At 49.6% G+C, this 50,708-nt stretch overlaps 1 protein-coding gene and 1 non-coding gene across 4 annotated transcripts; both read right to left on the bottom strand.

The window, feature by feature from the left end:
- Positions 1 to 4,694: 4,694 nt before the first annotated feature.
- Positions 4,695 to 33,932, bottom strand: HIF3A (hypoxia inducible factor 3 subunit alpha). 3 transcript variants are annotated; one of them, XM_004271142.3, is made up of 15 exons: positions 33,685 to 33,932; positions 28,470 to 28,660; positions 27,035 to 27,180; positions 25,348 to 25,432; positions 24,672 to 24,784; positions 23,959 to 24,167; positions 22,394 to 22,500; positions 22,076 to 22,223; positions 17,045 to 17,163; positions 15,880 to 16,070; positions 14,481 to 14,585; positions 10,307 to 10,578; positions 9,077 to 9,194; positions 7,414 to 7,495; positions 4,695 to 5,082 (listed from the first exon to the last, which is right to left on the bottom strand). In XM_004271142.3, exons 1-15 carry the CDS (start codon positions 33,708 to 33,710, stop codon positions 4,985 to 4,987), a joined length of 2,010 nt encoding a protein of 669 aa, XP_004271190.1. In that variant the 5' UTR covers positions 33,711 to 33,932; the 3' UTR covers positions 4,695 to 4,984. The 3 variants fall into 3 exon arrangements, with proteins under 3 accessions (XP_004271190.1, XP_033286559.1, XP_033286560.1); XM_033430668.2 differs by lacking the exon at positions 33,685 to 33,932 and having other exon boundaries at positions 28,470 to 29,124; XM_033430669.2 differs by lacking the exons at positions 10,307 to 10,578; positions 33,685 to 33,932 and having other exon boundaries at positions 28,470 to 29,127.
- A 4,167-nt stretch (positions 33,933 to 38,099) lies between these two features.
- TRNAW-CCA (transfer RNA tryptophan (anticodon CCA)) lies at positions 38,100 to 38,172 on the bottom strand. The gene has a single exon. It is a non-coding gene; the product is annotated as a tRNA-Trp (tRNA).
- Between the last annotated feature and the right edge of the window lie 12,536 nt (positions 38,173 to 50,708).

The raw sequence follows: 50,708 nt of genomic DNA, 5'->3' as shown, positions 1-50,708 counted from the left end.
TTACCTGCGTGACCTTAAACAAAGAAATCTTCCCTTCCTCTCTAGGGCCTCACTTACCCCTCTCTGAAAAATGGGCGGTTTCTCAAACCAACACCAGAAAGGGCCAGTGTTTCTAAGTTATTAATTAAAGGTGCCCTGGATCCCCTAGCCCTGAGCTAGGCTTAGAAGTTTGTTGCACCATCTCCTTTCTCCTTCCTCACGCCCCAGTCACCAGACTTCCATGGCTCCTCAGTGCCCTTAGGAGAAAACCCAGACTTTTTCTGATGACCTAAGAGACCCTGAGTAGTTTAGCCTCAGGCAACATCTCCAGATGCCACTCCCATCCCCAATCTTCATTCACGGTACACCATTCCAGACTATCCTTCCTAAACCCACAGCCGCTACTCAATACCGAACTGTAGCACTAAATCCTTTAAGGCCCTGCTCTGGCTCCCCTCCTGGAGATAGCACAAGCTCTCCCACCCCCAAAACTTCTTGTCCTGGCAATCTGACCCTACCACATCCAACAATCACCCGAGAAGGTAAATACTAGTATCGTCTCCACTTTACAGATAAGGACACTGAGATTTGCAGAGGTCAACGTATTTGCCCAAGGTCATACAATAAGAAAGTGGCAGAGCCAGAACTTGAACCTGTCCCACCTAATTCCTGTGCTCTTAATTCCTACTCTACTGTTCCTGTGTGCTCCAGAGCCTACGCTGGGGGTTAGATTTTTTTTTTTTTTTTTTTTTTGGTGTGTGTGGGAAGAATGCCATAATGGATTTGAATCCTGGATTCGAGTCCAGCACAGCCCTTCCCTGCTGTGTGACCTCGGGCAAGTGATCATCCTCTTTGAACCTCAGTTTCATTCACTGCAAAATGAGGATAAGAACTGCCTATTGTACAGGATTAGAGGAGAGTTTGATAAGATCACGTAAGTAAAGTGACAGAGGGCCTGGCACAGTGTAAGTACTTTTTATATCCACCCGGAAGTACTCAAAGTGGGACAGAGTACCTAGAGCTGATGGGGGGTGGGGCGGGCAGCTCTCAGGAGGTTGTGGGAGGACCTCACCCAGCTGAGGTAGGCAGGGAAGACTTCTTGGAGGAGGGGATGTCTGAACCAAGATCTAATGTATGAGTAGGAGATAATCAGGTGAAGAGAGGGGAGAAGAGAGAAAGGCATTTAAGGCAGAGGGAACAGCAAGTGCGAAGGCTTAAAAGTAGCTTTCTTTTCTTTTTTTAAATTTTTATTTATTTATTTATTTATTTATTGCCACACCGTGTGGCTTGCGGGATCTTAGTTCACCCCAAGCAGGGATTGAACCCGGGCAATGGCAGTGAAAGTGCCAAGTCCTAATCACTGGACCACCAGGGAGTTCCTAAAAGTGGTTTTCTTCCTTTGAAAAGATTACTTTGTGGAACATAGGAGAGGGGTTATGAGGGTGACATGACAGAACAGGCACACCCGTCCACACAGGAAGCTGTAGACACAAAATCTCTCTTTGGCACGTGCGCACGCGCACACACACACACTCAAGTACAGAGAATCATGTCACAGAGACAATACACAGAATTATACTGTCACACAGTCCCATACGTGCATCTAGAATCACACCACCACACAGACAACACACAGGTACCAAAAAAAAAAAATCGCAATGCCTCCTACACTCAGGAACACAGAAATCCACAGTAATGAGAAACACACATAAGGCTGAACCATTTCACCCAGACAGTAACACATGTAGGAGGAATTATAACCCTCCCCACACACAGGTTCACAGAATTATGTCACAATGACCCACACAGAATGAAAACATCACCAGACACACAACGTTACATAGACCTATATCACAAAGTGACATGGACACCCAGTCAGCCGGTGCACCCCCACCCCCTGAAGCGACCCCACAGATGAGTCAACACACAGAGCTCTGGTGCCTACCAAGGTGAGATCTTTATGGGGGTTTAGAGATCAGTGGGTTTCAGAGCCAGCATGGCTGGTCCAGTCCCTTCCCCTCCCCCAGCCCACACAGTTCCCTCCATAGAGGGCCTAGGTCACCCGCTGAGAGAGGGAGGGGTCAGACCCTTCCCCTCATAGCACCGATCTGGACAGGCCATCCCTTGACAAAACAGTGAGAAGTGCCTTCCATAAAGGGGGTGAATTGGGTTGAGAGAGGGAGGCCTTTTCCTGTGGGAGACCGAGAATAGCACCATCGTCGAAAGAAGGTTGGGGGAAGGGGACGGGGACACATAGGTGGTGGTGGAGTACTGAGGAGTCCTGGCCTCTCTCCCCACCCCATGATATGCAGATAGGGCTGTGCGTGTGCCTGTGCGGCTGGGGAAGTCACCTGGATTGTGAGGGAGCCCCAGGTTCCCCAGATACCTGGGGTTAAGTAATAGTAAGTACATATCTGAGGGCTGAGGTGGGGAGGGAGGGGGTTCTAGGACAGAGAACTTTTAGGGATATGAGACTGAGAATGGAAAGGCTTGAGCATGAAGTCCATTAGCTCAAGGACCTGGAGGGTAGGGATCTGGAATGGGAAGACTTAAGGCAGAGAGTAGTAATTAGAGCAAGTTGAGTTGGGTGGGAAGCCCAGAATAGAGTTAGGAGGGTGGGGTCTGGAGTGAGGGAGTCAGAGGTCTTAAGATTCAGAACTAGAGGAATCTACAGGGCAAGGTCCAGATTCTAAAAGCAGAAGCCTTTGGAGGCTGAGTTCTAGAGCCAAAAGAATTTGGATCTGAAATCAGAGGCACTTGGACGCTGTGAGGTCTAGAACCAGAGTAAGGACTAGAATTTGAAAAAGTCTGAAGACCAAGTTCTAGGACCAGAGGGATTTGGCAGTTGTAAGGTCTAGAATCAGGAATCTAAAGCTGTAAGGTCTAGAACCAGAAAAATTTATAAGGCAAGGTCTGTAATCAGAAGATGTTTGAAGGCTGAGTTCTAGATACGTGGTAGTTTGGAGTCATAAGATGTGGAATGAGGGGCAATTGGAGATTGTGAGGTCTAGAATCAAGGAAATTTATAGGACGAGGTCTGGAATCAGAAGACATTTGAAGCCCATTACTAGAACCAGAAGAAAGGGAGATCATCAGATCTGGAATCAGAGGGCCCTGGAAACTGCAAAGTGTAAAGGTTGTATAGTCCAGGACCAGTCAGTGGTAGCAATGATGAGGTCGAGAGCAAAAGAGAACTGGAACATTGTGTCTGGTTCTGAAAGGTCCAGACACGAAACCCATAAGGTCAAGACATGAAACCCATTTTACTTCTTTTTGATGGGGGAAGCAAGTCTCAAGTGTAGAGTTGAAAAGGGATGAGCTGGGCATCATGAATCAAAATGACTGAGACACCACGAAGTCTAGATTTGGAACGAAATGCATTACAGATCAGGAAGACTAGAACCAATTCCAAGCTTGGGGATGTGGGGTTCCAAAATCAGAAGAAATCTGGTTGTAAGAGCTGGAATCAGCAGGAGTAGGAGCATGTGCCATTGAGAAGAAGGGAGACCTGTGGGGAGAGCTCTAGAACGAGAAGAAGGCGGAGAGTGAGCTCTAGAACCAGAGGAAGGCGGAGAGTGAGCTCTAGAACAGAGGAAGGTGGAGAGTGAGCTCTAGAACAGAGGAAGGTGGAGAGTGAGCTCTAGAGCCAGAGGAAGGTGGAGAGTGAGCTCTAGAGCCAGAGGAAGGCGGAGAGTGAGCTCTAGAACAGAGCAAGGCGGAGAGTGAGCTCTAGAACAGAGGAAGGCGGAGAGTGAGCTCTAGAGCCAGAGGAAGGCGGAGAGTGAGCTCTAGAGCCAGAGGAAGGCGGAGAGTGAGCTCTAGAACAGAGGAAGGCGGAGAGTGAGCTCTAGAACCAGAGCAAGGCGGAGAGTGAGCTCTAGAGCCAGAGCAAGGCGGAGAGTGAGCTCTAGAACAGAGGAAGGCGGAGAGTGAGCTCTAGAGCCAGAGGAAGGCGGAGAGTGAGCTCTAGAACAGAGGAAGGTGGAGAGAGAGCTCTAGAACCAGAGGGTTCTGGTGGTCCTAGGCCTGAGGGAGTTGGAGGTTGTGAGGCCTAGAACTAGACAACTTTAGAAAGCGTGAAGTAGAAAGACAGAGTTGGAGATTGTGAGGTCCAGAAGGAGAAGACGGTGAGATCCGGAATCACAGCGGTTTGGAGGATGCAAGGTCTAAACCAGACCATGTTGGGTGTTGTGCAGCCTAGAACCAGAGAAGGCCGGGAGTGGCACAGTCTAGAACCAGAGTAGGTCGAAAGCTGTGTGGTCTAGAACCAGAAAGGGTTGGAGGTGGTATGGTGTGGAAGCAGAGGTCAGAAGCTACACCTGGGATAGGAAGACCACCTATGGAGTCGGGGTCCAGGTCAGGCAGGAGCCAGCAGAAGTCCAGAGTGGAGGGGTGGGCAGAGCTGGGTGGCCGCTTGGGAGGCTAAGGGCTCAATCAGGAGTCGCCGGGGGTGAGGTCTGGCCTGCTGTCCCCATTGGCACCTGAGTTGGTGGGAAGATCAGGGTCCCACATTCTTGTGGACCCCAGGCAGTTCGTAGCGATGAAAAACATATCATGAAAGCAACAAAAATAAAAATAAGAATGAAAGAAAGATGGGTGGAAAGCAAGGTGCTTTTGGTTATCAATACTCCCCCAAGCCCAGAAACGCAGACCTGAGCCCCAAACTCCCCCACCCCTAATTACCGAAAATAAAGCCAAGAGAATTGGAGAAAAGGATGAGGTAACCGGTACTGAGAACCCCAAGGGAAGTCCTGAGAGAAGCAGGAGGGGGCCAGGGACCCCCTCCCAGAGGTCACTGAGCTGAGACCACCCCGGAGCACCCCCAGACAGTGGGGGTGGGGCAGAGGGGTGGGGACTGAGGTAGGCCTGAGGCGGGCGGGGGTCACCGAGAGGAGAGAGGGAGCCCCTCTCCCGGCACCTCCATCCTGTGCATTGGCTGCCGGCTTGGAGTATGATTGACGTCCTTTCTTGTGGGGGGAGAAGGGAGGTGGGAAGAGGACCTGGCTCAGTTGGCCTGGGCCAAGCCTGCCGCTGGCTGAAAGTGGCTCCTGGGCTGGGCGGTGTCCTCGTCCGGGTAGAGAGAGAGCAGGGAGGGGCCCAGGCCTGTGGGGGAAGATGGAAGGTAAACCAGTGGGGAGTTATCACCCCAACCCGTCTTCAGACAGTTAAGAGCATGGCTGGTGAGGCAGGCATGCCCGGATTCAAATAGGACTGAAATCTTGGGCAAGCGCTGTTCTCTGAATCTCAGGTGTCCTGATGTTAAGAAGCCTGGAGCCAGATGCCACCTGAGTTTGAATCCAGGCTCTGCTATTTACTTGCTGTATGAACTGGGACAGGTGACTTTACCTCTCTGTGCCTCAGTTACCTCATCTGTAAAATGGGCTAACAACAATACCTCCCCTGCCTCCCACAGGGCTGTCAGTGAGGAGTAAATGAGTGAATCCACGTAAAGCGCTTTGAACAGTGCCCAGTGAGCTGTGGTCATCTGGGAAACAGGGATACTTAGACCTACTTCACTCATGAGAATTCACTCATTCAAAACATATTTGTTGAGCACCTACTGTGTGCCAGGCACTGGGGACACAGTAGTGAACAGGATAAATGAAACTTCCCGCCCTCGTGGGGCTGACATTCCAGTGAGGGACGTCAATTGGATCATGTACGTACGTAACAGACTGAGCACAAAGCTTGGCACAGAATGAGCTCTAGATAAACGTTAGCTCTTCAATTACAAATATGTACTGAGGCCTTGCTCTGTGCCCAGCCTTGCACACACGGTGAAGCACAATGACCAAGACAGGCCAGGCCCCTGCCCTGTGAGGAGCAGACAGACAGTAATCAAATAATGTTACAAATTCCTATGTGAACGTGGACTGCGATGAGTGTTTCAAACCATAGCTTGGGAAATGAGGGAAGGCTCTGTGGAAGGAGTCGTATTTGATCTGAGATCTAAAGGATGTGGTAATTAGACAAAGAATGGAGGGAAAAGCATTCCAGGCAGAGGGATCAGCATATGCAAAGGCCCTGAGGCAGCCTCCTCAAGCAAGATGGCTTCAGAGTCCTCACAATGCCCCACAGTGGCCCTGTGGAATCTGCTTCTCTCCTCTCTTCTCTGTGTTTTAGCCACACTGGCCTGATTTTTCCCCATAGAAGACAGATACACTCCCACCTCAGGACCTTTGCATTCGCTGTTCCCTCTGCCTGAGATGCTCTTCCCCCAGAAATTGTCACAACTCACTCCCTCACCTCCTTAAGGGCTTTGTTCAAATGGCACCTTCTCAGTGAGACCACCCCTAATCATACTGTTTAAAATGGAAATCCCCCCACCACAGAACTCCTTTTTCCTCTGCACACATTATTTTCCCAAGTAGCACTATTTTTCATCACGTGTACTCTTTATTGCATTTGTTTCTTTGTTCTGGACTGTCTCCCTCACTAGCATGTCAGCTCTATGAGGGCAGGGGTTTCCGTGTGTTTTGTTCCCAGTTTTGTCTTCAGCTCTTAGGACAGTGCCTGGCACTTACTGTGCGTTTAGTGAATATTTGTTACACACATGAAGGAAAGAATGAATTAAAGGATAGTGACTGTGGCTGAAACGGAGGATGTGAAGCAGAGTGCAGTCTGAGACGAGGCAACAGTCAGACCCTGCAGAGACTGGAGTCCAAGGTGAGGGGCTTGATCTTTCTCTGAAGGGCGCTAGGGAGGCATAGAAGAGCTTTGAGCAGAGGAAGGCCAGGGTCAGATTCGTGCTTTGGAAAGCTCCCTCATGGCCAGTGCCTGCAGGTTTCAGGTGGAGCTATGGCTATTCATAGTTGTGCTGGAAGATGATGAGAGCAACACAGACAAAGCAGCTTGTCTCATACTCTGCAGCGTTGCGGGGGTGGGGTGGTCTGGGACCAGCATCACCTTAAGGGCGACATTTCTTGAGCATTTATTGTGAAACAGGTCTTGTGCTAAGCTCTTCCTGGGCAGCATATCCACAAGTCCTCAAAACATCTCCTTAAAGTATGAACTCTTATATTGGGTGGGCCAAAAAGTTCGTTGGGGTTTTTCCTTACGGAAAATAGGCCCCCACTGACAAGAAGGGGGAAACCGAGACTCCAGAAGCAGAAACTATCTCCCAAAGCCACACAGCTGGGAATGACCAAGGGACAATCAGACACAGGCTTCGGGAGACCTAGACTCAGGCCCGGGCTCAGCTTCCACCTCAAGGGACAGCTTTGGCCAGCCCCTGCCTCCCTCAGGGCCTCTCTTTCCTCCCACAGTGTCCCTGAGAAGAGGGAGGGGCTGCCTGTTTCCAGTAAGGTCATGTCCAGGCACAGACAGACCCCCCCACCAGCCTCAGAATCATCCCACCCTCTCTCAGCCATCTAAGGCACCTCCCACAGGAGATGGGGACCCAGAGCCTCTCTGTCTACCCAGGTTGCTACTCACCCAGGGGCTCATTCAGTTCTAGGAGGTGGGTGCTGGGATCCTGCTGGCTCCCTGGGGCTGGTCCTCCTGTCAGAAGGAAACTCTAGGGGACACAGACAAAGCCACCATCATCATCACCATCACCATCATCATCATCATCATCATCATATCCAAGGAGGCAGGATGGGGCAGTGGTTACGGGCACTGTGGTGTTCAGTGGCTGCTTATTGGCTGTGTGAATTAGGGTGAGTCACTGTCCCAGATGTCCTCTGTGGGTCCCTCCAGAGCCTTGTTCTCCCCTTCTTCAGTGCCCCAGCAGGCTGACCTGTGCGTGTGGACTCCACCAACGTGCAACCTTGCTCTGTGTGTTCCTTTGAGGTTCACATGATGGGAGATACCAGCAGGTGGGAGGAGGAAGATGAGGGGTATTTAATCTTCTAGCTGCTTCCCTGCTGGGTCATCTTGGGTTGGCTGTGTCCCTCCATGGAAGGTTTCAGCTCTTGCGAGGTGGACCCTACTCTCTCCAGGATCCAGTGACCACCCCTCTGCCCTGTGCCTTCAGGCTAGGGATGGTGTTGCTAGCCCCAGGGTGATGCCTACACCTTTGCCAACAGTCCTGTTACTAAATTCTCCTCAACACCCCATTTGAACATGTTCTCTGTTTCCTGTCCAGTCTCTGACTGATACAGTTGCTTAACCTCTTGTGTGTAAATGTGAATAATAATAATATTTCAAGAGTGGCTGTAGGGACTGAATAATCATGCAAGGCACTTGGTGCAGTCAGCGTCTGGCACATGGTAGGCACTCAATAAATCAGAGCTGTTGATATTATCAACCACACTCTCATGTTCCAACAGTGCTGTTCAGGGCTTCCCTGTTGAGAGTGGTTGAGAGTCCGCCTGCCGATGCAGGGGACGCGGGTTCGTGCCCCGGTCCGGGAAGATCCCACATGCCGCGGAGCGGCTGGGCCCGTGAGCCATGGCCGCTGAGCCTGCGCGTCCGGAGCCTGTGCTCCACAACGGGAGAGGCCGCATCAGTGAGAGGCCCGCGTACCGCAAAAAACAAAACAAACAAACAAAAACCCAGCCGTGTTCAGAGTGAGGAGGCTGAGGTGCTGCTCTTGTCCGGTTGGTGTTTATACACCCATTTATCAATAGCCCACTAAGAGCAGCTAAGGGCCGTCTCATGCCAGTCCTATGAAATGTAACTACCTCCTACATCCCAGATGAGGAGACTGAGGCTGAGAGGTGACGTCACCCACCCAGGGTCTCACAGTTACTGAGTGACGGACCTGGGACTCGAGCCCAAGCCAGTCTGACTCTAGTGTCTGTACTCTTAAAGCTACACTAATAATCAAAGGCCAAGACCTGTGCTAGGTTTGGGAGGGAGTGTTCCGTGGGAGCAGAGAAGATTCCTAGAGATATTCACCCTTGTCATTTCTCCCCTTACCCTGCTTATTTTTTCTTCTTAGCACCTACCACCAACTTACGTCTATTTGCAAAGCCCTTCCATACCTGTCGCCTGAACCAGCAGATCAAGGTCCTAGCCCTAGCTGGATGGCTGACCGTCCATTTGACTTTCAGCCAGGCCCTCCCTGCCTCTCTCGTTTTTTCCATCTATAAAAACTAGGTTTAAGCCTGCTGGGTTCTGAGGGCCAGAGAATCCCACGAATCCCCACACATACCAGGCTGAGGGGAGGCAGCAGGAAGTTTTCGGGTTCTGGGCTGGGGGACCGTTTGGGGGGTCTCACTCCCAGCAGCTCCACCCCCTCTGCCTCGTCCTCTGCACTCTGGGCCAGGGCCCTGGAGGAAGACAGGCAAGAATCTCAGAACCCAGCAAACCTGGGCAGGTGTGGGCACCAGTGTGAGCAGGTGATGAGCGTTCATTCACTCCCCCAAGCACCTATTTATTCCTTTACTCATACACCCACCAATCCATCCATTCATCCATCTGCCAGTCCATCTTCCCATTCATCTACCCAGTGATCCATCACCCACCCACCCACCTGTACAATTACCATCCGTCTATCCTTCCATTCGTCCGCCTATCTATCCATCCACTCAGCCACCCACTCATCCATCCATCCATCCGTCCATCCATCCAACTACTAGATTCACTAATTTCCTCCCTCTCTCACTTCACAAATCTTTATTAGGCACCCACTGTATACCCAGCTCCAAACTGAAAGCCTTGGAAAATAATGAGATGTATCCATGAAAGCCTTATAAGGATAGTAACGAGACCACCCTGGAGACTAAATGGGCACACGCCTACAATCTGGAGAGCAAAAACTTGAGTATTCGTAGTGTAACATCTTTGGAAGGGGGCCATGGATCCTCTGAAATTATACGCGAGATCATGTGTCTATATGTGCATGTAAATCTTCTTGGGAAGGGTCCATGGCTTTCAACAGATATTCAAAGGTGTTAGGGAACTTAGTTCTAGACAGTTTCTCTGACACTGTGGCAATGTCCTCTGAACTATGACAAAAATTGTTACTAGGCCAGATAGAAACAAATTGCAAAGGAGAGGGCCGTGGTTGACTGGTGGGATTTGGATAAACAATGAGAACGGTGGAGGGCACTCCAGAAGGAAGGCACAGCCTAGGCAAAGATACAAAGTTTGAAACAAACATGACATGTGCTGGGGACACTGCGGGCCTGGCTGGAGCAGAGGTCAGGGTAGGAGGAATAATGAGGGATGAGGCTGAAGTAGGAGGCAGGAGAAAGATGGGGTCAGGGACCTTCTCTACACTTTTTTTTTTTTTTTTGCCACGCCACTGCTTACAGGATCTTAGTTCCCCGACCAGGGATTGAACCCACACCCTCAGCAGTCAAAGCGTGGAGTCCTAACCACTGGACCGCCAGGGAATTCCCTCTACACTTCTTTATATCCCACCTCTACTGTGGCTCACCTCTTCCGAGCCCCAGCCATGGGGGAGGATGCTGAGGGGTCCCCTCTGGAGGGGCTGGAACAGCTCAGCCGGGGGTCACTCCCCCAGCGGGGCAGCAGGGAGGGCTCAGGGGTTGGGGGCGACATGCCGTGGAAGCTCCGTGCACGGGGCCGGGGAACAGCCCCTGGAGGTCTGTGGTAGGCCCTGGGTAGCTGCTCACTGGAGTTGAGCTGGAAGTCATCATCCATGGAGATGTAGGGGGCCAGCATCTCCAAGTCCAGAGCATCGACGTCCTGCGGAGGGCAGGAGGGAGTTAAGAGCGTGAGCCTTGGCCTTGGGTGGACCTGGGCTAGAGTCCCAGCTCCACCACTTCTGAGTTGTGTGCCTGAGGTCAAGGGTCTGAGCCTCAGTTTCCTCATCTGTAAAATGGGTAGAAGGACTCTGTGGTAGCCAGTTGCCAAGATGGCCCCCAAGGATCCTCACCTCTTGGTATTCACACCCTAGGTTATTCCCCTACTATGGTGACTAGGGCTGACCTGGTAACAATAGGATATTGAGGAGATGATGGTGTGTGACTTCCAACATTAGGCTGTAACGAGACTGTGGCTTCCGTTGTTGCTGTGCTCTCTCTCTCTCAGGTCACTGGCTCTTGAGGGGAGCCCTCTGGAGAGGCCTACATGGCAAGAAACAGACCTCTTGCCAACAGCCAAGAGAGGGATCTCGGAAGTGGATATTCTAGTCCCAGTCAAGCCTTCAGATGACTGCAGCCCAGCGTGACATCTTGACTGCAACCTCATGAGAGACGCTGAGCAAAAGCCACCCAGCTAAGTGCTTCCCAAACCCCTGACCCTCGGAAAGTATGTGAAGTAATACACGCTTGTATTAACCTTCAAAGTTTTACAGTAATTTGTTATCCAGAAATAGATAGCAAATAAGATTTTGATAAGGAGTGTGGGGTGTAGCTGTAACAAAAACCTAAAATGGGAGAGGGGCTTTTGCACTGGGCAGTGAGCAAGGGCTCGAGGACTTTGAAGGGCCTGTTAGACGAGGCCTAGATTGCCTTGAACAAGGCATTAGTCAAAATTTGAACCATGAGGAGCCTGCCACTGAGGGCTTGAAGGCAAGTGAGGAACACGTTATCCGAAGCTGGAGGAAAGATTTTTGCTGGGAAGTGGCTGAAAGTTTAGCAACACTGTCACCTGCAGTTTTGCTGAAAGTAGAAAATGTAACTAGTAAGCTGGGTGATCCAGCTAAGGAGATTTCCAGCCAAAGTGTTGAAGGGGCTGCCTGATTTCTTCTTGCTTACTTGGAGTAAAAGGCAAAGGGAGAGAAAAGATAAAGGAAGAAATGTTAAACAGGAAGGAGCTGGGGCTTGAAGGGCTTGAAAATTCTCAACCTCCCTGTGCAGTGAAGAATTTTACCCAAGAAGAGGTTCGGCCTCTGTCCTGGCTCCTGGGAGGTGACATCTAAACCCTTGGAATTTCCCAAGTGATAGGTGTGTCTTGGCTACTCGTGATGGACCCCTTGGACCACACCTGATAGTTTATTCTGACAAGACAACTGAGGATGGGGACTCTCCATGCCAGAAAAGCCAACCATGGGATTTGAGGGCTGGGGCTTTGGGCCCCATGAAATCAGCCTGACCTCCAAGGAAAATGTGTGTGTGTGCTGGGGAAGGTGGAGATGGAGATGGAACTCAACTACATTGGCAATAACTCAATTGATCATGCCTACACAATGAAACCTCAATAAAAACTCTGGAGACCAAAGCTGGGGTGAGCTTCCGGGACTGGCAGTATTCCATATGCATGTTTCCACACATCAATGACAGGAGGGTAATACCATCCCTGGGGACCTGAGAGCTTTGAACTTGGGACTTTCCCAGTCCCAGATTCTACCCTATGAATTTCTTCCTTTGGCTATAATATTCTTTTGCTATAATAAGACTGTAATCATAAATACAGTGCTTTCCTTAGTTTTATGACTAGTTCTAGTAAATTATAAAACCTGAGGGAGCCCATGAGAGTCTCCGAATTTGCAGGCAGCTGCTCTGAAATGAGGGTCGCCCTGGGGACCCCCAAACTTGTGGCTGATGTCAGAAGTCTTGGGCAGACTTGAGAGTCTGGAGGATTGTGCCCTTCACCTTGGGTTTGGCTGACTCTGGGAACCAGATAGCAAGTGATGCTAAAATTAAGAAATGGTTTCTGAGCAAAGAGGGGCACTCTCAGGAAAGCATGGTCTAAAGCTTAAGCCCAGGGTGTGTTTATAAAATTCCTTGTTAAGACCCCAGAAAGACAAAAGGTGGTGCCTAGAATATCCTCAGTCAGACAAAAGGTACTCTAGGGTTTAAGGATGTGCCTCACAGGTCTTCTCAATCAAACAATAGGGCTTCTATTAAACCTCAGGGCACTGTCACTCTGCCATCTCAACAGAAGCCCAAGGTAGATAAGGGTTTCTCTCAGAGATGTGTGGGTATGGCTTTTGTCTAATGGAGTGAACTCCAAAGAGATTCATTTAAGACATACAATGTTTTTTGTTGTTGTTTTTTTTTTTTAAAGAGAATTATATGAACAGAAGCATTGCCAGCTTGGCCTGAAAGGGACAGAGATGGTACAAAATGAAAAGAGACCTTCGGGCCATCAAAGTTCTAAAAGCAGGAAGCAGGTTACAAAAACCACTCAGTTGCAAATACATGTTACCTTTTTATGAAAAAGGAAGGATGACTCAGAGTGAATTGCCAAGAGCCCAGAGGGTGGAGCCAAGAACCACGGAGAAAAACTCCTGGGATGTTTTTGAGTCAGAATGGGTTCTGACCAAGGAACTTCTGATATTTGCCCAACTGGATTTCAAAACTGCTGTGGACCAGTGATACCTGTGTGCTCTCCTTTCCCCTATTTTTTGAATAGGAGTGTTTTTGGCAGTTATTCTATGCCTGTCCCATCACTGGATGTTGGGTATGTGGGTGGCAGACAACTTGTCTCTTTAGTTCACAGACCAACAGATTGAGAGGAACTGTATTTGAGGTGCTTTGCCACACCCAGACCTGACTGAGGTGACGAGATTCTGGACTTAAAGTTGATGCTGTAGTGGGAAGAGACTTTGGGGGACTTGGGAGGGGGTGAGTGAGTTTTGTGTGAAGGAGAGACATAAATCCCAATGACCCTGGCCTTTTGGTGTCCCCACTTGTTTGTGGCTGCCTTCCACATTGTACCAGGGTTGGTCTGTATGACCAATACAATACAGCAGAAGTGATGGTATGTCACTTCTGAGATTAGCTTATAAAAGACTGCATCTTCTGTCTTAGGTTCACTCTCTGTCTCTTGGATTACTTGCCTTGGGGGAAGCCAGCTGCCATGCTGTGAGGTTGCTTAGGCAGCCTCTATGCAGGCCCACATGGTGAGGAACTGAGGCCTCCAGCCAAAGCCAGTGAGGGACCGAGGCCTGCCAACAACCATGTGTGCGAGTTTGGAATTGAATCCTCTAGCCCCAGATGACTATGGCCCTGACTGAGAGCTTGACTTCAACCTCATGACAGACTCAGAATAAACCATCCAGCTAAGCTGCTCCCAGATTCCTGATTCTCAGAAACTGTGTGACCTAATAAATGTTTGGGGTTTTTTTTTAAGTTTTTTTTCTTTTTGATGTGGACCATTTTTAAAGTCTTTATTGAATATGTAGCAATATTGCATCTGTTTTCTGTTTTGGTTTTTTGGCCCCGAGGCATGTGGGATCTTAGCTCCCCGACCAGGGATTGAACCTGCACCCCCTGCATTGGAAGGCGAAGTCTCAACCACTGGACTGCCAGGGAAGTCCCATAAATGTTTGTTTGAAGGTACTGAGTTTTGGGGTAATTTGTTACACAGTGATATATAGCTAATACATCCATGCCACTGTCATTTATCTCTCCAGACCATCAATCATCCAAACATTATCCATCTATCATCCATCCAACGGTCTATCTATCCAGCTACCCATCCAAACATACATCATCCATCCATCCGTCCATCCATCCATCCGTCCAAATACCTAAGCATTACCCATCCATCTCTCTACCATCATCCACCTAGTGAATTCAATGACCCATCTATCCATCCATCCACTCATCCCCTTAACCATTCCACCATCCTTCTCTAAAACTTAGATATGTCACCCAGAACCCAGAGGTAAAGACCGTTCCTTCCATGCCAGCCCTTACCTGAGCTATATCTAGATCTGTCTCCACTGCCTCGAGGTCTTTCCCAGAGGCGAAGAGTTTGTGTGCATTCTCCACATCCACAAGTAGTTCATCTGGGAGATCAGCCTGTGGGGAGAGAGAATAAGAGACTTAAGGAAATCTTGAGCCTGGGAGATGTTAGGCAGTAAGGCAGTCTAAACATTTGACCTCAGGGGTAGAAGTGAGGGTCAAATGTCAGTCAGCTGGGACACCAAAGGGGTCAAATAGCAAATGTGAGTTTCTGCACCTGGGTGTTCAAAAGTCTGAGTGCCTGGGTATAAATTTTTTTTATATATAAATTTATTTAATTTTATTTATTTTTGGCTATGTTGGGTCTTCGTTGCTGCATGCAGGCTTTCTCTAGTTGCGGCGAGCGGGCTTCTCATTGTGGTGGCTTCTCTTGTTGTGGAGCACGGGCTCTAGGCGTGCGGGCTTCGGTAGTTGCGGCACGCGGGCTCAGTAGTTGTGGTGCACGGGCTCTAGAGCACAGGCTCAGTAGTTGTGGCGCACGGGCTTAGTTGCTCCGTGGCATGTGGGATCCTCCTGGACCAGGGCTCGAACCAGTGTCCCCTGCATTGGCAGGTGGATTCTTAACCACTGCACCACCAGGGAAGTCCCTCTGGGTGTAGATTGACAGAGCAAACATCAAAGGTTCGAAAGACCAAAGCCTGAGGCCAAGATATTCTGGCCCTCTGGGGTTAAATGTCTTGGAGTCTGGAGGAAAACAATGCCCGGTCCAGCTTCCCAAGGGTAAAGAGTGAGGTCAAAGGTCACAGTCTATTTCTCCAGTGGAGAGAAGATATTTGGGGGGGGGTCACAAAGGTGGGAATAAGGAAACTCAAGACCAGATAATATGGACCCCTGAGTGAAAGGTCAGACTATCTGGACTCTTAAGTGAAAACAGTAACCGTTATGGTCTCTTGAAGCCTTTCTGAGTGCTTCTCATGAATGATTTTGCTGAACCCTCACAATAACCAATGAGGTGGCAACTTGCTATTATCTGAATTTTACAGGTGAAGAAGCCGAGGCCCCACTTGTCCAGGGTAACACAGCCATAAATGGCAGAGTCAGGATTTGAATCCAGGTTTGTGCAGTTTAAGACATTAGACATTCTGGACTCTGAATTCAAACCTCAGAAAACCTGGATGCTTGGTCACAAGCGATGAGGGGGTCGCCCACGCCAGTCCCAAACATCCTAGGTTTTGGTCAGGATAACAGTTGAAGAATCTGGAATCTAGGTCTTGAAGGAACCCCCGACTCCATCTCATCCCAGCCTTTCCACTACACAGATGGAGAAACTGAGGCCCAGAGAATAGCAAGGTTCAAGCCAAAGGCCAAAACAGCCTAGATCCTGAGGGCTGAAGTGGAGGGGACTGCTTACCGGAAGAGGACTTCGGGGGCGTCGTGGGGCTGGGGGTGCACTGGGGGTAGCGGCTACTGAAGTCCCATCCAGGATCGGTGCCAGGAGGCGACGGAGGTCAGGGCTACAGAAACGACGGGGGTCAGCGGCCAGGGCGGCCTCACTCAGGGCAGGGGGGTGCAGGAAGGCTAGGATCCGGGGACCAGAGGTGTCTGCAGGACACATCAAGATGGGGAGGACACAGGAGGGTCACCCAGGGCTGAGGGGCAGAGCCCTCTGCCAACCCCCGGGAGCACAGCTGACTAGGTAATCAGCATAGACCCCGTTCACAGTGCTGCCGAGTCCTGGAGAACTTCTGCCGTCCCTTCAGTTGCCCTGGAGGGGCTAACGTGGGGTGAGGGCACACAGTAGGCTGGGGACTGTAGCAATTGCCCAATGGTGGGGAAATGTTTTAATATTTAAAATTGACATGGCTGGACCATGGCACGTGACTGACCCGGTTCTCCGGTGGCACAGAATAACATTCAGCCTGGGGGGCTGTCATGTTAGGAGAAAAGACTGGCCCATGATCCTCAAGGAGATTCTAAGGTCCCTGGAGGTCAAGATGTGGCCCTGAGCCAGTTCTAAGCCAGAAAAGGAAAGGAGATGGGGGACCTCATTACCATACCCAGGAGCATGGGTTGCCAGCAACAGTTTGGAGACGGTGAGGCCCTGAAGAACAAACAGGGAGGGAAGCTCATCCGTCCAGGATCGGAGGGGGTGGGGTGTTAAGCAGAGGAGAAGGAAGAGGTAGAAAGGAGCCAGACGTGGAAGGGTCAAGATTACCGGAAGCCAAAGAACAGTGAAGTGGGAGCACGGAACAAATGGAAAGTGGGGGCGATTGGAAGCCACAGCAGGATTCAGAGCAGAGAGCAACAAGACTGAAGCAATCATCCTGGGGACAGAGAAGAGGGAGGAGGGAAGAGAGAAGGGCATTCTGGGCGAAGGAAACTACATGTGCAAAGGCCCTGAGGCATGAAAGAGTTTGGTTTGTTCCCAGAGCACGAAGGAGGCTGGTGTGGCTCAGAGAGTAAGAAGGGGAGGGAAGCAGGTCACACAGGGCCAAGCGAGTGGCATTAAGGCACTTGGGCTTTGTTCCGAGCATCCTGGGGACACAACCCCTCCCAGCCCCAGCCCTGCCCCATACCAAGGCTGTCACCAGGATTAGGGGCATCCTTCTGAGAGGGGGTGCCCCGCTGAACGTGTCTGCGAGAGTGTCGCTCCGTTTGCTCCAGGGACAGCACCACTTCGGTCTCTTCCACCCGGCTGGGGTACAGGGCAGAAAGGGGAGTGGGAGTCAGGGAGGGTGCCTGGCAGCCTCCACATATGATGTCCTGTTAGAGGAGGGCAGTCTCATCCGGGGGCTGGTGGGCATTGTGCAGAAAATAATTTGCCACATTGACTTGTTTTAAAGATTTAAATTTTGTTGAATGCTTTTTATTATAATAGCATTGACAAGAAAGTGAAGTGTGTCTTCCCAAGCTCCCTCTGTGGAAGGAAAGGCAGAAAAAAAGAGTTGGCATTTAGCATAGCCTGGGGAGAGAGAGAGAGAGAGGAGAGACTGAGGGGCCATGAGGGGCAGAGAGCAGGGAGAGTGAAAGGCATGACAACTAAATATTCTCTTTATAGATATTTACTTATAAATACATTCTTATAAATGTATTGATGAGGAATATGCACTTACTATATTCTTATGTTGCCAAATAGGAAGAATTTATGGGGATATATTTTTATGAATAAGAGATTTTATTTATGAAGCTTCTATTCATAGGCATTTGTCACATTCAAGGGAACGAATTTATAAATACATCCTTACGTCCCTCGTGCCTTCCTGCCGCCCCCTCCCTCCCCAGTCTGTATGTAGCTGCAGAAGCCACTCAAATGTTCTCTCTGCAAATTGGCTTCTGGAGAATGGGTCTGGGATGGAGGACCAGACCTTCATTTGCATCTCATTTGCAGAACACTATCCAGGTCAGAATGTGGGTGGTCCTTCTACCAGCTCTTTGAGAAGCTGTGACCCTTCCCCATCCTCACCCACCCCTTCTGAGCTGGAAACATCCCAATTTAGGCTGGATCCAAAGCCACCCCACCCCTCTTGAAAAACATAAGGTCGCACAGTCACACATGTATGCACCCTCGGCACAGGCACAAACAGGAATTCCCATATACACCCAAGTGTATACATCAGATATGCACACATGTTCTATACACTTGGGCTCGCACATATGCATACATGCCACATGAAATGCACGCGTTCATTCATTCCACAGACATTTCCTACACAACCAGTAATACTTAGTGGTTAAGAGCAGGGGCTCTGCAGCCAGCAGCCTGGGTTCAAATTCCAGCTCTGCCACTTATGAGCTGTGTGACCTTGAGCGTATGGCTGACCTCTCTGGGCCTCATTTTCCTCTTCTGTAAAGAGGGAGTAATAATAGTACCTCCTCCCCAGGTTGTCGTGAGGCCTAAATGAGCTAGTGTATGTCAAATGCATAGAACCGTGCCTGGCACGGGGTGAGCTCTATGTAAGTATTTGCCATCATTGTTTATTGAGCAACTGCTGTGTGCCAGACACTGTTCTAGGCGCTGGAGATTCAGCAGCGCACAAGACAGACAAAACTCCCTGCTCTCATGGGGCTTAAATGCTAGGGGGAAAAGACAGACCTTCAATAAAAGATATTATTTGTTGGTAAATGTATCTATCTAGTTACAAAATATATATTTCCACTAACGAAGCACTTGAAACATGGCTGGTTGGAATTGAGGTGTACTGTCAGTATAAAATACACCCCAGATTGAAAAAATTGAGTATGAAAAAGAATCTAAAATATCTCATTAATAATTTTTAATATTGATTACATGTTGAAATGACATTTTTGGATGTATTAGAATACACACATATACCTATATTACAATGTATAATACACTTAATAGTGTATTATTAATTACATTAATTAATAATGTATTACTGATTTAACAATATTATTGATGTGATATATTATTGTATTTAATAAAGTATTATTGAAACTAATTTCACCTGTTTCTTTTTACTTTTTTTGGGGGGGCGGGTATAGTTGTTTTACAATGTTGTGTTAGTTTCTACTGCACAGCGAAGTGACGTAGAGTTCCCTGCGCTATACAGCAGGTTCTAATTAGTTATCTATTTTATACATATTAGTGTATAGATGTCAATCCCAATCTCCCAATTCATCCCACCCCCCCACTTTCCGCCTCTTTTTACTTTTTTAATGGCTATTAGAAAATTCAAAATAACATATGTGGCTCATGTCACACTTTTTTTTTTTTTTTTTTTCCTACGGCGCTGGCTTGAGGGATTTTACTTTCCTGACCTGGGATCAAACCGGGGCCCTCAGCAGTGAAAGTGCAGAGTCCTAACCACTGGAGTCCTAACCACTGGACCACCAGGGAATTCCCATGTCACACTTTTATAGGACAGTAAGTATTAGGGGAAAGAAAGGCGAAGAAAGAGATATGCAATTTTGAGAAGGGCCATCAAGGAAGAAGGCCTGGTTAAACACACAAATGGTTCTAACTGCTCCGAAGCAAAAGGACAGGACCAGGAGGGAAAATGGGGAGATATGACCTCCTGTAGGGGTTCAGGAAAGGGTCTCGCAGTAAGTAATGTCTGAGCTGAAACCAGAAGGATGAGTGGGCGTCATTCAGGAGAAAGAGGAGGAGGGAAGGGGGAGGAGCATCCTGGCAGAGGAATCCGCATGTGCAAAGGTCCTGGAGTTTGGAGTGATAAGGGGAGGCATGCAGGAGTCAGGTCACACGGGGCCTGAAGAGCCATGTTAAGGTTTTGGGACTTTCTCTTCTGGATACTGGAGAACCACAGAAAGGCTTTGAGCAGGGGAGAGACATGAACCAATTCGTATTTCAGAACCTGCCCCCTGACCTCGGCAGTTGTGTGATCAGTGGAATCCAAACCAGCTTTAGATCTCAGTTAGGAGGTTAATGCTATAAACAAGGTGTGAGATGGTGGTGGCCATGGAGACAGAGAGAAGGGAAACAAATTCAAGATCTATCCCAGAGGTGGATAGAGTGGATGTGGATAGGAGGGAATGAGAAAAAGGATGCAGGAGAGACTCCTAGGTTTCTGGCTTGAGCAAATAAGAGATTGTGTGGTTTGGTGGTTATTAGTGTAGCCTCCTGACCAACCTTGGGTCAAAACCCAGCTCTGACATTTACTAGCTGTGTGACATCAGGCAAATGACTTCCCCTCTCTGGTCCTCAGTTTTCTCTCCCCAAAAATGGGGATCGAAATAATTGCTATACCTCATGGGGTGGTTGTGAACACAAAGCCCAGGGCCTGGAATGTTGTAAGTGCCCCGTGCAAGTGAGTTGTATTTTTATGGAGCAGGTGCTCACTGCAACAGAAGGAGGCTTAGGTGTGGCAGGATGGATTCTACAAAGTGTCAGCACCTGGGCACGCACAAAGAGCCACGCAGCTGCACGCCACACCGTATGTACACAGCACTAAGCACGATTCATACCATATGCTTCTCATCTCACTGTTACTAAGTAAACACCTATTCTTTCTTCACCCATTTTCTGCCAGTAAAACTGAACTCGAGGCAGATTGAAATTCCAGGGCCTGGCCACCAAAAGGCAAATCTTCATAATGAATGAAAGGAGCTTGCCGCAAGATATGGGGGCGGGTCCCCTCTCCTTAGCTCTGACAGTGAGGAGACTTCTTCCCAAGGCTACAAGTTATTCAGAGATTCTGATTTGAAAGGGTGTTAAGGAGAGAACATTCCAAGGATGCTCAGCCTTGTTTTCTTGTGTATGAAGACTTAGATGAATATTCCTGTTACCAACCTCTGTTTTCTAATAGAATCTGTTCTTGATCAAAAAGACCCAGGGAAACTCCTCTGCTTTAGAAATGAATGCCATGTCCTGGAAGATAATCTTCAAAGAAAAGCTGTAAGTCTCCGTCTTGGGTGATCGTTTGCTGCCCTCGTCACAATGTTGTCATGGTGAAAAACTTCTAAGGTGCGTGATGGAAGCGGCGGGAAAGACTATGATTCACCACTACACACCCATTAGAATGTCACCCAATGAAGACAAGACAGAAACAGACAATACAAATGCTGGCAAAGATGTGGAGGAACTGGAACCCTCACACGTTGCCGATGGGAATGCAAGAGGGTACAGCCTCTCTGGAAAGCAGTTTGCTAGTTTCTTAGGAAGCTAAACATACACTGACCATATGACCCATCCATTCCATTCTTAGGTGTTTGCCCAAGAGAAACGAAAACATATGATCTCAAAAAATCCTGGACAAGAATGTTTGCAGTAGCTTTTCTTGTAATTGCCCAAAATAGGCAACAGTCCAAATACCGTCCAACTGGTGAATGGATAAACCGTGGTCCATACATATTCAGACCACAGAAGATTACCTAGCATCAGAAAGGAACGTATTGATACACACCTCAACGTAGATAAGTTTTAAATGTATTGGGCTATGTGAAAGAAACCAGGCTCAGAGGCTACATGCTACAGAACTTCGTGTACATGACATTCTGGAAAAGGCAACATTCTAGAGTCAGAGAACAGATCAGTGGTTGCCAGAGATGACTGAGGGGTGGAGTGGGGTTCACTATGAAAGAATTTTCTTGGGTGATGAAACTACACTGTAGCTTTTTTGGGGGGGCCACACTGCATGGCTTGTAGGATCTTAGTTCCCTGACCAGGGATTGAACCCAGGCCCCTGGCAGTGAGAGTGCGGAGTCATAACCACTGGACCGCCAGGGAATTCCCTACTCTATAGCTTGATTATGGTCGGGGTTACACGATTCCATGCACTTGTCGAAACTCATAGAAGCGTATACCAACAAGAATGAAACTTCTCTATGTAAATTACACATCAATTTTTTAAAAGCACAGAAAAGCCCCCAAGATTCAGCTAGATTTCTTATTTTAACTTGAATATAGAATCCTTTTAGTTGAAATTACACGCTCACACACATTTGTGTCTACATGCAGATACGCGTGTGGTCAGTCACACATGTTTGACATACGTGTACCTGTGCACATTCCCTCACACACGTGTGCGCCATACACATGCACACTTGTGCATATACACACACACACCTGTTCACATGTATGCAGACCAGAAGAGAACCACACACAGCCACCCCACCTCATTCCCGCTTACCTGATCAGGAAATGGACGCAGACGATACTCTCAGACTGGGGGCCCCGGCCCCCCGACACCACTGTGGCCTGGGTCTGGGTCCACAGGTAGCCACCACTCCGGGCCAGGAAGCGGTACTGCCCCGTTACTGCCTGGCCCTTGCTCAGCACTGGGGAGGGGCATGGGGAGGGGTTAGGGCAACTGGGGAGAGAAGGCCGTGGGAGCAGGGCGCTGGGGATGAAGGGGCCAGGGAAGAGAAGGTTCCTGGGGACTTGGGGAAGCAGGCGGCTGGTGTTGGCTGGGGCCATGCAGCACCGGAAACGGAACCTGAACACGTACAGGTATGGATGCTCTGGCCGACTGCATCTGAGTCCAGCGCATGGATGTACTCATAGGCAGAACAGCCAATCAGGTCATCGGGGCTGTAGCCAGCAACCTCCGCAATCCTGAAGTGGGTGCAGTGGACCCCGGTCAGTTCAACTGGCGAAAGTGGAGGGTGGGTGAAAGGAAGGAGAGGGGGACACGGGGATGAAGCCAGCAAGACAGACAGAGACAGGGTTGTAACAGAGAGAAAGGGAGAGTAAGAAATAGAAAACGGGGTGTGGCCGGTTGAATAATGGCCCCTGAAGATGTCTCCGTCCTAATTCCCGGAACCTGTGAATATGCTACCTTACACGGCAAAAGGGACTTTGCAGATGTGATGAAGTTAAGGATCTTGTGATGCGGAGATGATCCTGGGTCATCTGGGTGGGCCCAGTGTAATCACAGGAGTCCTTATAGGAGGGGAGTAGGTGATCAGAGTGAGACTAGATGTGATGATGGAGGCAGAAGCTGAAGTGATGCTCTGTGAAGGTAGAGAGAGGGGCCACAAGCCAAGGAATGTAGGAGGTCTCCAGAAGCTTTCATGGCAAGGAAACAGATTCTTCCCTGGAGCCTCCAGAAGGAACATAGCCCTTGATTTCAGCCTCATAAGACTCATTTCAGACTTCTCACCTCCAGAACACTGAGATAGAGAATTTGTACTGTTTTGAGCCACTACGTTTGTGGTAACATGATACAGCAGGCATAGGAAACTAATAGGGGAGGAGAGAGAAGGTAAAAATTGGAAGAGTGATGAAAAGAAAAAACAAAAAAGGGGACTTCCCTGGTGGTCCAGTGGTTAAGAATCCGCCTTCCAATGCAGGGCACGCAGGTTCGATCCCTGGTCGGGGAACTAGGATCCCACATGCGCGGAACAACTAAGCCTGTGTGCCACAACTAAAGAGCCTGCATGCCGCAACTACAGAGCCCACGCACTCTGGAGCCCGCGTGCCACAACTAGAGAGAAGCCCACACACCACAGTGAAAGATCCCGGGTGCCGCAACTAAGACCCGAGGCAGCCCAAAAATAAATAAATAAATATTTTTAAAAAAAGAAAGACAAAAGAGAACGTGAAAGAAATAGGAGAGGGGAAAAGAAAGAAAGAAAGTCACAAAAAGAAAGATAAAAAAGAATGAATAGAAATAAAAAGTAATCATGATGATAATGATTTTAAAAAATAGGCACTTCTAGAGTGCTTTGTACCAGGCAACTCACTGAATGCTCAGAACAACTGTTCAAAGTAGGTTCTGCTATCACTCCATAGGACGGATGAGGAAAGTGTGGCACAGAGAGGTGAAGTCATTTGGCCAAGGGTGCACAGCCGGCATTTGAACCCAAGCAGTCTGAACCCAGATACGAAGACCCACAGACAATTCAGAGACAGAGAGATACACAAAGACAGAGATAGATGGAGTCAGAGAGATAGAAACAGAGCAGAGAGAGCAGCTGGGGGGTAGGAGAGGAGACGTGAATGAACTTGGGCAGAAAGGAAGAAGAGGAGCCAGGCTGGCAGGTGGTGGGTGGGCCCCTGGCTCCTGCCCACCTCTCATCACAGTAGGTGAACTTCATGTCCAGGCTGTGGCGGCTGAGGAAGGCCCCCCGGCCCAACGGGGGCTCCAAGCTGCCAGGGTGGGGGATGGCTTCACAGATTAGCACCAGGCATTGCAGGGGGGGCTCCAAGTGGGGGCTCCCGGCCGGGGAAGACTGTGCAGGGGGCTTGTAGGCCCTCATGTGTCCAGAACAGTGCAGTACCTGGTGGGCAGGGAGCGAGGCAATGATGCACCTGGGCCTAGGGCCACCCAAGGGGCGGGGAGGTATCTCCCTGTAGGCCCCTCCCCTCAGGGAGCTGAGAAGAAGAAACCCCTGAGGATTCTAGAGACCCAGCTCAGGGAGCTCTGAGGACCCCCAGACCCCAACCCCACAGAGACCCAACCTAAGAAGGTTCTGACAATCTCTAGATTCTTAAGACTCAGGGAGCTCCGAGGACCCCAGATTCCAACCCCATGGAGACTCCAGGCCCAAGATGCTGAGGACCCCCAGCCCCAGGCTCACAGAGACCCAGACTAAGAAAGGATACAAGGACCCCCAGATCCCCAACCTCCGAGGTACCCAAAGGATGCACTAGACCCAGCCTGAGAGTGCCCCACTGGATCCCCGGCCCAGGAGACTCCCGGACTCCAACCCACTGTGAGACTTTAGGGCTCAGGTCCAGCCCCAGCAGGTCCCTTGCCCTCCTCCAGGCCAGGCCCTGCCCACCTTCCAGGTGGCCGCCTTGAGGTTGAGGGTGCGCCCGCGGCTGGTGAGGGTGCTCTTCATGCGCAAGGAGAAGCACCTCTCGGTGGGGGCCTCCGGCTTCTTTTTGGACAGGCCTGAGGAGGGCCGTGGGGGGGGGAGGGGAGGAGCAGGTCACCGGGCAGCTTGGGACAGGGCCCAGTCCCTCCAGCACCCTGGTTACTAACCTCTCCCCAGCCTCATCCCCCAAATTGAGACTTCCGACCCAGAGAGGGTCTCCACGGGGTACGCTATGCTCCTTTAGACCCCCGGGGTGCAGCCATGTCCCTGTATTCCCCTGGGGCAGGGCCACATCATCCTCATCCCATTTTTCTCAGTCCAGTATTTCAGAGGGGGAGAAGATATGCTGAAGAAAGAATGGAGGGCTTCCCTGGTGGCGCAGTGGCTGAGAGTCCACCTGCCGATGCAGGGGACACGGGTTCGTGCCCCAGTCTGGGAGGATCCCACATGCCGCAGAGCGGCTGGGCCCGTGGGCCGTGGCCGCTGGGCCTGCGCGTCTGGAGCCTGTGCTCCGCAACGGGAGAGGCCACGACAGCGAGAGGCCCGCGTACCGCAAAAAAAAAAAAAAAAAAGAAAAAAAAAAAGAAAGGATGGAGCCTCAGTTTCTGTAATTTGGGGGCAGAGATCTCCAAGGACTCACTCTGCCGGGGAGTCAGGGCGTCCTGAAGCTCCTCTTGGTCACAGGGATGGACAAAATCAAAGATACTGTGTCCGATCAGCTCAAGCTGGGAAGGAGGGAAGCAGGGAGTGTCTTAGAGGAAAAGCATTTTTACCAGGGCCTCTGACCCATCTCTTCCCTCCCATCCTCATCAGCCTGCCCTAATTCATGAGCCTGGATTATTTCCCCAGTCTCCTTGTTCATTCATTCATTCATTCATTCCTTTCTTTGGCATATAATTTGCTGGGCATTCTTCTACAAGGTATGGGCATAGCAGTGGCTATGAAGACAAAAATCCCTGCCTCTCAGAGCTTACTGGCTAGTGGCGGGAGATAGCCAATGAACAAACAAAACAACACACATGCATAAAACAACATACTAAGTGATATGAAGAAAACTAAAGCAAGGTAAGATGATGAAATGATGGGACGCTATCTTAGAGGCAGTAGTCAGGGACAGTTTCTTGAAGAAGTGACATTTACACAAATTGCTGAACAAAGCCAGTGAGGTGGCTCTCTGGAGTGGAGTGTTCCAGAAAGAGAGAACAGCAAGTGCAAAGGCCCTGAGGTGAGACCCTATTCAAATTCCATTTGTTGTGCAAGCCGAAGACCCAACTCCTTATTTCAATTCAGGAAATGAGACTGGTGCTGGGAGGAGGTGACACAGATGAAAGGGGACCCACAGAGCCCACAGTCCAGAGCTAATGCTGAATAGGGGAGAAGTGAGATCTTGTAGTTGGATTTGAATCCGAGCCCTGCCACTTCCGAGCTTTGGGATCTTGAGACATTCACCTATCTGAGCCCAAGAGCTCAAACTAACAGAGAAATTGGTACCAAGAGTGGGATAACAAGGCAGGGGAAAGGAAGGGATGCCAACTGTGGAGCCCATTTATGTGAGCGAAGAAGAAGAATGGTATTGCTGTAAGGATCAGCTGAAATTAGTTCTACTCTCTAAGTGTCTCTTGTTTGTCCTCCCATCCCCAGGCCCCTAATCCTACTTCTTTTCTCCCACTTGGGGCCCTGCATCCACTTCCTTATGGATTTTCCAGCCACTAGTCTCACTCCCTCTAATTCTATCTCTGTGCAGTACCTAGAGGGATCTTTCTAAATAAAATGAAATTCTGATTCCACCTTTCTGACACAACCTCTCCCCTGCTTAATATCTTTCCATGGCTCCACAGTGCCCTAGAGATAAACCTTCTATTTTGGTCCTAAATTATGTCCTCTCTAGCCTTTTCTCTCTCACTTTCTCCCATTGCACTCTGCACCTAGCTTGGATTAATGTCTTTGTTTCCCCCAAATGCTGTTTTATCTCACATCTGTGTCTTTGCATATTCTGTTCCCTTGGCCATGTACATTGCCAGTCTTCTCTGATCCCATCCATTCGCCATACCCTTTGAATGGCTAAGCCCTTCAGGTTTTAGCTCAGATGTCTTCTCCTCCAGGAAGCCCTCAATTCCCACCCAGGCTGGGTCAGGTACCACCCTCCACCCCCGGCTTGTACAGCCCCCTAGGCTGCCCCACCCCAGCCCTGACCATTCTGAATCTTCCTGTCTGGTGACATATTTGTCTCCCCTCTGCACTGTGGGCCTTGTAAAAATAGGGCTAAGGTGGTTCTGGTCACCTCTGTATCCCAGCATCACCTGCACAAAGCAGGCAGCTCCTCTTACCTGACTGAGGCCCAGGTGTTTGCTGACATTCTCTGACAAGTAAGCCATGTCTCCCTCGGCGGTGAGCACCATAACGAAGCCCTCCAGGGCCTTCAGGTAGCAGGCATCCAGTGGTTCGCCCCCTGCTCCCACCTGGTTCCACTCCCCTGGTGTCCGGACCAGGATGGGGCATCTCTAGTCAGCGGTAAGGCCACCCTGGCTAGCCTCCCTCTGCTTTCCTTCACTCAGAGGAACTTATAGGTACCTCCAGGTGAGTGGGGCACATCCCAGTGGCTTGGAGTCCAAGGAAGAGGGCAGGACCACCAAGGACTGGAATTCTAAGGGAGCAGAGCCTCCCAGGGGTACAGAATTCTAAGGAGATAGGGGTTTCCTAAGGGAACAGAACTCTAAGGAGGGCAGAATCTTAAGGGGATGAAATTTCCAGGGGTCAAAATTCTAAGAAGCCGGGGCCTAGGAGGAGTCAGAATTCCAAGGGGGCCAAGCTTCCCAGGGGTTCAGAATTCTTGGAGCAGGACCTTCCAGATCAGCGGGAAGAAGCAGGGACTCCCAAGCAACAGAATTCTAAGGAGGCAGAATTCATCTAATGGGCAGAGTCTGCCAGAGGATGAGTCCACTTTCCCCATAATAAAAGCTTTTCAGGGTCCTGGGATTCCAAGGGTGTGTGTGTGTGTGTGTGTGTGTGTGTGTGTGTGTGTGTGTGTGTGTGTGTGTGTGTGTGTGTGTGTGTGTGTGTGTGTGTGTGTGTGTGTGTGTGTGTGTGTGAAGGGGATTCCAAGGGTGTGTGTGTGTGTGTGTGTGAAGGCGTCCTACAGAGAATTCTAACAGGGAGGGAATTCAAGGGTGTGTGTGTGTGTGTGTGTGTGTGTGTGTGTGTGTGTGTGTGTGTGTGTGTGAAGGCGTCCTACAGAGAATTCTAACAGGGAGGGAATTCAAGGGGATGGCTACTAAGGGGACAAGCAATAGAACTAGGGACCTGAGGAGGGGGAGCGGGACTCTCTCAAGTAATTAAATATTGGGCAGTGAAGCCTCCTGGGGATATTGATTATAAGGGAAGGAAGCTTAGCCGAGATCTCTCAGGAGACCAAATCCTAAGGGTCCAGGTGCCTTAGGGAGTTAGCCGGCCTCCTATTCCCTAGGGTTCTAACTCTAAGGAGGCGGAGCTTCCCAAGGGCGCGTTCCAATGGGCGGGGCCTCACAAATGATAGACTTCTAAGGGGGCGGGGACTCCTAAGAAACTTGGTTCCGATTGGCCCAGAACCTGAAGGGGCGGGGCCTCTCCCACTAAGTGGATTCCAGAGGGGTGGGGCTTCGCCGGGAAGACATGGGGGGCGGGGTCTTGTGGAGATGAGGCTTCCCGGAGGAGGGGCCTCCCTGGGATGTACCTTTCCGAGGGCGGGGTCTTGCTGAGGTGGGAATTCCCGGGGGCGGGCCTCACCTGCGGCGCAGAGTTGGTGCATGCGCAGGTAGCTGATGGTGAGGCGCATGATGGAGGCTTTGTCCAGGTGGGCGCTCACCCCGCGCGCGAAGGGCAGCGTGTGCGCCAGCTGGTACAGCACCTCGGTCTCCTGGCTGCGCCGGCTGCGGGCTGCATCCCGGGACTTCTCCTTGCGCAGCTCCGTGCTCGACCTGCGGGCATGGGCAGCGTTCACTGGCGGCGCCCCGGGAAGGGAAAGAGTTGGATGGGACAAGCACGTGGGTTGCTGCCACATGGGTCTCGGGTTCAGGGAGGGCAGAGCCGCGACTGTGCTGGCCTCGCAGTGTGGCCCGGGCGAGTTGCCGGAGCTCTCTGGGCCTGGGTGGATTATACTGTGGAGTCGCTCCTTGCCTCAGGTTTTATCTGTCCCGGCGCCAGCCAGCCCATGCTGCCCTCCGGTGCCTCACTCCTCTCCAAGGCGTGCCCAGGGCCGCTCTGTCCCCTCCCTGACTTATCTGCTGTTTATTCTCCGGGCTTGGGAAGACCGGGGAAAAGGGAGGCCTCCGGCTGGGAGGGGGCTGGCAGAGCTGGCCAGGAGCCAGGGAACGGAGGGCGCAAGAAGATGCCTCCAGCCCCCCAGGCCCCCTGCCCTACAACCTCCCAGAACCCCCTCTTCTGCACTTTCCCCTCCTCAGCTGAGCTGAGTCCTCAGAATCTTGGAGTACAGATCTCAAAGTCCAACGACCCACCAACAGGGGCCCTGCCAGGGTGACACAGCAAACCAACCCCAGGGCCAACGGCTCACCACTCATCTCAGCCCTTTAATCCACTTCAAATGCCTGAATTCTGCATGTGGGGTTGGGAGGAGAGGATGAGTGTCATTTTTTTTCAGAAATATCTACCACTTATCCAGCTTTTACTATTAGGTCAGACCCCGTGCCGAGTGTGTAACTTACATTAACCCGTTTAGCTCAGACATCCCTAGAAGGAAGGTAGTAACATTTTCCCCGTTGAACAGATGAAGCCCGGGCACAGAGAGGTGCAGTGCTTGCCCACAAGGAGTGAAGCCAGCGTTTGAACGCTGGTCTTCCTAAACTCTTCAGTTTCCTCTGTTGTATGGCCCTGGGTTTATCTCCAGATTTCAGTACTTCTCCCTGTTTCTGCCACTGTCTTAAAAGTCAAACTCCAGGTCTGTCTGAATCCAAATTATAGTTTTGGGGAAGAAAATTATAGAGTATTTACATATAGTATAGTATGTGTAATCTTATCTATATTGATACTATTGGTAAAACCATTAATAAGCAGCTATAAGTTGCTAAGCATTTATGCGTCTGGCATTGCACTAAGTAAGGACTCAGCCTATGTGTACTCATTCAGTCCTAAGAAAGCCCTAGGCAGAGAGCACTTTAAACCTCCACTTCACAAAGGTGAAACTGAGGCTCTGGAAAGTGAAGTCCTTTGCCCCAAAAGTCACAAAGCCATTAAGTGGTGGAGCTGGGATTTGAAGTCAGGCAGTGACGTTCCAAAGCCTTTATTCTTCTAATTCCTTTCTTGTGACGTCCCCGCCAACCTCCATGGACGCAAAACTCTAGGAGGGGAAGCTGCCCCTTCCTAAAAGCCAGAGGCCACTTCTGGGGCATCAACCTCACCCCCGAGCAGGAGACCTGCAGCCCAACCCACAGGCATGATGGAGGGAGGGGAGTGGACTCTTCTGACTCTCCAGATGGGAAGGAACTCCTCAGTGCAAGTGGGTGGGAGGCACAGAAGGGGGCAGCTGGGTGGAGGGAGCCAGCAGTTGCCCTCATCCCCTCCCTCCTGGCTGATGGGGGGCAGGGGCCTCCAGTCCCGCTCTGCCCAGGGGACATTCCGTCCTCCTGTCCCGTTCTGTTCCAGCCCTGTTTGTCTTCCTGCCCAGAGGGTGGGGGTGGGCGGGCCTCGCTGAGCTGGGGGCCCAGACAGAGGGAACAGGGAGTAGGAACAGGAACGGGGTTGGGGGGTGGGGTTGGCCCCCCACCTCCTGGGCAGCTGGGCTCTATAATCCTCTCTGTGGCCAAATGACTCCTCCCTCCATAGAAGAAGCTAGCTGGTGGCTACAGCGGGACCCTCCTTCTAGCTCCCAGCCTGTTCTCCGGATGTTCTGACAGGAAGTGTGGCCTCTCACTTGCTCCACAGATGCCTGGTCTCTGGCCTTTCCCTTTAAACAGAGTCGGGGCTAGTTCCTCTGGTGCAGGGTTCCAATCTCAACTCCATTACTTAATAGCTGTGTGACTTTGGACAAGTTGCATAGCCTCCCTGAGCCTAAGAACAGCACAAACTCATGGGGCTGTTGTGAAGATTAAATGAGTTAATATATGTCAAGGGCTTAGAACCGGGCCCGGCAATTGGTTGGTGCTATATAAAGGTTCAACTTTTATTATTTCCCCTTTGTCCACATCAGGGATGGAAGGCTTAGGAGCATCGTAGGCACTGGAGAAACCCTCAGGCTTCAGTGGTAACCCCATGGTGTGGTGTGTGTATGTGTGCAAGTACACACGTGATTTAAACAACACCTTGGGAAGAAAACGAAATCATAGTGATACTAATAATAATGATAGCTTTGGTGGATCAAACACGCATGAGCTTAGAGACCCCATTAAATCCTCTCAACAAACCCTAAGAACCTGGAAAAGTGATCTCCCTTTTACAGAGTCAGAAACCAAGGCTCTGAGCAATTGCATCACCCAGCCCAGTAACCAAGCTGGTAATCCCAGGGCCCTCCACCAATGCGCAACCATGCCCAACGCTTCTGTTAGTCTGACCACGTATCTGCTTCTACCCAGAACCCTGTCGGACTTGAACACAGTTTATTGCTCACCTATCGGGTATCCTGCCCCAAAGATCTGTCCCCTCACTGCTTCTCATCTTGAGCGGGTGCAGGGGAGGGGAGGTATAACCCTCATTTTCCAGGCTACAAAACTAAGGCTCAGAGAGCAGTTGCTGGCACAAAGCCACACAAGCCAGAAAGCGGGCGAGCTGCAATTTGAACCCTGATTTGGGGGCCTGTGCTCTTAAATGCCATGCCTTGGTGGGCATGCCACCCAACGGACCCCTGTCCTGCCCCTCCTCTGTCCATTGGCCCCAGTCCCTTCCCCTTGTCCCACCACTGCTGCCTCCAGATTTCCCCAGCTGGCCAGTCTCCCCAGCTGGCCCCATGCCCAGCCCTGGTCCGTCCCCTTGGCACTCTGCCCAGGTTGGGACGTGCAGCTGGAACCCTGCCACCCTTCCTCTGTGTTCCAGTAGAGAACGGGGGTGGAGCCAGGCTGGGAGGCCCCAGGGTAAGGCCTGGGAATGGGGACTAGGGCTTGGTGCCCCCCCCACAACCAGGAGAGGGAGAAGCCCACCTCTTCCCTGCCCTGAAGAACTTGCCACCCGAGAACAAAGGCATGGAGAAGCGGGGACACCCTTCCCCACGTTCAGGGCTGCTCCTGGGCCTCTCCTGATATTCAGCTGGGTACTGGGGGTCTTGCAAAAAGTGTAGAGGATTTGGGGGGGGGCTTAGGTTGAATACATGCAGGGACTCCTCTTGGCATTGCGCCAAGGTGGCCTGAGAGGGTTTGGGTTTGAGAAGGGACTTGGGGTGGGGGCCGGTGGGAGTCTCTCTACCCCTGACTCTGCTCCTTCCTAAGGACATGATAATCCAGTGGGGCGCCTGTACCCAAAGCCCTATGTTCTCTGGGAACCCTCTGACCGGAGGGGCACCCTGGGCCGAATGCCCATCAGGGACTTCCCAAGAATCACCCTTGCCTGGGGTGGGATGGCAAGGATGGAAGAAGGGAGTATGGGGGGCCCACTCACCATCACCCTGACCCTCTTTGGCCCTAGCGCCATCCTAGGGGTGCAGGAGGGGATGGAGCGTGGCTGGGATCTGGGTGCGAGTTATGAGTGGGCGGTGCGTGGGCTCAGATGACACCGCAGGAGAGGGCTGGCCTTGGATGGGGAGGGGGGAGCGCCCCAGCTCCGCCAAGAGGGGCCCCCACCTAGGCAGGAAGGGGTGCTGGGAGGGGCTAGACCAGGGTTGGCCTACAAGGGGTGGGATAGAGTTCCCTGGCAGGCCCAGAGCCAGAGACTAGAATAGAATTGGGGGGTGTATAAGTGGGGGGAGTGAAAACATGGGGGTGGGGAAGGATCCAATCAGACCTGCGAAGCCAGGGAGGAGGGAAGGGGGTGAGGCTTCCTGGACGCCTCAGATTGGACAGGAGAAACCAAGGGCGTGGGATATTTTCTGGGGTCCCATGAAAACATGGCCAGATAGGACCCCCTGGCAGTGGACCCAGAGCACGAGCTCCCTGTGCTGCCCCAGCAAATCTGCACCTGCTGGGAAGGGAACACAGAAACCCACCACCTGTCCGGGATGACCCCAGCTGGGCTCTGCGGCAGGGGGCGCTTCCCACAGCTTGCACTGAATCAGGCACAGCACCCTCTCTGGAGTCTTCCCCAAATAAGGCTTGGGTGCCCCTTCCCACTGTCACAGGGACTGGGTGGGAGTGGAGGAGTCAGATAAGAGGCTAGACTTTGGGAAGTGGGTCAGGCTGTTTTCTGGTTCTTAAAGGGGGTGACCCTACCTTCCAAAAGGCCCCTGGGAAGGGTCCCAAGGTGGCTTCTGAAAGGTGACCATCTCTGCCTATTTCTAGGCAACTCAAGGTTTGGGAGACTGTCAGGGAGGGTCCAGTTAAAGAGGCTCTCTCTTCTCCTGAACTCAGAAGCTGACTCCGCATTCCAAGGGACTCCCTATATCTGGGAAGGCTCAATTTGGGGGTACCCCGGATCCCCTAGGACTCTAGGGGTCTGGTGTCAAAGAACAACCTCAATTCTGGGGGCTCGGAGGCCAGAAGGGTCAGTATGTGGAGGGAGAATGCCTCCCGCAGAAGCCTGGGAACTGCTCAAACGCAACTACCCCCGATTCCATGGGGACCCCGAGTTTCAACCCCAGTCAGGAGGGGAAGCGAACCCGGAACAGCAGGAAATCTGGGATCACGACCCAGATGTCGCTCCTGGCTAGAGGGGCGTGGCAGCCTGGACTTGGGGAAATGCCCCCACCCCTGCAGTCCCCTAGGGTGGAGGGTGCGGCGGGGATGTCTCTCCAACCGCGCGCCCGAGTGGCCCTAGGCTTGCACCCGCGCCTTCCCCACCCGGCTCAGGGGTCGCTGGAAGAGGAGCCCCCCCAATTCTTATCATTCCTGACCCCAAAGCCCAGTACCTTGCGCGCTGTAGCCCCAGCGCCATGACTCGCCAGTCGCCGCTCCGGAGCCCTTCGAGGCCCCTAGCCCCCTCCCCTGCCCTGCGAGCCCCCTCCCCAGCTCCTCCCCCCGCCGAGCGGTTGGCTGCGCAGCGCCCGGCCCGCGGCTCTGGTTGGTTGACCGGTCTGTCACTTCCATGAAAGAGGCGGGACAAGAGACGAAGACTTGGAATGCCGGGGGGGGGGTGCCGGGGGGGGGGTGCGGGGGGGGGGAGAGAGAGAGAGAGAGAGAGAGAGGTGTGTGTGTGTGTGTGTGTGTGTGTGTGTGTGTGTAGAGGGGGCGGGTGCAGTGGAATACACCCCCCCCCCAGCCACACTCCTTGCCGCGGACTTCTCAGCAGTGTCGCCAGCGCGGTGCAAGCAAGGTCGGCTGGCCGCGCCTTCTGGCCCAGTATCTCCCGCCAAGTTCCGACACCAGTACTCTTCTGAACCCACCTAGTTCACTCCAGCCCCCACCCTCTAACTCGCACCCCTGGCTCACTCCTCCATTTCCTACCCCCGGGTGGGCCCCTCCGACCTCCAATCCCACCCCCTCCAGTGGCCCAGCCCTGCCTCCTGAGTCGCCCAGCTCCGCCTCCACCCCTTCCCTATCCACTGAGTCCTCCGCTTTTCCTCTCCGCCCCCAACTCCCGACCCCACCCCAGTTCTACAATCCCTCCCCCCTCTGTACCCCATCGTTCCCTCTCAGTCCCGAGCCCCTTCCTTCCACCTTCACCCCTCCGTCTCGTGCCCAATCCCTCTGCTCCCCACTCCTCCGGTCTGGCACCCTCTGTACCCCAGCCCCACCTCCTTGCCTCTCTAACTCCGTTTTCAGGTTCTCACTGGTGAGTGATCAAGTTTATGTCAAGTAAATATGTAAAACTCAATCACACCCACTTTTCAAAAGAGCGGAGAAATGATCTTTCTACCAATGAAGTAAGAAGGGAGAGGCACAAGGTCACCAAGGAGTGGTGGAAGTGTTACAATTGGATAAGGAACAGAGAGTGTGTGTGTGTGTGTGTGTGTGTGTGTGTGTGTGTGTTGGTGGTGGTTGGGTTCTAATCCGTAGCAGACCAATATTCAGGATGCAGCTTTGGGCAGGGAAGAGGACACTACAGCAGAAGTGGTTTTTGCCCATCCTAGTGTCCCACTCAGTTTTCTTTTGGGGAACCACTTCTCTCCCCTCTCAGTCTATTTAATTTGAATAGGGCTGGCCATAACCCTCCCCTCACCAGCTCCAGGGACTAGACCTAGCCAGTTTATTCTGTTTTTCTGATCACAGTGATTGGTTCAGGGAAGGCATGTGACCTAATCTAGCCCAGTGAGAAACCAACCCTGAGACATTTGCTGCAACTATCACAAAAGAGGTTCTCTTTCTACTGGAGTTGCCAAGCTGGTGGGATGTGAGCCTGGAGCTCATGGGGCTCTGTTACCATGAAAGAAGAGGCTTTATGCTGAATGTCAATGCAGAGGAAAGCAGAAATGAAAGTTTGTAAAAGACAGTCCTAACACTAGCACTTAAGTGCCTGGATCCAGCCATACCTGAAGTCCATTTTAATCTTAGAACCATTATGGGTTTTTTGGTTGTTGCTGTTGTTGTTAAATATTGTTTTATTCATTTACTTTGTGCTTAGATTAGTTGAGTTGATTTCAGCTGCTTACCCCCAAAAGAATCTTGATAAACTGAGAGAATATCTCCTGAGCCTCAGTACAGAGACATGTGAATGAGAGGTCAAAATTAGGAAGGGCTGCAGGAGAAGCAGGTCCTATCCGAGGAAGCAGAGGCTATCTGAGTCATAGCAGATAGCCAATCTGAGGATTTACGGTGCCCAAGGAAAATTGACATTTGTTAAACAAACATTAAAACAGGACTAAAACTTATATACACAGATGTGCCAGGCATCTATGATCTAGGTTAGTGTTAAACTTCACTTGATGGTTCCTGGCAGCAAAGGTGATATGGGAAATGTGTTCTTCGAAATGATTTCCAATTTTTGCTAAAAGGATATGTTCTTGTTTGGGGCTTCCCTGGTGGCACAGTGGTTAAGAATCCGCCTGCCAATGCAGGAGACACGGGTTTGTGCCCCGGTCCGGGAAGATCCCATATGCCGCGGAGCAACTAAGCCCAGTGCGCCACAACTACCGAGCCTGCGCTCTAGAGCCCACGAGCCATAACTACTGAAGCCCGCACGCCTAGAGCCCGTGCTCCGCAACAAGAGAAGCCACCACAATGAGAAGCCCGCGCACCACAACGAAGAGTAGTCCCTGCTCGCTGAAACTAGAGAAAGCCCGTGCACAACAACGAAGACCCAACACAGCCAAAACTAAATAAATTAGTTATTTTCTTTTTTAAAAAAGGGATATGTTCTTGTTTTTCTGGAGAGACAAGTTTTGTTCCTGGAGCTGGAGCTTAGGGGAGAGCTTTACATTATTAAAATGCAGAGTGATCCGAGCCACCAGGAACTATGGGAGCTCAGTGCAGGCACCTCACCCAGACTGGGGGGGTTGTCGAGAAGGTTTCCTAAGGAGGAGACCTCTGAACAGAGACCTGAAGGATGAATAAGAGTGAAGAAGGTAAAGAGAGGGCTTCCCTGGTGGAGCAGTGGTTAAGAATCCGCCTGCCAATGCAAGGGACAGGGGTTTAAGCCCTCATCTGGGAAGATCCCACATGCCGTGGAGCAACTAAGCCCGTGCGCCACAACTACTGAGCCTGCGAGCCACAACTACTGAAGCCTGTACGCCTAGAGCCCGTGCTCTGCAACAAGAGAAGCCACCGCAATGAGAAGCCCGCGCATCGCCAAGAAGAGTAGCCCCCGCTGGCAGCAACTAGAGAAAGCCCGCGTAATGAAGACCCAACACAGCAAAAAATAAATAAATAAAATAAATAAATTTATTAAAAGAGAGAGAGAGAGGGAGAGAGAAAAGTATTCTGGGCAGAGGGAAGAGAATGCAATGGCTTGGAGGCAAAAAAAAGAGCTTGGGACCTTGAGATATTTGAAAGGTACCTGTGGCTACAACGTGGAGTGTAAGGAGAGGAGGTGGGCAGTGATGCTGGAATGGTGCATGCAGGTGAGATCAAACCAGATCTGAAAGCCATGAAAGAAGTTTGGGCAATATCCTGGGAGCACTGGGGAGCCATGGCAGAGTTTTGAGCAGGACAGGAACACAATATGTGCCTTAAAAGGATTCCTCTGGTTGCCATGTGGAGAGTGGATAACAGGGGTGAGACTGAAGGTCAGAGAACAGGAGGGAGGCTGGGGTGCAGATCTGGGTGTAAAGAAGAGATGCCTGGGCCAGAGAAGGGGCAATGGGGGTAAAGGAGAGGAGACAGACTGAAAAGATATTGAGGTTCACCCACACATCAACATATTACTATACTGATATGGATAAACAAACTGTGGTACACCCATACAATGGATACTACTCAGTAAGAAAAAAGAATCAACTATTGATACACATACAACACAGATGAATCTTAAAATCATTATGCAGAATGAAAGAAGACAGACACAAAAGAGAATTACTATGTGATTTCAATTCCATGAAGTTCCAGAATGGGCAAGGCTAATCTACGGTGGAAAAAAAACAGTGCAAGTGTCCTGAGGTGGGATTTGCCTGGTAAGTTCAGGGATCAGCAAGGAGACCAGTGTGGCTAGAGCAGAGGGATGGATGGGAAGATTGGGAGATGAGATCAGAGAGATGATGTGGGGAGGAAGTGGACAGTGGTGTGGAAAGATCATGCAGGGTGAGTTTTTTTTAGGTTGTGTTGGCTTTCACTCTGAGGGAGATAGAAACATAGAAGGCTTTTCAGCAGGAAAGTGACATCTGAGTTAGGTCTGAATGAAGTCCTCTTTCCCCACAGGTTGGAAAGAACTGGAAGCTCTCTCATTTGCAAAACAAACCACCCAAACGAGATTTATTTTGCTCATGAATCTGCAATCTGGGCAGGGCTCAGTGGAGACAACTCATCTCTGCTCCACTTGGCATCAGCTGGGGCAGCTTAAAGACTGTCGGCAGGAATGATCTGATACTTCCTCAGTCACATGCCTGGTGGTTGATGCTGCCTGTCAGCTGAGACCTCACCTGGGGGCTGTGGCTGGAACATCTACATGTGACCTTTCCATGTAGCTGCTTGGGCTTCCTCACATCATGGCAGCCAAGCCCCAAGGGAGAGGGTGAGTGAGTGAGGAGACAGGCAGAAGCTGTGTCTCCTTTATGACCTAGCCCTGGGAGTCATGCAGTGTCACTTCTTTTCATCAAGGCAATCACAAAGTCCTGCCCAGTGGAGGGAAATAGACTCTACTTCTTTTTTTAATTAATTAATTAATTAATTAATTAGGCTGCACCGGGTCTTATTTGTGGCACACGGGATCTTCGTTGCAGCATGCAGGATCTAATTCCCTGACCAGGGATCGAACCCAGGCCCCCTGCATTGGAAGCATGGAGTCTTAACCACTGGACCACCAGGGAAGTCCCCAGATTCTACTTCTTGGTGGGAAAGGTCAAGCTTCCACAGGAAGAGCACGTGGAACTGGAAATATTATTGTCGCCATTTTGGAGAAATATCTCCCACACTCTTTATAGAACATCTTGGAGCTCTGCTATGAGCAGCACCGTGGAGGTAGAGTCTTAGGCTTTGGGATATTGGAGAAAAAATGCTTGATTTATTGGGAAATAGGGTTCAGCAACAAAACCCCAGAACCAAGCACACACCCAATCTGACAAGTCAGCATCTCCGGCTACTGTTTTCTGTACATCTGCTCAGACATTTTAGTTGCTGGTGTTCACCTCTGTAAGACTCACCCTCCCTACTGCCCAAGACTGGGGGGGAGTTGCTCCTAACCTCTCTACTGCTGCCTCTTGTGATCTGATTTTCTCTCTGCTCTCCCTTCCTCTGGCTCTGACTCCTCATAGTATGGGTTTATAAAGGTCAGCTGGCATTCCTGGAACACGGCCAGGGGCAGAAAATCCCTCCAAACTCAAGCCAAGGCCAACCTGGAATCAGACGATGGACGTAAGTAGGGCGAGCGTTCTGTGCCCAGTGCTGTTCTGCTTTGACTGGAACATCATGACAGCCCCATTAGGTGGGCTCCATTATTTTCCTATAGTTTAGTGGTTTCAATATATGGTTCTAGAGACAGCCTTTGGGCTCCATCACGTGCCAGCTGTGTGACCTTGACCATGTTATTTAACTTCTCTGTGGCTCAGAGAGTCATTTCTGAAAACTGCATTTAATAAAAAAATAATATACCCTGGGGTAGATTGGATGATTGTTTCCAAATCTCCACTCCCCTGCCATCCAAGGGGCTCCATCCTGGAGGGTGGACAGACAAGGCTCAGACAGGCACGGTCACTACCCACACGTCCACATGCATACATGTCCATGTGCATTTTGATGTCACACACATAGGTGTCATGTAACAGGCTGCCATTAACACACAAGTCAGTAGCAACACGTGGATTCTGACAAATAGACGTGTCAGTACATACCATGGTCAAGATATATGTCTTGGCATTAGGCATGCCTTGATGTGAGCCTGTTTGTTGATGCTAGCACATGGATACATGTTGTTGCACACACAGATAGTGACACATATCTGGGTTCTGTAAATAAGGGCACCTGTCATCAATAAAACATGTGAAACACACGCACGACTATAATCACACACATGTAAAAGTCTCTTGCATGTCATGGTTCCCTATGCAGACGCTGATGTGTATGCTGGTGTAGATGCAGGTAACTGCCCCGCCTCTGCACTGTGGCCGGAGTCCCCTGCTCGCGTGCTCAGCGCTTTGGCGCCCCCTGCAGGAGAATCTGTCGCTCCACTCTGGGAGGCCAGGAGGCCCCTCCCAGCGCCCTGAGACCCCACCTCCCTGGCACATCCCTCCTTCAGGGTTCAGTGAGCAAGACCCAGTAACTGGGGCAGTCCCGGGAGATGCATGTAAATCTGTAGGGCTTCTGGTATTTGGTGGCCAGGGCCAGGGAACCCAGATTCTTGCAATGCACTGTGCAGCCCAGACCAGGAGGGGTTTCCTGGGTTCCTGCCCGAGTTCGTAGGTGCAGGAAGAATCTGTTAAGGATCATCTTAGGCTACAGCGGCTCCCATTTTACATATAAACAGCAAAAATTTTACACGATTTTAATATACTCTGAATTTTCCAGGAAAGCAACTACATGTGAATCAAGGGAAGATCATACCCTGTTTGGGGCAAAAGTTGGTATTACGAGTGCTCACCATGTCAGAGAATCATATCACTGACATTCTCCCTCCTTAGGGTATTTGAATCCCAGACAATCTAGCTGGTCACCCTGTTTTGGTTTCTCTCTTAATAGACATATGAATGTTTTTTATTTAGCTCTTATTTCAAAATGTCAAATATAAAGATAAAAATCTGACTGAATCGTGTCTTCTTCACCTTAAATCTAAACTTATAATTCATCAAAAGCAGGAACATCGGGCCCTGTAGTGTCTGAGAACACTGACCTAATGGAACACTTCATATTTAATCATAGATTACAGGCTCACCATCAGTCATCCACAATTCCAGGATCCAAATAGCTCTGAAAAGGAGAGATTGTTGTCTAGTGTACTTGACAGCAAAACCTGACCCGACCCGGGCTATTTTGGTAATCTATATTTATCCCACTGTGGTGGGATAAACAGCCCACATTTCACTGTGGAAATATTGATCTGTTTGATTCCAGGAGCCACCCTGAACCTAGCTGGGCTGACCTCATATATGCCATACACACAAACCACCTTTCTAAAAACCAAACACATGCTTCATTCCTAAACACACATGTCTAGTAAAGGATTGTAGAGTGTATTTTTCTTTTGTTTCTTTTCTAAACTACAGATAACGTATTGCAATAATTTTAAGTTAGAGATTATATGTACAAATAAGTTATGCTGTGCATGAATTTTGTTTCCTGGTAATAAAAGGAATACTATAAAAATCTATTATTTTTAAAGGGGGTACTGGATTGAATAGATTTAAGGTATATTATATTATATTATTTTATATTATATTACTAAGCCAGTGATTCCCAAGTATGGTCTGCAGACCCCTGGGAGTCTCTGAGATCCTTTCATGAGCTCCACAAGGTCAAAACTATTCTCATAAGAATACTAAGATGTTATTGGCTTTCCTCTTCTTCCTACTATAAGGTAAAGTTTTCCAGAAGCTATGTGATGTCTGATGATATCATTGCTCTGATATTAACATGTAATGGATTTATCATTGCTACTTTTCAATGAATAAATAAATCTTTAAAATTTATCAGTTTAAATTTATATAAGGTAAATATGAATAACTACCCTGTGGTGTGCTGGTGCCAGCCCTTACTGGCTTGGGAGAGTGAATTGTTAAATTTAGGATCATGTGTACCAGTTGTTAAAACTTTGATGGCATGAAATGGGCCATGGTGAAGTATTTACACCATAGAAACATCATATCATGGATTTTTTTCAGAAGGCTGGTTGAACAGTACACCATATTGTATATTACCCACACAAGCAAAGACTCTCTGGGGGGTCCTCAACATTTTTTAAGAGTATAAAGACGTTCTGAGACCAAAGCATTTGAGAACAAGTGGTCTACCTAAACTAAAAAACAATGAAGCCGTAACCTAAGCCTGACGCGCCCCCTGGTGGATGTGATGATATACACACTCAAACATACATACGTAAAAAGTGTGTGCGTGTGTGTTTGTGAAGAAATAGCTACAGGTAAAGGTCACATTGATTACATATTTTTAGTGTCTTGATTTTACATAATAAGAACACCTTCAATTTAGTGAAATATTATGTGCCAAGGAATGTTACAAGATTTCACATCATATCATTTAATCCTCACATCTATCCTATCAGATAAATATTATTACCTCGCTTTGGTTTCCAGAGCCATTGAGAGTAAGTGGCCGACATAATGCCTCATCACCTCACCTTTGAATATTTTGTGCGTAATTACTGCAAACAAGGGCCCCTTTTCCTACATAACTACCTTCAATATCAGGAAATTCACATGATACATCACTACCTTTTAAGCCTCAGACTGCATTTAGGTTTCATAAATTGCCCCCCTTTATAACAACAGGGCCCAAGTCAGAACCACCCACTACACTTAATTGTCATGTCTTATTTGAATTTCATGGTCTTCACCCTTTTGAAGCTTGCAGGCCAATTATTATTTATTTTATTATTATTATTTTATTTTTTGGCTGCACCGCGCAGGATGTGGGCTCTTAGTTCCCGGACCAGGAATCGATCCCACGTCCCCTGAAGTGGAAGCACGGAGTCGTAACCACTGGACCACCAGGGAAGTTCCAGGCCAGTTATTTTGTAGAACATCCCTCGATTTGGGTTTGTCTGATGTTTTCTCATCATTCACTACAGGATATACACCTCTGGTGGGAATGCCGCAGAAGGGATTCAGTCTTCTTATTGCATCCTTTCCAGTGACACGTGATTATGATTTGTCTCATTATCCATGAAATTAACTTTGATTACTTTTAATAATTTGAGCCTATTAATACCTCTCACTTTACTTCAAAGTGATATTACTGGGGAAAGGTGGGGAGGAGGGATAAATTAGGAGTTTGGGATTAACATATGCACACTACTAAATGTAAAATAAATAACCAACAAGGACCTACTGTATACTATAGGGAACTCTACTCAATATTCCTTTTTTTAAAGATTTTTTTTTGAGGTGGACCATTTTTAAAGTCTTTATTGAATTTGTTACTATTTTATATTTGTCTCTATTTTATGTTTTGGTTTTTTGGCCTTGAGGCATGTGGGATCTCAGCTCCTCGACCAGGGATCGAACCCTCACCCTCTGCACTGGAAGGCAAAGTCTTAACCACTGAACCAGGGAAGTCCCTCAGTATTCTGTAATAACCTATACGGGAAAAGAATCTGGGGACTTCCCTGGTGGCGCAGTGGATAAGACTCCACGCTCCCAATGCAGGGGGACTGGGTTCCATCCCTGGTCAGGGAACTAGATCCCACATGCATGCCACAATTAAGAGTTCGCATGCCACAACTAAGGAGCCCGCCTGCCACAACTAAGGAGCCTGCCTGCCACAACTAAGGAGCCCTGGAGCTGCAACTAAGGAGCCCACCACAACTAAGACCCAGTGCAACCAAATAAATAAATAAATATTTTTTAAAAAAAGAAAGAAAAGAATCTGAAAAAGAACGGATATAAGCATATGTATAACTGAATCACTTTGCCATACACCTGAAACAAACACAATATTGTAAATCAGCTATACTCCATCCAATATAAAATAAAATTTAAATTAAAAAATACAAAGATTAAAAAATGATATTACTTTCATACATTGGTGTGGAATGTCTATGCAAATTAAGTTCTTTCTTAAAAAGTCCTCTGTGTAAATCCAGAAGTAAAGACAGACAATTGTTACTTTATCTTCCATAGACAATACCACATAATACTCCCCTGAGGAAGATACTTACCAAATATTGTAAAATAGATCATACTCCTGGATGGGAAGAATTTCTTTTTAAAATGCTGCACTAGACGTAGAGAATGGACTTGAGGACACAGGGAGGGGGAAGGGTAAGCTGGGACGTAGTGAGAGAGTAGCATTGGCATATATACACTACCAAATGTAAAATAGATAGCTAGTGGGAAGCAACTTCACAGCACAGGGAGATCAGCTCGATGTTTTGTGACCACCTAGAAGGGTGAGATAGGGAGGGTGAGAGGGAGGGGATATGGGGATACATGTATACATATATTCACTTTGTTACACAGCAGAAACTAACACAACAATGTAAAGCAATTATACTCCAATAAAGATGTTAAAACAGTTAAAATAAAAAAATAAAATATCACTTCCTTGATAATAAAAAAATAAAATGCTGCAATATATAAAAATATATCTAGTGCCATCCTAACCAGTTTTTCATACAATTTGAAAATGAAGAGTAGCCCCTGCTGGCCACAACTAGAGAAAGCCCAGGCGCAGACACAAAGACCCAAGGGCGTGATAAATAAATAAACGAACGAAAGCATTCAAAGACCTTTGTAAATCTTAGAAAACAAGTGCCTTTCTCTAGGTCATTTTCCTACCCCCAGCCCCTCCTCCTACGCACCTGACATTCTCTCTGTAATCCTGAAAGTCCACCTCTTTCCTGCCTGTTTCCTGGGAGAGGTTCCCTGTGGCCAGATAAAAATAACACCTAGATGCTGCCAGGAGGAAGATTCAATCAATTTATTCCTGGGGCAAAGGGGAATCCAGCGAAGAAATATGTGAAGACAGGAGCTGATGGGAACTTCTCTGGTGGTCCAGTGGTTAAGACTCTGCGCTCCCAACACAAGGGGCCCAGGTTCAATCCCTGGTCAGGGGACTAGATCCCACATGCCGCAACGAACACCTGGCACAGATAGATAGATAAATAAATATCTTTTTAAAAAAAAAACAAGAACTGACAGCATCCTCCTGGGTTTCACATCCAGGAGTCCAGCTCCGCCATCCTTGACTAAAAGCTGTGGGAAGGACAAGCCAGGTCTTGTTCAGCGGTGTCTGACCAGGTCCAGCCTGTCCTTCCTAGAGGGTTTGGAGGCTCTTGGACTGGGATTCAGGAGACCTGAGATCTATTCCAGCCTGTATCACTGACCAGCATGGGACCTCAGGTCACTATCTTGCTTGAATCCAGGGAGCAGGTTGAGAGAATTCAATAAATGGCCAACTGATCTCACCCTTACTGGCCAGAAACCCAGAATCTTTCAGACATGGTAGAAGCAGAGAGTCCCAACACCTGAGACAGCTTCCACTCAGCAGCCTCGGCCCTGCCTCATGAAGCTGGGCTCAGGAGCAGAAGACAGAGCCACTCCCACACAGAGAGGACCAAGGTGGGCAGAATAGGATGGGGCCTCTGAGGGAGCTGGTGGTGAGATTGGATAGTGCTGTGTGTAATGGCTTTTATGACACTTGAGAAGGGATAGAAGCAGGATGCCAGCACAAAGCCTCATCACTGTCAAATCAGGGGCTCTCAGCGTCCATCGAGCCCTGGCCTGGTCCCCGCTGCCCTCCTAACAGCACAGCCTCTGAGTTTCCCCTGCAGTGTCAGGATCTCTCTCCACTTTCCTACCCCAGGGCCTGACTCAGCTGCCCTGAGAGATCAGACTCCAGGCCAGGGAGGGTGGGCTGGATTCCTCCCTCCACAGAGATGCTAACCCCGACCCTGGCCTGGGGACTGTGCTTCTGTCTCTCACCCTGGCTGGGATCCAGTCCTGGCATAACTTCTCTTTTTGGTCGAGACAACCAGGTTTGCATTCCTCCAGGAAAATCCTGATACTGAGGACCAAAGAGATGAACCCCTTTATTTATTTATTTATTTAGGCCATGCAGCACAGCGTGCAGGATCCTAGTTCCCTGACCGGGGATGGAACCTGCGCCCCCTACAGTAGAAACCATGGAGACCTAACCACTGGATCCCCAGGGAATTCTCGAACCCCTTTATTAGAACACGTGATGGGGCAGGTAAGTTAGTGATTCTTATCTTTTTCTTTTTTAAAAATTTATTTATTTATTTAATTTTATTTTGGCTGCGTTGGGTCTTCGTTGCGGTGCGTGGGCTTCTCACTGCTGTGGCTTCTCTTGTTGCAGAGCACGGGCTCTAGGCACACGGGCTTCAGTAGTTGTGGCTCATGGGTTCTAGAGCACAGGCTCAGTAGTTGTGGCGCACAGGCTTAGTTGCTTCGCCGCATGTGAGATCTTCCCGGACCAGGGCTTGAACCCGTGTCCCCTGCACTAGCAGGCGGATTCTTAACCACTGCACCACCAGGGAAGTCCATTAGTGATTCGTAGGAAAAGAGGAGGTGATCCCCAAACCTCCTCTATTCTCAAGTGTTCTAACCACTCGTCTGTGACTCACTGGGGAAAATAGATATTACATCATTATGTAGCTTATACACAGTCACAGGAGAAAGTGCATTGAACAGTATAGCACAGCATCCTGTTCAGAGCACACTCTCCCGTATTCTAGTCTATTCTTATTCAAGTAAAACATACTATTGTTTATGCCCAAGTGAATTGGTTTTACATCCTACCAGGATGCCCCAGTCTTTTCCTTGGGAAATATTGTTCTACCTGCTGCTGTAAGAGATGGGGCCAGAGAGCAGAGGGGGAAATGGTCCTGCAAGAGGAGGCGAAATGACCGCATACTCTGTCAGGAGAAAGGGGGTGATCAGTTCTCTGCTATAGGGTGATGACTTCTGCTTCAGAAGCCTTCTCCCTGGTCTCCTGCTTCTACTAACTCTCCTGTCCACCTTCTTCACAGCAGACAGACACCAGGAAGTTCCACAGACACAGATTTGACCACCTTCATCCCCTGCTTATGATCCCTCCACAGTGCCCCGTGAGCTCAGGATCATACCCAGAGTATCTGAAAGCCTCATGAGATGACCAGCCCTGCCACCTCCAGCCCCTCTCCTGGCCCCACCCTCTGCTCTTAGAGGCTCCAGATTCACTGAATCAGCCACAATTCTAACTCATCCTTGAAATCTCAGGGAAGATGCCGCTTCTCCAGTATCATCATCGCAGACTCTCTCCAGGTAACACTTGGTCTTCCCCACCTATGGCTTTCCAACCAGCCCTGACCTCCCTGAGCCAGAGGCTGGATCTGTGTCCCCAGTGATGGCACAGGATCTGCTACTGAGTTGGCACTGTGTCCTCACATCGCCTAGTGTTACAGAACCAAACTTGGGCCTGCTCGCCTGTGTGCAGTAAAGCCAATCTACTGACACCAGGTTGTGATGAAGGAAAGTGCAGCGTTTACTGCAGGGCGCCAAGCAAGGAGAATGGGCAGCTAGTGTTTGAAAGACCCAAACTCCCCAATGGCTTCCAGTGAAAGATTTTTAAAGACAGGGTGAGGAAGAGGGGTTGTAGAGTGCGTGATCAGCTCATGGGCATTCTTCTGATTGGTTGATGGTGAGGTAATCGGGAGTCAACATCATCAACCTTCTGGTTCCAACTGGTCTGGGATCTATGTGCTTGTGGTCAGCAAATAGTTAACTTCTTCCACGTGGTGGGGCTTTCAGTATCTGAAAAACAGCTCAGGGACTTCCCTGGTGGTCCAGTGGTAAAGAATCCACCTTCCAACGCAGGGGACACAGGTTCGATCCCTGGTCAGGGAACTAAGATCCCACATGCCGTGGGACAACTAAGCCCACGAGCCACAACTACTGAGCCCAGGCGCCTCAACTAGAGAGTTCACGTGCCACAAACTATAGAGTCCACCTGCTCTGGAGCTGGTGCGCCACAACTAGAGAGGAGCCCACACACCACAGCGAAAGATCCCACATGCCTCAATGAAGATCCCGCGTGCCACAGCTAAGACTCGAAGCAGCCAAAAAAAAAAAAAAAAAAAATGCTATCAGAGTCAAATATGAGAAAGCAAGTCCTCCTCTTATACAAGGACAGGAATAGCGTTACCTATAAACGGCCTATTTGGCCCTTTGAGAAAGTATAGCAATTCAAACCCAAGGTTCTCTGACCCTGAAGCCTCATCACTGTTGAGTCTGGTGTTCTCAGTGTCCATGGAGCCCTGGCCTGGACCTCAATGTCCTCCCACCAGTACAGCCTCTGAGACCCACCCTCTAGCCCTGCCCTGATCTCCTCTCACTTTTCCACCCAGGTCCTGACTCAGCCCCCTGGAGAGATGAGGCTGCAGATGAGGGGAGGGGAGGGGGCTGGGCTCCTCTCAAGGGATGCCAACCCCAAGCCTGCCCTGGGCAACCAGCTTCTCTCTGGAACTGGCAGGTATCCAGACCTACCTCGCCCCTCTTTTTGGTATAGATGCCAGGCTGTGTGCCAAGCCTACCTTCAGCCACTCCAGGAAGCACCTGGGATGAAGGATGTGAGAGCTGAACCTATTTTTTGGGAAGACATGATGGGACAGCTAAGTCACTGGCTCTTAGGAAAGCAGAAGACAAGCCTGTGCCTGGAGTCTTTCCAATCGTGTGCGTTTATTAACCATTGTATGTGACTCACTGGGAAAGATAGATATTACATCCTTATGTGAGTTAAGATTCTCTGCAGTGCACGCTATTCTATCTTCCATCAATTCTCTTCTCATTTTAAAAGAACCCATTAAGATAAATTCATTGGTTTTACAACCTGAAGGAGTGTCACGACCCACAGTTTGGAGAACACTTTTCTACCCTGCAGCTGTAAGAGGAGGGGAGGCCTGAAGAACAGGGGAAGAAACGGCTCTGGGAAACGAGTGTGCCACCCCCTTGAGAGAGGTCAGACATTTAGAACTCTGGTAACTGCATGATTATGTCTGCTCCAGAAGCATCCTCTCTGGTTTCCTGCTTCCTGTCCGTCCACCCTTCTGTCCACCCCCCTCACAGGAGACAGACACTAGGATTTTCCACAGACCCAAGTCTCACCACTTTCATTCCCTGTTTAGCATGTGTTCTTGGCTCACAGTACACTCAGATTAAGCCCGAATCCTCACCAAGGCCCACAGGGTGACTCGCCCTGTCCTGTCCTCTGCCCTCCCAGGGCTGAGCCCCCTCTGAAATAGTTACAATTCTTGCTCATTCTTAAAATCACAGCTCAGATGTGCCCTCCTACAGGAAGCCCTCCCTATCACCCTTGGCTCACTCTGGGTCATTATTGTCTGTGCCCCAACTGGACGTGGGAGTCAGAGGGAAAGGGTCTGGGACTAAGTCACCACTGTGTCCCCATCATCAGATAGCACAAGGCTGGTGGCAGAGCAGGTGCTCAGGGAATATTGAAAGAATGCACGAATGAATGAATGAAATCATAAATGGATGAAGGAATAAAATGTGTTCAGAGTGTATCTAACTCAACACGTCTTTGTGACATACTGACATACTGAGAACTGGCTACTGAAGTTCAAATCTCTCCCTCTCTCCAGACATCTCCCTTGTCCTCCCTGTAATATTGCTCCTCAGCAAGGCCTGTTGGGATCTCATACACTGGGGAAGGCCTCAGGGTCCCTCTTTGCAGAAGGATCTCCCTCCCAGCCATCTCTCCCCTGCTTCCCCACCCCACAAACATAGGACTCAGCCCTGTGTTGGGGGCTGGAAACCCAGGCTACCAACAGCATCAGGGCCCTGCCAGGAGTGAGCAAGTTGGGATGGGGCTCAGAATCTTCTCTATTCTTGATTTTACTGACTGCCTGGCGGCATCTATTAGGAAAAATAGACATTACATCATAATGCATCTTTGAGATACATGCATCATGCATCTCAAAAAAAGCGAAAAGTATAGGCAAGTGGCTTCTCTAGTGGCGCAGTGGTTAAGAATCCACCTGCCAATACAGGGGACAGGGGTTCGAGTCCTGGTCTGGGAAGATCCCACATGCCGCAGAGCAACTAAGCCCATGCGCCACAACTACTGAGCCTGAGCTCTAGAGCCCGCGAGCCACAACTACTGAAGCCAGCGCACCTAGAGCCCGTGCTCTACAACAAGAGAAGCCACCACTATGAGCAGCCCACACGCAGCAATGAAGACCCAATGCAGCCAAAAATAAATAATTTAAAAAAATAAAAGAAGTATAGGCGGGCTTCCCTGGTGGTGCAGTGGTTGGGAGTCCGCCTGCCGACGCAGGGGACGCGGGTTCGTGCCCCGGTCCGGGAGGATCCCACATGTCGCGGAGCGGCTGGGCCCGTAAGCCATGGCCGCTGAGCCTGTGCATCTAGAGCCTGTGCTCTGCAACGGGAGAGGCCACAACAGTGAGAGGCCCGCATACCGCAAAAAAAAAAAAAAAGAAGAAGTATAGGCAAAAATGTGCACTGTCAGCCTCCCTCAGGGGAGCGGCTCTTTCATCTTCTGATCCCAACTGGCTTCTCTCAGAGGAAAAACTACTCCCCTCTCCCTCAGATCTACTTAAAATCTGGTGTGGACTTGTTGTCCAGAATGGCAACAAAACAAATTAGTATGGTAACGATCTTGGTCACATCAATCACCTCTAAAGTCATCTATTGCTTACCAAGTACCCAGCACAATTTCTCCCATTCTCTCATTCATATTCTTCACATTTCCCAAATCAGTTATCATTTATATTGTTTAGATTATTCCCAAAGCAATCAACAGATTCAATGCAATCCCTTGCAAAACCCCAATGACTTTTTTCCTTCTTCCAGTAATGTGAAAGCGTATTCTCAAATTCATATGGAATTGCAAGGGACTCTGAATACCTCAAAGAATCCTTAAAAGAACACTCTTGGGAGACTCACAAGTCCCAATTTTAAACTTACTATAAAGCTACAGTAACCAAAACAGTGTGGTACTGACATAATGATAGACATATAGATCAATGGAATGGAATTGAGTTTCCAGAAATAAACTCATGCATTTATGGCCAATTGATTTTTTTGTTAATTCTTTATTTATCAAGAGATGCTATTCCTTAGTCCAGATATTCATAGTTCATAGTTTCATAGTTCAGAAACACAGGTAAGTGACAAACTTCCACAGAACTCAACCCAAAGAAATTCTTTGCATTCCAAAATCACTTTGCACTCTGAAAGATACCAGCCTTCCTCATCTCCTCAAAAAATTTTATAGAATCATAATTTCTGTAGACAGACTTCCCTGGTGGTCCAGTTGTTAAGAATCCGCCTCCCAATGCGGGGGACATGAACTCAATCCCTGGTTGGGGAACTAAGATCCCACATGCCGTGGGGCAACTAAGCCCACGCATCGCAACTGTTGAGCCCGCGCACTCTCTAGAGAGAAGCCCACGCACCGCAACAAAGAGCCCACGTGCCACAACTAAGACCTGACGCAGCCAAATTAATTAATTAATTAATTTTTTAAAAAGAGTCTCTTTTTAAAAAAAAAAAAAAAAAAGAGTCTCTTTTTAAAAAATAATTTCTGTAGAAATCTGCATTTTCAACTCTCAGGGAGATAATGAATGCTCCAACAATATGAAATCACAGATTCTTGGCCAGAACATCACACATCTGAGGTTTTGTCAAAGAACTGGAAGCCA

Source organism: Orcinus orca, chromosome 20 (assembly GCF_937001465.1).
Source record: "Orcinus orca chromosome 20, mOrcOrc1.1, whole genome shotgun sequence".
NCBI classification, from domain to species: Eukaryota; Metazoa; Chordata; class Mammalia; order Artiodactyla; family Delphinidae; genus Orcinus; species Orcinus orca.
This window is presented reverse-complemented; position numbering and strand designations above follow the sequence as displayed.

Coding starts and splice junctions, on each gene's coding strand:
- HIF3A (XM_033430668.2), bottom strand. CDS start 28,743: ATGTGGCAGCAACCCACGTGCTTGTCCCATCCAACTCTTTCCCTTCCC. Junction 14,586..15,879: donor GCCCCCGAAGTCCTCTTCCG/GTAAGCAGTCCC, acceptor CTCTCCCCACAG/GCTGATCTCCCAGATGAACT. Junction 10,579..14,480: donor CAGATCTAGATATAGCTCAG/GTAAGGGCTGGC, acceptor TGCCCTCCGCAG/GACGTCGATGCTCTGGACTT.